Source organism: Rhamphochromis sp. 'chilingali' (assembly GCF_963969265.1).
Source record: "Rhamphochromis sp. 'chilingali' genome assembly, chromosome: 14".
NCBI classification, from domain to species: Eukaryota; Metazoa; Chordata; class Actinopteri; order Cichliformes; family Cichlidae; genus Rhamphochromis; species Rhamphochromis sp. 'chilingali'.
In genome coordinates this window covers 33,731,484-33,785,791 of record NC_137941.1, presented here as the reverse complement: position 1 = coordinate 33,785,791, position 54,308 = coordinate 33,731,484, and the positions used below count along the sequence as shown (strand labels likewise).

Genomic DNA, 54,308 nt, shown 5'->3' with positions numbered 1-54,308 from the left:
ATGTTATCATCCAGTGGATGTTATTAGAGGTAATAAAGTCCATTGAGTGGACTGATAACATCTGAAGAGGGTGGTTCCTTCCACATTCTAAACAAACAGAAGTAGGAAAATGGCATAATAAAAACACGATATCAGTTTTTTATGCAGCTAAACTTATTATGCACCAGCATTAGGATACACTGTATGTAATATTCATTGGTGATAAAAAAAAATTTTCAACAGATATCAAAGTAACACTGTGAAGAAAGTAACCAATGAAAATGCAGAAACACACTCAGCTGAGTCAATTGCCCCAGAGCATGCTGGGTTCTTTCCTTATGACAACCAGTATTAAACCAGTCATACGGATACTAAACATGGTTTATTAACTCCACATATTTCATACTGTTCGCCTTTATTTCAAAATAAGAGCCCAAACTTATTCAAGGTAATTTAATTTAGGTTAACAAACAAATCATCAACCAGCACTGAAAAGGCAAAATTAACAAATTTTTTACCTGCATAACCCAAAGGTCCCTGAATCCTTGTACAGTTATGATTCTGTCTGTCGCTCTATAAGCATTTATTTGAACCTCTTACCTATCTTTGTGTTTTACACACCATTAGTCAAAGTATTCATATAGCCAGAGTGTCAGTTATTCCCCCAAACAATATACATGAAACTACATGTCAATGGTTTTGGAAAGGGACAATATTAATTCAATGTGTCTGTAATAAAGCATCTTGTGTTGGCCCCATACATCAATTCAGCCCCTGTGAAACATGGGTTGGAGGAGAATTACTGTGCTTCTCTCTGTTGGACTGACACTTTGGGTGCTGGGTCAGCTTCAAGCACCCCATTAGCTGGAAACCATTCTCCACCTCTTCTTTGTCCTGTTGGTCCTCTCCCCATCTTGGTCAGATTTGTGTGTGTAGACGCATGTCATGAACTTTTCTTTGTAAGACTAAGTAAATGCACTACCTTCTGCTACTAAGTGTGGTATTGATCACACCTATTATGGATTTTTATCCCATTTCATGATAATGAAAATAATGGAAGTGCCCTGTGTGCAACAGAATTGGTTTAATGCAGAACACGTCACTGAAAGATGGAGAATGGCTGCTGGGGAAATCTCAAAAACCTACAAATAGCAACGAAATGAGGAAAAGAGTTTTTTTTTTTTAAAGAAATGTTATGAAACTTTTATGTTAGAAAATGCAAAGTAATTCTAGTGTTTTAATCCGGTCGTTAAGCGATGACGTGACGAATCCTACTTCCGGGCCTAAAGTAGTAATAATAATAATAATAATAATAATACATTTTATTTAAAAATAGCGCCTTTCAAAGCACCCAAGGACACTGTACAACAGGTAGTCTGCGTTTAATATGGCTTTTGTGTTGTTAACATGTTTAATGTTTTGTATTTTCTTCTATTTAATCTCAAAAAGCTCCTAAAACAGTCAGTGATCACTGTTAACCTCCCTCGGCTTTTATTACCGCTAATCATTTATTTAAGCTCAGTTTTTAAAACCTTAGCATGTAACTACAGCCCAGCCCATGCAGCAGTATATGAATGACTAACCTCATATTGTGGATGGATTATCTCAGTTCTCCTGGCTGAAGTTTGGTCCTTTTACAGCATCCTGCCATGCGATTACATTTGTTCCTGACCACCGACAACACTCATGTTAACTTTTATCGAGTGGAAAAAAAGTTAGCTTGTTTATATTATGCTAACATAGCTGTGTCACTAGCGGTCACGTAGCACATCATTATATACCAGCTAGCCAAACTTCAGTAACCCTACAAACGTCACTGCTGTTTAGTTTTCTGTCTTCATTTATGTTGGAAGTGATAACAGAGCTGTATGTTTTAATTTGTTTCCAAAACCCCGCAGTCAGGACATGCTATATTGTATTTAGATAGAAGCTAGCAAGCTAACTTCCTGCTAACTTCTAACGCCGTTAAATGTCATAAATTCCATTTTCATGGATGCCTGGATGTTAAACTCAACTGTTACACCTGGTAGAGCAGAACGCTGATCATTTTATTAAAGATCAAAGAGTTTAGACAGTTTTTCAACTCTCAGTAATGCCATAGTGATCGTTTGATATATGGACCTGCAGCGGAGTTTAGGCCCAGGCACGGCTAGTGACGTCAGACTTAACGACCGGATGATGACGATGATCGTGATTATTATGGTTTTAATCTTCAGCATTGTCTTCTTCTTCTGGACGCTCCTTTTAGGGGTCACCATACAGGATCATCTGCCTCCGTCTGACCTTCTTCCAATCATCCTCCTCTGTCACACCAGCACTTTGCATGTCCTTCTTCGCTACATCTTCTCTGAGGTCTTCCTCTTTTCCACCATCCCTCCTCTACACATGGCCAAACCATCTCAGCCTTTCCTCTCAAACTTTGTCTCCAAACTGCTTAATCAGAGCTGTCCCTCTGATGAACTCCTTTCTGATCTTGTGCATCTTGGTCACTCCCAATGAAAAGCTTAACATCTTCAGCTCTGTTACCTCCAGCTCCACTTCCTGTCTTCTTGTCACCATCATCATACATCACAGCAGGTCTCACTACCATCTTGTAAACCTTCAATTTGATGTTATCTTTCATATGCTATCTTTCACCCCTGCCACTCATCTCCACCCACTCCATCCTGCCTCCGTTCTCTTTTTTACCTCTCTTGTGCACTGTCCAAATTTTGGAAGGTTGACCTCAGATACTTAAACTCATCTGTGTTCACTGTCACTGCTCCTTGCAGTGTTACACCTGTGTCCCTCTCATTCAAACACGTTTTGTTTTGCTTCTACTGACTTTCATTCCTCTTCTCTCCAGAGCATACCTCCACCTCTCTGGGCGCTCTTCTTCTCCTTTCCTCTTCCTTTGCCCTCAGCCAACAGTAGCGTAGATTCCACTTGCAACCCGTTAGCCAATGGCACTAACGTAGGCCCACATTTTTTTTCCCCCTGTTTATTATCTGCATGTTCTGTTTAGCAAAGATTGTATACCTTTTGCTTTTCCTGACACAACCCTACTCATTTATCCGGGCTTGGGACGAACAGGAGTACACTGCCTTGTGGCTTCTTCTTCTTTCTTTTTTTTTAGCACATCTTTGTAATATATTTCTGTGCTTTTTCTTCTTTCTTTGTTCTGTCGATGGTGTTATCTGGTTAAATAAATGTCAAAATAATGGGAAAAAGGAAAAATATGTCTGTGAAGGTTCTCATTCATCCAGGTCATAGTCTAAGGAGCTTGGAAAGAAAAGTGTCTGGACTTCTTTAAGGTGCTTGAAGACTTTTCACCTCTCGTCCGAGAAGTTTCTTCAGTTCTAAGCTCCACTCTAAGGTGGAGTGTCCCCCCAAGAGGGACATGGACCCCCTATTGATCCTCTACCCAATCACGCAAGCCAAGGTGTGAAAAAGTAAAAAGGAAAGCATTTGGAAATATTGTTCATATTGTTCGGTTTGAAATTGCTGCTCAGAGCCTTTTGCAATTCATAGCACTTATCATTGTTGTTGTTGCTGAAGTTGTTTTTGGTGTATGTGTATATTTTTTCAGGGAAATGTTTTTAAAATATGTATTTGCTTTTTTATTCTACTTACTATGAAGAAGTTTCTGTTTATTGGTTTGCTTGTTTTTCAGGGGTTAAATAAATGTTGATCAAAAGAGACACTTACCTGGTTTTGCATATAACTTATAACTTAATAGTAAGAGGATGGATTTAAATTTGTTGCTGATTTCACTATGTAATAAATTCTTCAAATTCTTTCAATAATTTTTTTTTCATATTATATTTTCACTAATGTTTACATTGTGTATCTGTATGTGTGTATTTGTGGCGCATGCTGCGTACAATAGTCAAATATTACACGGAACCTTTATCCCGCTAACCCGAGTTGCACCCAGAGGAGTGTTTCGTTGACGGACTGTCAGATGACATAATGGTAAACACAGTAAGGTGAGTCAAGAATTATGTGATATAGCTTGTGCAGGGCACCAGTTCCTCCATCTGAAAACACCAGTAAAGCACTAGCGCCATGCGATGGTGCACATTTGAAAAAGTGAGCCGTTTTATCTCGTTTTTAAATGACATTGATCAAGGATGGAGAGAGGCTAGCGTTAGCTGGGAGCTAACTAGCCCCGGCTCACATCACTTTAGCTGGGGATGAGCACGGGCCTTTTTCAGTCAGCTTTAGGAGTGTTCCATCGACTTTCTGCATACATTTATTTCGAAAGAATTTAGACGATGAACTAGACGCGTTAGGGGAGCTGACATGGGCAGCAAATTCATGTAAGTGTCGGAATGTCTAACTGTGGCTTCACCTTTGTCAGTGTTTCCAGCTGAGTGATGCTGACTGTGTGTTTGTGAACTGAAGTGCACAGGGCTGAGGCTGATAGTTTTTCATCTGTACCTGCTATCCCAGTTAAATGTCAGCATAATTATTGTCGAAAGCTGCTTAAAACGAGGAGCTAATATCCTTATAGATGTGATGCATTCAAGCATCTATGAAATGCTTTGCGTTTTTTTTTAAATTAAAAAGTTAAATATGCTGGTGTGTTCAAGTCCGTTGGTCTAAAATATGGATATGGGAGTTCTATATAAAATAATTTAGAACTCGTATATGAAATCTTGAGAGGAAGGATTGACACTCAGCAATAAAGCAGTCATTCACACAGTACTCATGTTTTTGTGTAATTGGATCCCTAGGTTGGTTCTACAGTTGTGAATGTTTAAATCTGCAGCCTCAATCGAAATAAAAGCTCAGTATAACATTAAAGATGTGACAAAAGTGAGCCCAGGGGAACCTGATGTGCACCTCATCTCTGGCAGATATGAAAATGTAACCGCTTGCCAGTTTAAAAAAGTACGATTTTCATTTTTGTTTCTGTGCAAATGGCTTTGCACACTCATGGCTGTTTCTCCGTCAGGTTCATGATGTTTTCATCTGGAAACGATCCAGCTGTCTTAAAGGAGGTGCCACAGAGAGTGCTTTTTCCACACTCTGCAGTGTAACATATCCCAAACCGCCTCAGCTGGGTTGAGGTCAGGTGATTGTTGATGTGAGGCCTGCAGCACTCCATCAGTTTGTATCTCGGTGAGACAACTCTTACAGAGCCTGGAGGTGTGTTTTTTAGATTTTTATCCTCCCGTAAAGCAGATGGTGTTCCCCCAACTGAACTCGAACCTGAAGGGATGTTGGGTCACTGAAGAATTATGTTACTCTGCTGATTAGAATTCATCATACATCTCCAACAGTGTCACTACCAAAGTCCGTCCACCATTAAAGAAAGGTTGGTTTTTACTTTTTGCTTTCTTGGCATTGTACTAAGCTGATTGTAGGGCTATGTCAGCATGTGTGAGTCAACAGGAGTTCAGTGGGAAGCTCGATGAGTAATCAACCTTGATGACGATGCAGTATTAGCTCACAGCTATATCTGCAAGCAGATGATGTCATGGTAAATATGTTCATAAGAGATGATACATAGTGTTGCCAATTAAATGGATTACAAGGTGGTCAGTGCTCGCTAGATGTACACAGCAGTGAATTCTTGGTGCAATCCAACTTCGATCATTAAATTCTATCTATCCATTTTTTGTTGTTGTTGTTTTTTTTTTATAGCTTTTTTTCTTTCAAAAACACAACCTAAACAGATTGTCATAGCATTTGCTATGGGTAGTTCTTTATTTACTGTGCTTGGGTTTGCTTGAATCAACTGGGTGTTGTGTTTGTGGCGTTTCAAACGTTGCAGAGAGCCCTCTGATGGACAAAATAGGCAAAGCCAACACTTGTAGGATGGAGGAAGGATGTTTCTCCCATTTCTTTTTAAATTGTTACTTATTTGCAGTTATAAATGCCAACACTGATAAATCAGCAAATAGCTAATATTGCCCCACCAATAAATCAGTGAGACTCATATTTCGAGCTTCTCTGATTAGATTTTTGACCACCTTTTTCTTCCAGTGAAATTGTTCACTGAAAGTTGGTTAACTGTGTTCACTTTGCCACCCATAGTCTTAAAATTATGATGATTTCAAATGTGTTGGAGAATTGGTTTAGAGCGACTACATGTTTTATTACAAATATGAATGTTTGATCCCAGTGTGTTTATCACTGCATCGCAAGGAATATTAATGGTGATTTTGACATTACCTCACCTAAAGGCAAAATGTCATCAACTTATTAATGTAGTTTTTTAAAGCATTTTCTCTTTCTTGTGAGAAAACTTTTAAGTCAGATTAGATAGTTAATAATAATTTTTAAAAGTAATCAAGAAAATCCAGGGCTCAGCCATTTCTGTGCAATGTAGTGTTTACCAGCAGCAAATGTTCTAGGACTTTGTGATAGTCGACTGTATAGTCTCGCTTACATGTGCTACATATAATAAATCTTACGTAAAAATGCAAAGCTAAGAAAATCCCTGACATTTTCCCTCCCATGATAATGTTCTGGTTTTTTTTTATTTTCAACAAATTATCACCGGCAAATTGCTCCATGAAAATGAGTTTCAATGATGCAATGGCCATTAAATAATTCATAAGTGGACAAAAGTAAAAGAGGCTGAGCTGTGGAGGAGGGGAAAATCAATGAGAGTGAGAGAGCACAAACGAGAAAGAAAGAAGTGTGTATATATGGAGAGAGAGGGAGCGAGAGACAGAGGAGTGGAGACAATCAGAAGAGACAAGCAGTCAAGCAGATGGATGGGAACCCCACCCAGGTCTGTTTCCTCTCTGTCCAGAGATAATCTGCTGAGGAGGAAGTCAAGTATTATTCCAGTACGAGGAATGATGATTGTTTCTGTTTGCCGAGACGGAATCTGAAGTTGGGTTTTTTTTTTTGGCCTAAGTGTGATGAAGATCCTGTAGGTGGGTAGGTGGTTTGATGTTTAAACTGTAACTAGATGCTTTATTACCCTCTTTCATAATTTTAGTCTTGACAGAGACTCTATTTAAATTTCACAAAAGCACCTGGAATGAGCAGCAAGTTTTCTTACTGTCAGCTGTCTTTCCAGTCTTCGTGCTTATTTTGCATACTTCCTCTTTTACAAGTTCCTCTTTCTTTCTTCCCTTCTGTTACAGTCAAGCCACAAACACCATCCAGCTGATGCCCCAGCCGTCACCCGATTGGCCGGAAGAGTGTAAATCAGCTGATGTATGATTTTGACTCTAGTCCCTCAGCAATTGAGACAAAGGAGAAGGACTTTGCTGCTTTTTGCGCCCAAATGTGAGTGTATCTGGCTGCGTAAGGTAGTTTGCCACCCAGATTGGATTGGAAAGTCCCAGCTCCTGCCAGTCCTGGCATGAAACCGCAGTAGCTCCCCGGAGAATATACTGACTCACCTAGCAGAGCTAGTGGAGCATCATTAAAAAATAGAAGACTGTAGCCTGGATGAGGGTACTGTCTTCATGCAGAGGGCAGATCGCAGCTTAAGGCAGCAGTTTTTGAAGTTTGTGAACTGCGTGGGATTTGTTTTGTTACTAGCTTGTCAGCATACCTAAAACACCTGCGTTTGTCCAACTGACAGCTGATTTTTGTTTATTGGCCATGCAGATTCTGCTAACAGGGATTTTAAACCCTTTTTGGATAGCTGTCTAGTTGTAAGATTTCCAGCTCAGGGAAAGCCTGTCCTGGTACAGACATGGAGGGTCTTGAGCAGCTGGACATGGTGGGTGATATCAGCCCAGCTTTGGAGGCCACAGAGGATTTCATCCACTGCATGGATAGGATACAAGGCCAAGGTACAAGCCAGGCTCAAACAGGGAACCTTCAGCCTGCCAGACAGTCGAAGCAGCTGCAGGAGGTATCTAATGCAGCGCTGGGCAAGCTGAGCTCCAGTGGCGTGTGGAACCTGCTAGCTGGAGAGCAGCCGGAGGTGGGGCCTCTAGGCCTAGCTTGGGCCGATAACGTCAGTGTTTTGGGGCTAGGAGTGGGTTTGAGGCACGGCAAGAGAAGCCGAGCGCGTTCCACCAATGACTTGGCTGCCCATACCAACGAGTGTACCAACAACACCACCAACTCCTCATCTAACTCTGCGTTTAAGAAGGGACACAGCCGGTCCAGGTCAGATGTCCACTACCGTCCGTCTGCCTGCACCGACAATGGTCTGCCCACAGTGGACTGCAACACCCTGAAGAACATGATCCTCAACCACCAGCAGGAGGGTGAGTTCATGTTCACACTGTGGATAATATAATATATATGCTAATGTGAACAGCTTAGTCCAGCTCCATGGCAGAGCTGAAAAGGTGAGTCACTGCTCATAAGTTAATTGACAGAATGGATTTTGAACAGCAATTTAAAAAAATATTTGCTACATATTACATAAAATAATAATAATGGATTGGATTTTATATAGCGCTTTACAATGCCACTATTCATTCACTCTCACATTCACACACTGGTGGAGGCAGCTACAGTTGTAGCCACAGCTGCCCTGGGGCAGACTGACAGAAGCGAGGCTGCCATAACGCGCCATCGACCTCTCTGGCCATCACCAGTAGGGTAAAGTGTGTTGCCCAAGAACACAACGACCAGGACAGAGAGCCCGGGGAAAGAATCCAGGAAAAGGTCACCAACATGTAGCCACACATCTGAAAGCATATTGATTTGCTCTCCTGATATTTAGATTGTAGTATTGATATTTTAACCTTTGCCTTATGTAAAAATATGTAGCAAATATTTTTGTTAATATTTGCAAAAATATTTGCAAAGTTTACTTGTTAATATTATAACAAGTAAACTTTTTAAATGTGTCTTTCACGTGCAAATGAAGTTTATTCATAATCTGGTACATGTTGATATGCATGATCTGATATCATGATTGTTCAGGGGTTGGTGCTTTCTTTAACTATGTGGTGGATTAGTGGAAAAGTTCCAGGTGAACCCAAACTTTAAACTGTAGTTCTACAGTTCAGTGTGACGTACTTGTACATGAAGTGTTGGAGCCAACAGGTATATGCTTTCCTATTAAATCACCAGTAGTTTTTACATCACCAACCAATGTAAGATTTATGCCACAGCTGACCTAAAATAACTAAAATATAATATAAAATATAATTAGTGTTATCCATCCATGAATTTTTAAACGTACTGTTTAAAAAAAAAATTAGAAAAAAGTAGTAAAATACATTTTTATTTTTGGATTAAGATGCCAAATTACAGTTATTTACTAGCATTCCTAAACAGAAATTCCACTGTGATGGTTCAATAATTTTTAGTTTTAAACAACTTTTTTGACAGATTTCTAAATACATGTTTTCTTGTTTTTATGAAACCTAATAAATTTGATACGCAAAGTTATTTATTTCGCTTCATGTGTTACCAAGGTCACAGATTTTCAAAAGCATTTTTCCTATGGTGGATATAACTTAACCATGTCTTTAGAATCAAGAATACGTTTTGACACAGACTTGAGACTTGAGACTGTATTCATCAAGAGTAAACATGGACACAGGTTGGAAGAGCATTACGAGTTGTGCAGAATAACAAGGACATTCTTTCTGGAAAGACTATAGTTCAGATTTCTAAATGTACATTTTACTGATTTTCAGCAGCATAAATAAATAGATCCGCCTTTACTGTGTTGAGGAGATCATCTGAAAAGTCATACCATCACTTACATCCAGAAATTAACTTCATGCTATTGAGTCAAGCTGACGTAAGTGAGGAGATGTGTAGCTGCAAGTGAAAACGTTACAAACACTCTTGCCTAATACAGTGTTGACCCTTTGCATGCCTCGCCCTGCTGAGGAGTAGCTTCTAAACCACCTCGTGTCAGAGAGGTTAGCAGAAATGATAAAGTTGTGAGTTGAAACTGTCGCAGGTACCTGAAAACCCAGCTTTCGTTATTTATCTGTGCTCGTGCCACTCGCCATGAAACTCGAGCTGTCAGATTCTCTGACCCAGACGTCTGCCCATAATTGTTACGAGGTAATCAATATTATTCACTTCAGTCAGTGGTTACACCGTTTTTCTCATCTGTGTGTGTTTTCTAATTTGAGTTAACTGACCCTTTAATCAGATTGAATTTGCCTAATTGGGCGTTTGTGGCATGGAGAGTTGCTTTGACTCATTGAAGATGATGTCATGGCCTCTGGTGACAAACTCATTGAACCTGCCAGAAATATGCACACCTCCTCCTCCTCTGCTCCTATCGACCGTCCATTCACTGAAAAGCTTTCTCAGCCTTTGAGAGGCTTTGGGAGGACAGAAGTCCTGCACTATTTGTGCTGCGGATCGGGGCGTGTGCTGTACTTAGGCTGAAGCATCCTCAGAGAAAGCAATAATGACAGAAGATGATGATAACTTGAAATGACACAGCTGTGCTATGACAGTCCTTACTCAGGCAGAGAGCCCAACACACACACACACACACACACACACACACACACACACACACACACACACACACACACACACACACACACACACACACACACACACAGCATTTGTTTGTGTGTTTTGGCTATCTAAAGGACTAAGGAGATCCTAAGGGATCCTGAGGGATAATAGCCTGTAATCCTGTCAGCAAATGGACTCAAATGAGGCAAGAGAAGAGGCAACCCAATTACCCAGGCCCTGATACTGGCAGGATTATTTAGTATTAGCATATGTGTGAAAAGACATCAGGCTATTTAGTTTGGCTCGATGTGTATTGAAAAGAGAGGAGGAGGAAAAGGACGGTAATAAGCACAAGGCACAGTGATTTAGCTCGCCTTGCTATGTGTCTTCATTCACATTAAAAAAGAAAAGTAGCCTGTTGGCTTTTCCATTAGTGACAGCTGGGGATGTTTAGGTGCTAAATGGATATGATTATCGCCTTTTTATGTACACAATATACATGCATATGTAACCACATAGGCTTTGCTTCTATTTAAGTTATATTGTGTTTAACTAGAAAAGCTGCATTGATTAAAAAAAACAAAAACAAACAAACATTGGCAACAGGTGTATTTTTTATGCTGTATGCTTTTTAAAATAATAAACACATTCATACTAAGTCACCAATATTTAACAGGAAATGCAGCAGTAATAGTAAAAAAACAACCACGCAAAAGAGCTTTAGAAATGGGTAAGACCTTGAGTTACCCCGGCCTGTACACCTAACATGTCAGGGGTACTTAAGGTTGCTTACGGTGCAGCACGCCTAGGCCGCTGGGAGTGTTTCTTCTTCACTCACCTCTTTTCACTAACTCTGTGTTAATACGTTGCTCTGCATTTAATCATTAGTTATTATTCATCCCTGGCTCTCTTGCACAGCATGTCTTTGTCCTGACTTTCTCCCCTCTTCCTATTAAAAGGGAGTTTTTCTTTCCCACTGTTGCCAATTGCTTGCTCATATGGGGTCTTCTAATTGTTGGGGTTTTCTCTCTAACAGGGTCTTAAACTTAGAATATAAGATACATATGTGAGGTGACTGTTGTTGTGATTTGGTGCTAAATAAATAAAACTGAACTTTCCCTGTTTATGGCAGCTTACTATGAGTGCACTTCTATATACACACACAAACAGTGGAGCTGACAGGACTCAAGCACTGAAACAACAGAGACTGTATTGTCTTAGGAGCCCCTTTTGGTTGTGTTAGTTTCTTTGGAAACGGATTCCTCCATGCTATGTTGACTCTCCCCCCCCTAGCAGCCTGTGCAGTGCTTCTGACGTGTGGCATTGTAAAAACAGATCAACATAGAACTGAGTTAAATAGACTGGCTGATTGTTGCTGATACCTGATCCAGCTTTTAGAGTCAACCCTGGACTGTTGTCCGTTATCTATTATTATGGATTGGTGCATCTCTAGTGGTAACTCATTGGCACAAACAAATGATTCACACTCAAATGTCTGCACAAAGTCATGGCAGACTTGTGACATGCTAGGTTTACCCTGCAGAGTTTGCAGCAGACCTCATTTTTGTTTTTGTTTTTTTAATCCTTTCTACTTTAAGGACTATTAGAGTACTGAGAAATTATGACAATCCCTACAGATTACAAGATTGGCCATTTGAGCCACAGCCTTTGGATTCCTACTTGTGTTTACTTTTAGTTGGGCCTTCTGCTGACTGTGTACATTCATGCTTTCTGTGTTTCAGTTCCTGTTATAAATGTCAATTAGTTTTGACACACGAGTGAAATTCTGCCCTTTCTCAATCTAGGGAGTTTGAACTTGAACGTCCAAGAAAAGCGTTAAATCCAGGTTAAAGGAAGAGGCTAACGATAGCTGAAGTGCTCTCCAGGCTAGTACTGGCTCAATGAGGATAAGCTCTATGATCTAGAAAATAGGTCAAGGGTATACCTTTGTACATTTGTAGGATAGGTCTTCACTTATAGCCGGAAACTTGGAAACAGCACGTAGTTTTAAGCAGGAGTTTGTACCTCGATGAACATAAAGGCAGTAGTGTTACTTAACAACAGAGTGAAATGTTAATTATGGTTGAAGGCTTGAATGTGTACGCTAGACTATTATTGTGTGTGATGTCAAAACCCACCAGGTAGAGATGAAGGCTAATTGAACAGAGCAGCTTTCCTCACCACAATGCCTAATTCTCATCTCGAGCCTCCCAAGCGTGAAGACTGCCAATCAGCCAGACCTGATTTCATTTGCATATTCATTTGTTCCCTTAGCAAAACAGGTTTGTTAACATGCAAAGTCAGAGACCTAGAGTGACACTGTCAGCTGCTGTTTTGATAAGATTGATGAGGCACTGGACTTGCCACCCTTAAGTTAACAGGGGCTCTAAGAGAATTAGCTTTTTTTTCAACCAAAATGCAGTATGCACCAATTAGACTGCTTGTGGCGGGGGTTAGCAATTAAATCAATTTGTCAGATTTATTTAGAAAACTTGTCTTTCACACTTTACCGAGTTAAAGTGTGTCAGGTCAAAAAGCATGAGTACATCAATGTTTAAATTGAGTTTTCAGCATGTTCCACTTGGAAAATAGTCAGTTTTAACGTGTGTAAGTAACCATTGTTGCAGGAGTGTAATTAATTTTGATGTGAAGCAGGTCCCGACCACATCTTAATGGCTAAGGACAAGAAGTACTTTCTATGCAAATGTAACCAAGGTAAATGGACTGGTTTTCATATAGTACTTTTGTATTCCACTTGAGCACTCAAAATACTTTATACAACATGACTTATTCACACAAGCACTTTTTCTACATTTATACTGCAATGAACGCATTGGGAGCAACTTGGAGTTCAGTATCTTGCCCAATCACACTTTGACACGCAGACTGGAGCACCCAGGGATTAAACCACGAACCTTCTAATTAGTGGATAACCTGCTTCAGTTCCTGAGGCACAGCCAGTATGGATTTTGTAATAATATATCAAATAATCACAGGTGCAGTATAAAATCATTGTTTTTTCAGTCCTCAATCTTTTCTGCCTCATTGAAAGTTCACCTCTTTGTCACCAGTTTCGGTATAGCAAGTGGTTCTTTCTGTTCCTCTTTTAGTGGAGGACAAGTGGGTGTAGGTTTAAAAAAACTAAATATATATGCTTTTTTTTTCACCTTGATGTTGGCTTCTTTTAATGATGTGAAAGGATTGGAGTTTGTTTTTATAGTGTAGATGCCAGTTTGCAGCACTTTGCTTAAAGTCTAGTTTAGTTTTAACACTGGGTTATAAACAGTTAGAGAAATGAAATTGGATATAAGGGCAAAGTCTGGACAAGAACATTATTGTCACTACAGCGCTCCATATATCTGCTGTAAGTCCCTACAATTGTGGTCAAGTGCATTTTCCAAGCAGATGTTGTGGTCCCTGAAATCTGCCTTAATCTGAACCCTCCTTAATCAATGAGAAAGTTAACGATAGTCACAGGGCAAGACTGAAAGAGAAAAAAGAGAAAAGGAAAACGAGTGTGAAACCAACTTTCTGAGGAACAGACAGTGGATTATCTGAGAGAAAATGTGGGCTCCAGCCTTCAGATTAGGAAAGTGGGGCAGACTGCCCACTGGCCTCTTTAACAATACTGTTTCTTCCTGCCTTCGTTACAAGAAACGTTTCCAGAGGAGCACCCGTGGATAGCTATCTCTGACCAAAATACAAAAGCTCAGGTCTGAGCAGTCAGGCTATGATAAGCGACCTCCTTCAGGAAACTGACCGGCCCTGATTATATGTCCAGTGGTCAATTAGACTTGTAACAAATGTGGCAGGAAAAAGCTGCATAAGCAAGTCAAGGTAGGAGGTAGGTCATTGGCTTGGAATTAGGCTTGGAGTTTTCACGTCTCTTTAAGTGCTTTGAAGACTCCCGGGTCTTTTATCAGTATGAGTTCACACTATAGATGCTGTCCATAAAAGGAAAACACCACAAAGAATTGTCTTGATGCATTCTCAATCATCCAGGAAAGTAAATCTCCAAAAAGTTGATTCTGTTCATCTGGACGTAGCGTTTCACCATCCCCACTGACACAGCGGCAAGGGAGGCAGAAGAACGGCACATCAAGAAGGCCCTGAGTAAATGTGGTTATCCCAGCTGGACTTTTGACAAAGTTGGAAAGGCACCTAAAGAAAGCTCCAGCCGATCCAGGAGAGAAGGACAACCACTGCCCAAGCGAAAACCTGTAGTGATCCCATATGTGTCAGGAGTATCGGAGCAGCTGAGACACATTTTTTCTAAACACCGGGTCTCTGTGGCTTTTAAACCCCAAAACACGCTGCGCCAAAAACTGGTCCACCCCAAGGATCGGGTCCCCCGACACAAACAGAGTAATGTTGTGTGCGCTGTTAAGTGGCAGGAGGATTGCCAGGATTTATACATCGGGGAAACCAAACAACCTCTGGCAAAGCGGATGGCACAACACAGAAGAGCTACCTCGTCAGGCCAGGACTCTGCAGTCTATTTACACCTACAGGCCAGTGGACACTCTTTCAATGTGGAGGATGTAACATCCTGGACAGGGAGGAACGCTGGTTTGAGCGCGAAGTCAAGGAGGCCATTTACGTAAAAAGGGAAAGACCATCTCTGAATCGAGGAGGGGGCCTAAGGGGGTACATCTGTCACCATCTTACAATGCTGTGATTGCAGCCATTCCCCAACTCTCTGTGAATGGTACTCATGACCATTGATCAGTGGTCTTTGATCAGTGGGTTTTGATCAGTGGTTGTTGATCAATGGTCATGAGAATTTGCATAATTAAGATTAAGGAACTGACCTCCCAGTCCATTGTTCCTTTAGTGGGCTGGTTTCAGTCATTGCAAATGTACTGTTTATAAGATTGAAACCTGCAGTCAGCTGAGACTGAAGAAGTCACTTGGATGAGTGATGAAATGTTTCTCCCACAAAACGCTACGTCCAGATGAACAGAATCAACTTTTTGGAGAACCACAAAGAATCCACTTTCAGTATCTCTCCCAACCTTTAGTCTTTAAAGTGTGCATGTAGCTGACTTCATAGCAGTTACAGTGGACTCAATTGCCTCCTCTGGCGTCGATCCATATGTTCCCGCCACTCACTTTCTCAACAGCACGCCTCAACACACTATTTCTGTGATCACCTTGTCATGCTGTGTTAGAGATAGCATTGTTGAGCTCTGTTTTATTAATTAGTCCTAAACATGATCAAATGTCAGTGGATTATCAAAAGATTATCAAATGGTATTGAAACACACATTACAGAATTTTTTTTGCAAAACTTTATTGTAGTTTAAGTAGCTTATTGCATGAGATGTTTCCCATGTAAATAATTTTCACTTGACTGGTTTTAACCAGTGTCGAATTGGGTAGTTAAAAAGTAACTAAGGAACATAACGTGAACATAAAAGAAAATATTAGAAACTAAATTACTAATCTTGAAGTAGGGCATGAAAAATGTTAAGTTTTTATGTGCATGAAAAGCTAAACTTGAACCATGCAAACAATACTGCTGCCAACACCCACAAAAGGAACTCTTGACAGCCAGATGTTAAGTATCTATACTTAACATCTGGCTGTCAAGAGTTCCTTGACAGCCAGATGTTAAGTATAGATACTTAACATCTGGCTGTCAAGAGTTCCTTGACAGCCAGGAACCTCTAGGTTGATGTTTACTTCTTAAAGTCACATGCCTCAGATGGTGAGGGGATTGTTAAAAACATACATTTTTGATCCCCATTTAAAACTTGGATGGTTATGGTTGTAAATTGCCAACGGAAAGGCCCTTGTTAAAACAACTGCTTGTTCTGAACATATATATTATTCATTTGTTTCATTTCTACCTTTTTCCCCTGCTCTTCTTCTGTGCCTGTCCAGCTGATAAAAGCAGCAGTAGCAGTGTGGTGAAGCAGTGTGAGATGGAGCAGCGTGAGGGGCCGCGAGGCCGCTGGACACCCTGCCATGTTGAGCTGACGCCTTGCGAGCTCCGCCTGTATGCTCTGGACAGCAGTGCCAACCGCCAGCTGGGCACTGCCTACTCACTGTCACACTGCCAGAGCGTCATCTCTCCAGCACCCTGCAGCCAGCCCGGCCAGATCACCCAGCCCGCAGACCAACGCACGATCCAGGCTGTCTTCTTCAACAGCACACGTCTTCAGCTGAGGACGGCCAGCCAATGGGAAGCCATGGAGTGGAGACGGCTGATTTGGGAGAAGGTGCAGGCAGCCAGACCCATGAGGCAGGAGAATCGTCAGCATAAAAGTGGAGTAGAAAATCATCATGTCGTGAAGTTTCCTGCACCCATGTCACCTTCGTCTTCGCCTTCTCCTTCTGGGCTCGACACCAGGCCTGATGGCGAAAGCGACACCCCGACTTCAGCAGAGGCATCGCTCTGTCTTCCACCTAATTCTGTTGTCCTGAGCAGACCCACCACCCTGCCTTTGTTCACGCAGTCGTGCCAGGACGTTCTCAGAGTCGGTCTACTGTACCAGCTGACGGATCAGAACAACTGGCGGGCTTTCACTTTTGTCCTCACCAGATCTGTTCTCCAGGCCTTCCCTACAGAAGGCCGTGGGTCTGTGTCCCAACCTGTTCTCCAGTACTCGCTGGCGTCCTGCATTGCTGTTCATCATGATCATGAGTTAGAGAAAGGAGAGCCATGGACGGGGAAAGGGGAATTTTTTCAGGCTGTTTTCCCAACAGAGGTACTCAAACTTCGTGCTGATGGTCACCTCAAGGCCCAGGAGTGGGTGGAGACCTTGCGGGAGGCAGTTAGAACACAGAGGCCTGCACAAGAAGGGACAGAACCAGGAGTAGGACCTCCTGGTCTCCAAGGGGTGCTATTGAGATCAAATCCATCCAGGGACAGGAGGCAAAGGGACGCACAGAGAGCAAAGCGACAGTCGGTCACCACCAGTTTCCTCAGTATTCTCACCTGTCTGGCTGTGGAGAAGGGGCTCACTGCTCAGAGCTTCAGGTGTGCAGGTGAGTGGTTTTTACAAACACAGACAAGTTGAAGAAAATTACCATCCTGAAGGCTGAGTTTTCTGTGTCTTAAAAGTGGCTCTTTATTTTACCTGGTTAAATCACTGTGGCATCTTAGGCTAAACACATAACCTGGTCTGGAGCAGGTTATGTGCAGAGTTATAGTGTTAAGTCATCTGCAAGTGCCACATTTTGACCATTTTTGTATTTACGGCATGTGTTTTAAGTATAAATTATTTTCTGGGGAACATATGAGCTAGCTCTTAAGCTGGATCATTAAATTTTTATTTCCTGTATCGTAATTAGAGGTGAAATCACCAAATTAATATACACTTTCCTGTGATGATGCAAAGCACAGGAAAGTGTATATTAATTTGGTGATTAATATACACTGTTAGTTAATCACAACTGTTAGTTGGGATTTTGTGATTTTCTTTATTTTTCATTTCTTGTTTCATTAGGCTTTTTGCACATTTTCCTCTTCAGTCCCAACAACAATCTCTACAATTACAAGTAACTTTGCCTAATTGGCTCCCAAGACATTATTGTAGGTATACAGAAATATCTTCCCTTCACCCTTTCACCCCCATTGGCCTGCTTTCAGCCTTGTTCTTATTCACGGCCTGCTTGTTTAGTCTTCTCATCAACAAAGTGTGACTGATTATTGCAGTTCTCAGGAAACTCGACTGGACCCGGCTTTAATGTAAACAGAAGAGGCAAGAAAGGTACACGGTCAGCTGGGGCTCTTGAAGTTGAAAATGCATATGATGCCCACTGACCCAATATATGCTCATTAGAGAATAAAATGATATAATACAGGGACGTAAATAATTTTAAATGGCGCACTTATTACTGAATAAAATATGAACAGTGGGTCAGGTAGAAAAGGGCTTGTTGTTACGTTATTTGCAGGACAGTCATATAAAAAAGATCCATTAGGATGGCTCGAAAAACTTTTTGGTCTTGTTTTTGATTGTTTTGTATAAATAGTTTAACACTGTTGCAGATGTATGTTAGCACTATCTTCTAGGTATCTGTATGGATGCCTATAAATGCACCTTATTATGCCAGCTGGTATTAGCTGATGGTTTCAAAACTACAAAATGCGATTTTTTATTTTATTTTTATTATTATTTTTTTTTAAGTGGCTTAAAACTCCATGTTCATCATGTAGGCTGTGAGCTGCAGATGTCCGGCTCGGATTAACTGTTTGCTTGTAGCTATCTGCTGTGACCTTCATATAGCTACATGTTCATCATTCATTCTTATTTTTTCCCAAGCTGGTGTTCATAGTAGTTTATTTTCTTTAGCTGCACTGTAGATGATGTCTTCTGTGATGATTCTAACTCTTCTGTCAGGATCACCGGATGTTTTTCAGTATTTAGCAGGAATGATTTTCCAGGTCTATCGCAGCCTTCTTCTCCTTTATTGTTATTTTTTTTATCACTCTTCATACCAATTCATATAAATTGCATTTACTCACCCTAGGTGTAAAACATGGGCTTTCGCTCTCTCTCTTTCTTTCTGTCTCTTAGCAGGGCTTTGAATAATCACCGCTCACCTCCCTTTTTATTTGTAACAACTGGCTTATTAATGCAGAGCTGTTTGAAAAGCCAGCTGAAACAGGAACAAGGACAGAGGCCGTCTGGGGGCAACTGATGATAATTGGTAGGCTTAAAGCACCGGAGGAGAGGAAAAATGGATGAATGAATGAATGAATGAGAGGGAATAAAAGCAGCCTGGGGATGCTACAGTGGTCAGCCCTGATTGTAGTTGTTTGTTTGAAGGGTTTTTGGGTAGGACGGGACAGCTGGATACGTCCATTTTTCTATACAGAGCACACCTCTGCTCTCTCGATCCATTCACTTCCCTCCTGTCCTCCCTTTCTTTACTTTTCCGCTCACCAGTTCTTTCACACTCGTAGCCTTTCCCTCTTTTTGTCTCCCTTTTCTCCTGCTGTCACCGCCTCATTTATTTGACTGTATCCCTTCTTGGTCTCCTACAGTGTTAGAAGCCCTGAAGTCTTTTACAACCATTGAATTCAAGGCCTTGTTATAGAGGTCTTATGTCTTCTCACAGGTTTTTAGCTTTCATTTTCAAGATTTTCTTTTGTGGAAATTGGTCTTAAAATTTCCCTCCCTTCCCTTAAAGTGGGAATCCTGATTTCTATGGATGTAAATGTTTTCAGTCTTCACTTCTTCTTCGTCTTCTTCCCTATACAGTCAATTATCGAAGTAGGTTTTGGGATGTTATACAGGTTTCAGTTTGACATTTTCTCTGTTAATACCATACCACCTTTATTTATAAGGCACTTTAAAATAAACCAGGGTTCACGCTAGAGCAGGGCAATATGACCAAAAGTATTTATCACGATATACATTTGAAAATTTGCGATAACGATATAATTGACACGAGACAAAATACTTTACAACTCCACAACTTTATTAGTGCAAAAAAAAAAAAAATCAATGTATTTTTACTTAAACAAGCGGCTGTTTTTTGCATTAAAGTTATATAAAAATTTAACAGTGCAAATGCAAATTCCTTGCTGACAGTTTAACCAAAAGGCATTTCCAGTGGAAATTGCCCGACATATTCTCAGCATGACCATGTAGAATATCCACAAAACTCAAAAGAGGTTACACACACAATACGGTAATATTATGTTGAAGCACAGTACGTATCACTCCACGAGGCTCCGCCTACGATAGCTGTAATGCTCCGACAATCCATCAAGCGGTGCGGCTTCGTAGCTTAGCAAAGTCATACTGAAACATTTGACAGATTTTCGAGCGCCGTGTACATAAAATCGTTTCGAGGTCAGTAAACACAACCAGAATTCATACATAAGGCACACGGGATTATAAGGGGCACTGTTGATTTTCAGAAAAATCAAAGGATTGATTTTAAGTGTGCCGTATTTTCCAAACAACACGGTAATAACGACGGCCCGCTAGCATGCTCTACCAAAAATGTGCTTTGTTGTGTATCTGAGGGACGAAAGCTAAACCAGTTCCACACCACTGAAGTTGCAGCAAACCAGTTCTGGTTCATCCGTTTCATTCAACGATCCACTTTCGCCCTTCTTATTCTCCGTCGCCGCCATGCTTTTTCCGCCATGTGCGTATGTAAACAAAGGCACTGCGCGTGCGCGTTTTACCCATATTCTATCGCAATATTTCATTTTCTTATCGTTGCCCAACATTATACCGGTATTACTGTGAATGGTGTGATATGGCCCAGCCCTAGTTCACACAGTGCTGTACATATACAAATACCATAAACAGAAAATAAAATCAAACATGTTAAAAATAGAGAATTAGGAAAAAGTAGAGTCATTAAGAGATTTAAAAACAAATAAAATAACTTCAAAATTATCCTAAAATGTACAGGTAGCCGGTGGAGTGAAATAAAATGGGGATAATGTGCTCAGACTTTTTTGTGCCAGTTAAAAGACGCTCTGCAGCATTTTGCACAACCTGCAGATGCCTAATGGACACATCACTAACACCCCAATAAAGTGCGTTACAGTAATCCAGCCTAGATGTAACAAAGGCATGGATTACCGTGTCAAAAAGCAGCCTTGATAAAATAGGTTTTATTTTGGCTAACTGCCTCAAATGAAAAAGGCTACATCTTACAACAGCCCTGACCTGGCTTTCAAGTTTAAGATCTGCATCAATTTTAACTCCCAGATTAGTAATGTTCAGTTGAACGTACTGCGCCAAAGAACCAAGATCCATAGTAGTGTCTCAGAAGTGTCACCGAAAATCCTCACTTCTATTTTTTGCTCATCAAAGCCACCCAGACCTTTATTTCACCAAGACATCTGAACAGGGAGTCTGCTGTTAAACCATTTATCTTTTTAAGAGGAAAATAAATCTGGGACTCATTGGCATAACAATGGAAAGAAATCCCATGTTTCCTGAAGATAGATCCAAGGGGGGCGTAAAACTGAACCCTGTGGACGCCACATTGAAGAGAAGCAGCAGAGGATAGAAAGTTACAAATCAACAAACGTTGGCGTGAGCTGGATAGATTTCCAACACTCTCCATCACCATCAAACTCCAAATAGTGGTATAGCTTTGAGAAGAAAGCTGCTCACTGCTCCAGCAGACATCCAGCGAAGTTGTTCCCCTGGCACATGATCAGACGTCACCAAAGATCTTATACTCTGGGCCTCTTTTGTTTACATTTTAAGTTTGACTTGTTTTATTAGATATGACGCTGTCAAGGGAAAACAAGGAAAGCGATAAGACAATAACAAGGAACACAGTTCATCAGCTGGTGGTTTCAAGTGTGGGTCCTCATTATCAAGCTTCTTCCTGGCAGCGTCACTCTTTCACTCAAAACAGTATTTGTCCATTCATTCGTCCATCCATCTTCTGTCAAACACCCTGTTAGCAAGTTCTTCCTTTTCACTGTGGCTAAGCACTTGCTCATAGTATCTTCAGATGATACTTGTATATATGGATCAAAAGCAGACAACAATTGGATGCATGCATTTGCACTTTAGGTGCAAATAGAAAATTTATTTATTAATGAATCCAGCCATCCGCTGTGCAAATGTGCATCAAACCTCCATCTTTTCAAAAGACATTGACCTTTACATTTTTAGCTGAAAGTAGGTTTGGAGAATCGTTTAGCGTGCGACTACAAGACGGTAATAAGTACCTCATGTTCGGTATGCTACCTCAGCTTTCACCGTTTTCCCTTTGAACTTGTTTCAAGTCTTCTCTTTGCATATGCAGGCTGCTTCCTTATAAACATATCGAGTGAATCGTTGTTTAAAATGTAAAATATATTCAGCTAATTACATATGGGAACTGCTGCATTTTAGATTCCTTTTGAAGGAAATGGTTAGTGTTCGTTTGAAGGCTGTGACTCTCCATCACCCCATAACCCCTCGCCGCACACGCATGAGTGTGCAGACGCACACACACATTGTGCAGAGTGTGCTCTCAGGTTAGATGACCCCTGTTTTTGCGCTGGAGCACATTCTCAGGCCCCCACAGACCATGTGAATCTGTGGGACAGGGGGGCTTTGGGTGAAGTGGGAATCAGTAGATATGAGAGAAGTGAGGAAGTAGGAGGTGGGTTCACATCAAAAGACAAACAGTTTCTCTCTCTTGCGCTCTCTCTCTCTCTCATACACGCACACACACACGCCATCTTACTCATAGTACTCTCCATTTGTCCACATTTTCATTGGAGTGTTTGGTTGGTGTGAATGGGACACATCAAAGCTCAGGCTTCTCTCGTCTTTTGAGTTTTAATTCACACATGTACATAACACACACACACACACACACACACACACACACACACACACACACACACACACACACACACACACGGGTGTCCTGTCAGAGGTGTGGTTGTTTGAACCACTGGCGGGCAGATGAAAGCATGAGCCCCCTTTTTTCCCTGATGTCATCGCTCTCTCTCTCGCTCGCTCTCTCTGTAGCTCTGTGTCTCTTCCTCTCTCTCTCTCTCACTGCTAGCAGGTCAAAGTGACCCTCTCTCACTACAGAGAGCCGCAGTACAATCGGTAGACCTTTGAGCTATGTTTGAATTCCCATTCATCTTTCCCTCTGTCTCTCATTCTCTGCATCCCAAAAAGACGCATAAAAGATCAGAGACGCGAATAAAACGAGGTTGTTGCTCTGCTGATAATGAAGGAAGTAGTTAGCAGCTGAAACTATTAATAGTTACTCTGGACATTTTTTTAAAAGTAGCCTTTGAGAGGATTACAGTATTTCTGCTATTGTGGAAAAGAAATAGGCTAAACAGCTGAGAAATGTAACGTCTAGCATAATATGCTTAATAGTTTTTTGTATGATCTTATCAGTCTCTCACATTATTGTGGAGGGACTTTTGAATTGCTTTTAGATTTGGTAATGCGCATGGGATCATTGGCCTCTTTGATGACCCAGTTTGGGCCAGGCTGTAGCTGTCAGGCAGATTACCTCACATCTGTCCAATGAGGTTTTTGTGATGCTATGCTTTGTTTGGTTTTTACCAGATATTGTGCTGTGCATTATGGTCAAACTTTGGTCTCATCTTTCCAAAGGGCATTGTTCCAGAAGTGGTTTGTTCAGATGTAACTTTGCAAGCCTAAGCGGTGCTGCCATGCTCTTCCTTTCTTTTTTTTTTTTCTTTTTTTTTTTTTTTTTAGAGAGAAGAGGCTTCCTCCTGGCAACTCTTCCAAACAAGCCATACTTGTTTGGTCTTTTGGTCTTATTATGCTGTCATGAACTTTAACATACATCTTAGACTCTACAGGCCTCAGTTAGTATCTGTTGGGGGTTTTTTCCAGTTTCTCTGAGCATTGCACGGTCTGAACATGGGGTGAATTTGCTTCTACTCCTGGGAAAATTGTGGGTTAACACACACTTGTATGCCTGAATGCCAAATCAGCAAACTAATAAAACCTCTGCTTTTATTAGAGGTGTGCACAATTTCTACTTCCATAGGAATTAAGTTGGTAAGTAAATGTAAATCATCAGCAACAGCCTTTTTCACATGATTTCACTTTTTTTCACATGATTATGATTTTTTTCTTGTACCTTCAAATAATAAAATATAGAATATTTGCCAATGTCATTTTTTTTGTTTATTTTTAATAGACCTATAAGATAAATTCAGTATAAATGGGTGGTTGTGATGTTAAATGCATCTGAAACAACGGTATTTGTTGAACTTATAAAAGTTAGTGGATGCAACTCTGTTTCTGTGAGTATAGGTTGTGCGGGGTGGGTCGGAGGGGGCCACTAATTGGCTACACCCCTGCTATGAGCCCAGACTGTTGTTTCGCCTATTGCCTATTTTGTTCAACAGCACCTATAAATGGATTAAATTTGTAATAATACAAGAGAGGAAAGATGCAAATCCCCATGCTAGAGAGGCTAATTAAAACCTCAAATCAATATGAATTTTATTTTTTACTAAGTAATCAGTTATTCCACTAGAGATTTTGTTTTTTAATACTTCAGTTAAAATAAGCATAATTAGTGTCTTTTCATCTGCCACCTGCTAGCTACACCACCTGGTTCTCAAACTGTGAGCCGGACCCGGCTGGTGGGCATAGAGCCACTGCCAGAGGAAAAATATAGAGTGAAACTAAGCTGGATGAACGCTATTAATGTAGAGAAAGTAAACAAACAAGTTTGCAGATGGAGTCATGCGGACCTTTATTTCACTAAATGCTTTTTTCCATTAAGGATGGATAAAATGGTTTGGGTGTGGTGGGGTTGAACTTTTTCTTGTGTCCTGCAGGCAACAAAAGTTGCAGGTTTTTAACACATACACTCGCTGCAGGTATTTTAACAAATTTCTATTTCTAAGTGAAATAGAAACACACTTACCTACACCGGTTGGATGGTTGTAAAGTCTTTCAAACTGTTATCGCTCTGGTCTACATGAAACTCTTCCACATAACCATCCTAGGTGGACAGTTTGTTTGGGATCACCCTTCTTTCTTCTTCATAATAACCAAAAAGTACAAATGTACTTTGTAGTTTGGGTGGAAATTAGCTGAGATTTTGCAGCTTTGTAATGTACAAACACTTCAAACACACACAAACAGTAGCTATAAAAAGAAGCTGCAGTTGTGCCGCTGGGTGGTATTCATTCGGCCTGGATTTAGATGCTTCACAGTGATGAAAATATGCATCCTTGTTAAAGATATTGACCACAATCATGCTCCAATCCGCCCACTGAAACTGCTGACAAAAGTGCCTCATGGGAGAATGAGTTGACTGTCAAGGATGAAATAGTGCTGCTATTTCTATGTATTGAAATTGTAATTTATATAATTACTTTTATAAAGTCCTTACATATTTATGTATAGTCACTAGTGTGTTATTACAGTTTATTTACATGATATATACTTCTAAACCCACAGTGTCTATACTTTACATTCACTAAGTGTCCACTTTGTATTGGCTTGGATAAGAATCGCAGGTATATCTATATATAAATACTTGCTTAGACTTGATTTACTTTTTATGACAGTAAATATTCTTAAAAACACAACTTCCTAAAAGTCCAACCTTAGTTTGAGTGAGTAATGTGACGTAAAGCATACATATTTCTCATTGCTCCCAGAACACAGAAGTGCCACCTGTCCTTACTTTGATCTCTCTGCTCTTTGGTAAGAATTCCTGCAGTGTGTATGTTTTGCAGTTGTCTTGCTGCAGTTTTGAGGTTTGGAAGAGGCACAGATCAGCATCAGATTTATACGGATGGTGTTATTTGATATTTGTCATCTTCTGTAGTCCACATTGCCTTTGCTGTTGACTTTGCTTTTTGTTTTATTGAGCAAAGGACACTACAGAGTGCCCCCGCTGCTGTAGAGGTCCTTTCGCCACCGTGTGACCAGTCAGCGTGGGTGTGTTCTCTTCTTTTACTCATGATATAGAATTTGAGGTTAGGTTAAAGGTTGTTACTCGGTTTGCAAATGTTTTCAGGCTACATACATATCTGTCTTTGTTCCTCTGGTCCCAACAGCAGCACACCAAATTTGAGACCACAGTTGGCCAGAAAGCTGATCTGGTGGTCAGCCGTTTCCTCGAAGTGACATAGTGTTTCTCTGATTGTTAACCATCCCCTCAGCCTGCTGGCTCCCAACCAGCGGATTGTGGTTTTTTGGAAAGAGCATTGACCAAAACAGCAGCATGAGCTCATTGCTGTAATAAGCCTAACTAGAAGTGAGTTACACATATGTATTCAATTGTTGGCCCTTCAGTAAGATAAGACTTTATCGTTGTCTTTTGTCGAGGATTGTATCCTTGCACAGTGGTTTTGATTAAAGAAAAACAAATGCACATTGTTTAAACTTTATAAATTCTTAAAAATGGATGCTGATTTAGAATTAGAGATATGAATTAGAGACACAGCGGACAGGAAGTAAGACAGGCAAATCACGTCTGACGGTGCTTTGACTCATGTTGAGGTCATACATGTGACAGATGGAAAATCACTTTGTAAGGTTTACTCACATTTTTAATTAAAGGCAAAAGGATTGACATCCAGGGACTGCACTGGCCACTCGCTTATAGGCTCACTTATAGGAAGCTTTTCTTCCGTAGTTCAGATCTTTGTGAGCTTTGGTACATCGTCCCACAGGATACAGCGTTGTACAGAGTTGTTCACGATTCTCTTTTATCCGTTACTAATCTCTTTGATTCACAGTGACAAAGTTTAGCATTTCATCACATTCAAAGCATAAAAAAATTAAGAATTTGAAAATGTTAGAACTTTCCACCTACCGTCAGGCCGCATTATTCTTCTTATCTGTCATATATACACTTACATATTACATATGGCAAGAATTTTTAAATATTGAGGTCGGCATATGTGTAATTAATCCCACTGAGCAATAACCCAGGTCTCAGACTTGCTCTAAACACTGGGTTTCAGACGGTTTTGTTTTTTTATGTTTGGCTCTGTGTGATGTCAGAGAGAGTGGATATCCTCTTCTCTGACTTGCTCTTTAAATAATAGCCAATCAGAAGAAAGCTGGCTTAAAGGTAGGGAGAAGAAAACTTAAGCAATAAATGAACTGAATAGTAAAATATATTTAAAAAAAAAGATTATTTTGATCTCAGAATCAAAGCTTCTAGTGGAGTACTAGCTGGGCCTGGTTTTCCATTCTTTTTGTGAGTGAAGCTCCCAAATTAATATGTTTTTTATTTTGGTTAGGTAAAGAAGGAGCTCAGCTCTGAATGCTGATTGAACCATTGTCTGCCTTTTTTCAGATTATTGTCTGTGATAGTTGTCTTTATTGTCTGCCATCATCTGCGCTTGTTTGATCTTACTCTTCTCTTTCACGCAGTCCCTTCTTTCCTCTCATCTCTCAATAGCTTTTTACTTATTATGTCTTTGTTTTCCTGTTTTCCTCTCATTCAGCCTGCGCTTCTTGTGTTAAAGCAGAGCTGACAAACACGCTGACACATGTCCCTCTTCCACTGTTTTTCCTTTTCTTTTTTCCGTAGCTTCCTAAGCCTGTGTTTTCCTAGATAACAATCTTCAGGATCTTTTCTTCTGTGCCTCTCCTCATTTGCTGTTTTCCTCCAGGCTCTGTGTCCGCTAAGATGGTGCGATAAGAGACACCTGTTGAACTGCTTCAGCGCTCAACTGTTTGGGTGCGCGTGATCAGAGAGCAGGGCCGGGTGTTTGGGTGAAGAATGAACTTTAAAGAGCCTGGAAGACAAAGCAGAGTGTGGAAGCTATCAGGCTGAATAGAGCAGAGAATCTGTTGGTCTTTTAGGTCTGCAGAGCTCCTTGTAAATGGAGTCTGCTGTGTTGTGGCTACTGGGAGAACCAGGATTCTGTTATCTAGGGATTACCTCAAATCAGTGAGGTGAAGATTTTGGATAGAAGATGCACTAAATGGGAACTATCAGGATCATCTTTCTGAAGAATGCATGTGTGGTTTCAGGAGTTTCTGTGTTGCAGTGGAGATCAGCACAGGCTCCCTCAGCCAAAAACAAGAGGGATATTGTTGCTGTAGTGCATACTACATTAGGCTCTGTGGATACGCTTAAAGATATTTCACTACAACATAAATATAGTTTAAAATACCAAATGTATTAAACGTTTCAAGATGAAATTCTTCTATTAAAAGCAGTAAAAGGCACAGGAACCAAACTAGTGTGTATGAAGTTTTTACAAAGCTGAGCAAACATACAGAGAAGAAGTTTTCATCATCATTCCACACACATTTGTGAACACCATCAGTGGCTTTATACTTGTTTTGAAAAGTCACTGGAAAGCATGATAAAAAGCACCCATTATACCCACTGTGGCATAAATATGGAGGCAGTCTCTCTGGAAGCTGCTCGCAGTGTTTATTCAAAATGTGACAAACGGTTGTGTAATGAGTGAAAGAGTGAAAGTCTGGCTCAAGAGCTTGTTTATTTGCGTACCTCCAAACACAGGCACTGCATGAACTTTGCATGAACAACTATTTCAGTTTTGCTAGCCCCACCCTACAATGTCTGTCCACACACACAGCTACACACACACACCCACTTTGTTATGCCCTAGTCACACTAAAGAAAACGGTGGTTGTGGACCACAGCACGACCCAAGTTATAATGACGGTGTGCAATCAGCTTCTGATCTGGATGCCTTTTGAACGATTGGTTTGAAGCCGAGGGCCAGGTCTGCGATCACTCGCAGGCAGCTGTTGTCTTCAGAGTGGCTTTGGTTTGTCAAGATAACACAACCTCAAAACATCACAACATCAAAATGTCAGAATAAAAAACATAAAAAAGGAACGACAAGTTCATGAACTGTGTCTAAGGTCCACTTCACTGTGACATCATATTATTTATTATTTTGCAAGAAAAACATTTGACCATTATGTAACCATAATTCAGGGATGGATAAGAGATTGTGACCATATTTCACATTTGGTTAAACCGAGTGACACTGATCTTTGGTCCTCACCCATTAATTGCTTTCAAGGTATTCACTACATATACTATGAGTGAACAGGCATGGATATAAGCCTGCCTGGTTGTCAGAGGTATAAAACCTGCAAGGTGATAATTTAAGTTTGATTATCTGTGTTTCCTGATCCAATGGATTACCTTATCGGGGTCAGAGCATCTTGTCAAATAGAGGCTATCTTGTTTATTATCTACAGGTTTACTTGGCTGGATTAGCATGGCATTTAGTGTGGGGCAATAAACCGATACATATTAACACCAACCAATTTGCATTACAGCCTTTGTGCTCTCTCTCAGGGCTCGTCTTTGTCTGCTTCAGTGCACTTTTAACACCAAGTGTGTGCAATACTAATTAGCCCATGATAACAAATACAGCTACAGATATGGATCTCTTTAGTGAAGCTGCAATTTGATGATATGTGAGTCAGAGACAATAAAAAAACACTTTTGGATTAAAATGTTTTGGGACTGAAAAGCAAATTGTGTGACTTTGAGTTGTCCTGATAGCATTCAGACACACTAAAGTACCAAATTTGAAGGCACACATATACTCATCAATGACTTCCTCCTCAGGTTGTCAGCGTCCCATTGGTCTGTCCAGAGGAAAGGCGAAGGTTTGTTACTATAGTGGCTGGTACTACTGCCAAAGCTGCCATCAGGACAATTCTTTCCTCATCCCAGCACGCCTGCTGCACAACTGGGACACCAGCAAGCACAAGGTATGAAAGCATACACACAGAAATATGAAAGAAAAAACAAATTTTTAATGCAGAATCATTAGAGGAGGGGCTTTGGGGCTTAAAAAGCCTTGTCATGTTTTAGCTTATAGTATACTGTAAGACTACTGTTAAAGATCTGCAGGTTTCCAGTAAGTACTGGAGAAAAATTGATCCTATCACATCTGTACGCTAAATATTAAGCTACTGCCAGAAAGCGTGGTCTTAGATTTGTGTTCAATATGGGATTATTTTTCAACTAGCCAACCATACTTCTTTTACTGACTCCAGCCCCCCACATTATTAGCAATTAATAGAAAAAGCAGAAAATGGCTACTGTAGCTCTGGGCGGGGGGTAAATAAAATTAGCCACCCAGGTTTTATCTTGTTCTATCTTGTCAAGCATTAAAGTCTGAGCTCAGGATTATCCCTCATATGTCAGTGGTCTTTGATGCAGTCATTTTAATGTAAACTTTTCCAGGTGTCCAAACAGGCCAAGGAGTTCCTGGAGTTTGTGTATGAAGAGCCACTGCTGGACATCCAGCAGCTTAACCCCTGTCTGTATGAACACTGTGAGCCTCTGAGCACAGTCCTGCGTCTCCGTCAGCAGCTCCAGTCACTGCGGGCCTACCTGTTCAGCTGCCGAGCAACCGTTGCTGAGGACCTCAGACGAAGGTATGAACACTGTGGGACTGAGATGCATTTCTGTAGCCCAGCAGTTATTTACTTTATGTGAGCAGTAATGAGGAGGTACGCAAATATTTTACAAATTGAAATGTCTCGTGCTGATTGACCTGAAGAATTTTGCAAGAAAATTAAATTCATGTAATGTCTCTTAAATGCAAGTACAAGCCGATACCCCGACCCAGCCTTAACTCTTCACCCCTTGAAAGCCGACTAAGAGAAAGCCTTGAAGCCTTTTTCTGAACTGAGTGGTTTCTGTCATTTTTAAGGCCAGCTTATAGAAAAAAATGACTGGCTGTGAATCAGAAGTTAGTGAGGGTGGTCTCTCCCCGGAAAAGCCTGGAAACTACTCTAATGTAATATATCCTGAGTTGTCAAAACTCATCATTATGAGAACTGGGGAGGTGGTCAAATGTCATGTTTATGGAGGAAAGAGCTAAGTTGTTTGAACTAACCGAGAAGCTTATCAAGTTATATGGCTAAATGTAAAGGAAGGAGGAAAACATGAGACAAAACACGATCCTTTAAGGAAGCTCTGCTCAGATGAATATGCAGAGATTATTTAAAAATAAATGTTCCACATCAGAAACCTTAATAATGCTTTATGACTGACTGTTATTTTCTCCTTGCGTGACATGCACATGCTCATATGTGTGTGTCTGAGTCCATATGTATATATTATCATAACTTTTATCTGCATGCATTCCTTTGTGTGTGTATAGACTGTTTATACATTAAAGACATGTGTCTGTGTGTGTATATGTCGATGTGTGTGATGGTCAGGGGGGACGACTGTTTATGTGAGTGGGATCACACACTGAAAGCCTTGTCTGTGCAGTGATGGATGCTCCTTGCCCCGGTCTGGTTCACTAACAGAGCATTCCTAATGGAGAAGCAGCACATAGATTTGTCATACTTTAATGTTGGCAACAAATAAGATGAAAGTCTATAAAAATATTTACATGTGGAGATGAAATGCATGATTCATCAGTTGGTTAGTGGGCAGAAAAACACTGAAATATGCATTCGGATCATTGATTAAGTGAGCTATAAATAGTTTTGCATTTAAAATCAAGAGGAAATTGTAATATGACTTATATTTTAATAGGGCAATTTAAATAGTGATCAACCCAAGTCTGCGTTTTCTTATAGTTTCCTAGCTGAGAGCAGAAACTAGATTTGATGGATGCTACAGTCACCATAATGCAATGTAAGCCTAACATTCATATAAATCTGTTTCTAACATTTTAAAATAGGAAATCGGGATCACAAACTCAACTTCCAGAAAAAAAAAAAAAAAAAAAGCATTTCAGTCATGCCGTAGTAGTCAAGCCGAGCAGCATCGTGGCGCTCTGTGTTTACTTCTGTCCCATTAGCTTGTGCCGGCCAGTGCCCCGTCACTTCCAAACACTGCAGGATTGATGAGGGCCATGGCGCTAAAACCTTTCCGTAGTCATTAGTTTATTTCAGGGGATCTGAAGAGATATGCTATGGAAACACAATCACACAAGGAACCACACGGGGCCCTCAAAGCTGTGTTTGTGGCCCTGTGCAGTGGTTCTCGGACACTATGAGAGGTTTGCACAGGAATCTTTGGCCCATGTCTGTTAAGGTTCTCAGTCATCCAGGTCATTGTAGTCAAAGGAGCTTGGAAAGAAAAGCCATCTATGTCCACTGTGAGCGACCATCTTTGAACAGAGGCGATGGTTTACGACCCCAACTCTCTGCCATCTATAATCCAGTTTTGAGTTCCCTCCCCAGACGCCTTAACGCCCACTCACATCCTGGGCCATCTGACCTCAGGAATTCGCATGATAAGGTGGGGCCAGGTTTCACAATGAACACACCCGAAACTCTGGCTGATTGGGACCCACACCCAGTTTCACACCTTGGCTCAGGCGATTAGAGGATCATCAGGGGGTCCTTTTGTCCCTCTGTGGGGGGATACTCCCACTAGGTTTAAATCTGGGACTCTCCACCATTTGACCTTAGAACTGAAGAAGCTTCTCGGATGAGAGGTGAAACGTCTTCAAGCAACTTAAAGAAGTCCAGAATCTTTGGCCCACTTAATTTCCTCTTTATAGCGTTGCCTTGAGTATATTGAGTTGCCGGTGCATTTGTTTATGCACAATCCTCTTAAGAGCCCAACACAGCATTTAAGTCAGGTAAAGATCTAACTAAGGACTTTGACTGGACCACTGGGACTCTTCAATTTGTATTTTTTTTAAATTTTTTTATTTCTGAGATTCTGTTGAAGATTTGCGTCTGTGCTTTGGATTATTGTCTTGTTGTAGGACCCAGTTTGGCCAAGCTTTAACTGTCAGACAGATGGCCTCACATTTGACTCTAGACCAGCGGTCCCCAACCTTTTTTGTGCCACCGACCGGTTTATGCCCGACAATAATTTTACGGACCGGCCTTTAATTAAGGTGTCGCGGATAAATACAACAAAATACAACTAGTACCGGTACCGAAAAAAGAAGATTTATTAATAACACACGTGAAAAGACCCAGGAAAACAGAGTTAACGATAAAAACGATAACAAAATAACGCTGAAAACCGATAAAAACCCTGAAAACCATACATTTCACACCTGAGCCTCAACTACTTACCAAACGACTCACGGACCGGTACCGGTCTGAGGCCCGGGGGTTGGGGACCGCTGCTCTAGACTACGTTGGTATACAGAGGTATTCATGGTGGAATCCATGACTGCAAGGTGCCCAGGTCCTGTGGCTTCAAAACAAGCCCAAATCATCACCCCTTCACCACAGTACTTGACAGTTGGTATGAGTTGTTTGTGCTCATATGCTGTGTTTGATTTTCACTAAATGTGGTGCTGTGCATTATGAGAAAACATCTCCACTTTGCTTTCATCTCTTCAGATGCAAGTTTGCGATCCAAAGCAAAGCTTTCCGAGAGCAGCTCTCTTCTGGCAACCCTTCCAAACAGTCTTTTTTTTAAAATTGTTGGTCATGTCTGCCCCTCCCTTCTTGCTCTGCCAGAAGTTTCTTCCTATTAAAAGGGTTTTTTTTCCTTACCACTGTCACCATGTACTTGCTCATGGGGGGGATCTGATTGTTGGGTTTTGCTGTATTGTTATAGGGTCTGTGGTTTACTAACATAAAGTGACTTCCGACTGCTGTTATGATTTGGCACAGTATATTAATAAAACTGAATAGAATTAATTTTATTAATTCTGAGATGTAGCTTGCTTTTGTATTTTCTCTGAGCGTTGCCTGATCTTACCCTGGGGTGAATTTGTTAGGACGTCCACTCCTGAGAAGATTGTGGGATTGAACACACTTGAATGCTCCAGACCGGCAAACTGCCAAAACTACTTTTATAGAGATCATCACACTTTCTGATGATCAGTTAATGAAATGCATTTGATTAGCACCACTTGGCTGCTACGTATTCTTTTGATAATAATACATTTTATTTATAGGCGCCTTTCAGACCCTCAAGGTCACCTTACAGTAACATGTAAACAATACCATAAAAAACATAAGAAAAATGTATATATAGCAAACATGGTAGATAAAATTTAGACATAAACAGTCATAAAAGTATAAAGTATGCAAGCAGTAAGGGTGTGCTTACTTTTTCCACAGGACTGCATGTGGACAGGACAGTGTGTTCTTTTTCCAATGTCTGTACACGATTAGGAAAACTAATGGTATTGTTTGCTCTTAAAATATGTTAATCATTGAAATAAACTCAAAATGGCAGAACACGTATAGATTTGATGTTCCAGTCACTATTTCATGATTCCTTGTGCTGCCACTTATCAGTGAAGAGTGATGTAAAGTTAAACAAGTTGTGGTGAAGAAGAAGAAACTCACAGGGGTAAAATGCAGACCACAGGTGAAAGCTTATGCTTATCTTTGGTTACACAGATAATTTTCCTTCATTGTATCAAGTAACATAGAATCTCTGTATCCTAATGCCTGGCATTATCGTATCAACATATCGATAGTACGCTTGTCTGAGAAGTGCTTTAATTCCCGTCTGTACATACAACATTGTGATGTCCTTCCTGACTTCAGTGGGGATGTCATGGAGTTACGTGCAGGTTGCTGTTCTTGCGTTAGTAACTCAGGAGGCTGTGTGATGGACAAAAATGTAAAGCTTCACGTAAGTTGTATCAGCACTTCCCTGACACTTTGTCAACATAAAAAGACATCCAGAGGTTTAAAAGATAAGCTTGTTTTTGCCTCGAGATGCTGCTTTGTTTGCTCCATGTTGTAATTTGTTGGTTTGTCCACTACTTACACATAGGAACATACTCGTTTGCACAACTTCTTCCTACATCTGTACACAGACCTACTCAGGTCAGACCCACCTTCAGTACACAATAATAATCACTGAGGGATAACAGAATTTAATAAAAGGTGTGTCAGTCGGAGTGGAAATAGCCCAGAGGATATCGAAATAAAATATAGAATTAGATCCTATCCGGTCTTGCACAAATACTGTCAGTTGTTGGCATGTGTGTACATATGTGTACATGAATTGGTGTGTGCTCTTGCTAATCTAAAACATATTAGTTCTCAAGTCTTTTTATCAAGATCAGCACACACTTTGAGGGTGTGTTCATCCGCACATGGACGACACAATCAGAGTGTGTGTGTGTGTGTGTGTGTGTGTGAGAGAGAGAGAGTTTCTATGAATGCTGATGTGGTAACCATTGGTAATGTTCCAAACAGAGCAGTTTATCAGTGGTGCCTATCACCATGAGGCGTCTACTTCACCCATGCACTCAACCTTATGTTTTAATGACACTCAGCACAGCTTTAGACATGATTTAAGGTGGTGCCATCCTTCTTAGAGGTCTGAGAGGAGGCCTCATAGCACACTCGTGTGTTTTTCCTGATTCGTGAGGACATTTGTTGGCATAATCCCTCTGTAGCCCCCCACAGTAACCTTGAACATTGCAGCTAAATGTCTTATGTTCTCACTAAACACAACCTAATTCTAATCTTAAAGATTTCACATTTCCTCATCCAGCAACTTTAAACTAAAACAAACCAAAATAAATTGTTGGACCAAACACACACACACACACCACACCTCTGCCGTCTGTTTCGTCAAACACTACTGAAGGAAATGAGAAAGCTTTTGCCTCTAGATTAATATTATTACTTTGTTTAGCAATCACTGCACTGAATGGCTGGTGGTTAAACATTAAATGTGCTCATAATGGGCCCACAGAGCTTGATCATTCTGTTCTTATTTATACACTTAGATGACTGAGTGTATTGCAGTAAAACTCCCTCGCATGGTTTTATTAGAAGCCAGTTTAAGATTTAACTTGAATTCAGTTTGTGTGCAGTAATGCTAGTAATTGTTGCCATGACATAAACAATAGTTGGTTAATGTCATGGCAGTGGCTTTTTTATGATGCTGCAGGATTCTAAGTGTCTCCAGTGCAAAGCATACTGTGTGTTTTATTCATGCATCTTATAATTCATCAAAATGCTACATGACTAATATTAAATACTTTGAAGGGTCAGCAGTATAATCGCCGGTACCCCGTCTCAGTTTTGTATATTGTAGCATAAATCTCTCATGCACGGTGTAAACAACATCAGGCTCTACCTTGCTGTGGGATGATCTTTGTGAGATTCATCACAAAGCAAACATTTTTTAAATCCAGATTTTCTCTTTTTTCCGTGGTCAAAAGAGAAGAGTTGGAGTATCAGCATCACTGACTGTTTAAACCTGATAAACTGTTTGTATAGAAAGTGACGGACAAATGGTTTTTTGTTGTTGTTCTTTCAACAGGATTTTCCCCCGGGAATACCTCCTACAGCACATCCACCTGTACTCCCTGGCTGACCTGCAGCAGGTACATGCACACATCCAGAGCTACATGCACACAGAATAGGATGCATAAACTGTGACTCTGTGTGACAGCATTGCTCTTTGACTTGGATCAGTCCTGTTTCTGTGTCAAGTATCTCTAATAATAATCAAAAAAAGCTACCACTCATGTGCCATCTGTGGAAATGCACGCAGCTCTCCTGCTCGCCGATAGATTCTGCTGCTGCAGATATATGATAAACTCAGAATGTGTTCTTGAAGCTGGAAGCTACAAAATCATTTCAGCACCCATTAATATTTTGTTAAAACTCTGGATTGTGTTCAATAGTGGTATATTTGACTAAACCACAATGTTTGTAATAGACTTAAAATTGAGTAGAAGAAAGCATACAGTCCATCAACAGGCCACCTAAAATGTCAGCGCTGAACTGAGCTGCTTGCCACGTTTTTAAATTATGTATTTTCGTGTTTGAATACAAATTGAAGGTTTAACGTAGAATAAGGCATAAAGCATAGATTATAGGCTTGAATAAACTTAAATAAACAAGTAAAGCAGCATTTGGTTTGTCAGTGTCTGTTAGAGAAACAGATTATGATGCTAAAAATGACATTTTCAGTCTGTGTCAATCGTAATATGGTGACCAGTGTTTGAAAAAACTATTTTTTTATGCTTCATTCATTGTTTCATTAGTCATTGGAAGGTATGTTCCTTTATTATCAAGAGCACACAAACATTTGCAAATTTTAATGTCATAGCAGATAGAAGCTGTGAAAAGGAGCTCATTTAGCGATCAAGTCTGCACATGTTCACCGCTCATACGACTCGGCTCAGAGATGGGTTTCATTCATTACCAAAGTCATACACTGAATTCCCAACGCAGGAGCTATTTACTAGAGCAGCAAATATGTATTAATCCACTACTAAAAATAGACCTCAGCAAGAGTCGATGAACTGCAGCTGAGAGCAGCAAACAGGGACGTGACTAACACATTGGTGTTTTCCTCTTTTCGTCTGATTTGCCAAAAGGTTGTGTTGCGTTTAAGTAAACACAACCTTTCCTTTGTTTCTTTGGCGAGTGTCCGTGTCATAACAGTGATAAGAAAGGGTGATATCCTCCAGCAGCCTCATTTGGAGACTTTAAGTATCCAGATTGAGAAAACAATGGTCTGGCATCTTATCCTCATGACTCTGCATTATTACTCTGCAGTAACAAAGAGACTTTGGCATTTTAGTGAATCACCAGATTTTCTCATTAAATTACAAACGCTTATATCTGTGAATGAGTTTAAAAGTCGTCATGTCTTTTTGAAATTATCAATGAGGAGATTTTAAAGAGATTTGCATAGATTCTTATTTTTTTCTTTATTGCGGCCTTTTTTAGCACAGAGTTGCCGGACTGAGTTGGGGGGGGGGGGTCAGACGAAAGCGACCACAAATGACTGAAAAGTTCTTTTGTTTGTCATTATGTTCATTATGTTGTACCCTGCCCCATTTTTTTTCTTTCATCCTGCTCTACTCAGAGCTTGGCCACAGACTCTCACGGTGAAAGAGATTGGAGCCCCCCCTCCGCCTCCACCTCCATCTCCACCACCTCCTCCTCCACTCCCACACTCTGTGTCTCTCTGCTTCACTAATTGGTCACATTCAGAATCAACAGGCAGAAAAACAAAGCGTGACATCCTTCCATTCTTCTAAACATCGCCTTGGCCTCACACACGCTCAGCACACATGTGTTGAGTGTGTGTGTGTGTCTGTGTGTCTTTTTCCTGCTTAAACTCTGATTTTCTGTCATAAACTCTAAACTGGGGATTTTGAATTAATTTCAACAATGTGTGTCTTTGGGAGAGAGTGCACTGCTCCCTCTCCCCCTCTCTCACCCTTCCTCCCACAGATTCTTGAGCACTCTGCCTCTTAATTGGTTTTCCATATTAACAAGCTTGTTTCTTTTGATTCGCCTCCTGAATAAAATGACACTCTTAATCAACGTGGCTTTTTTTGTTCCACCCCAGAGGTCAGTGAAGGCTCAACTCCCCTGGCTAAAGCCCGGGACACACCAGTCTTTTTTTTTTTTTAAACCTCCCAACAAATAGCCTCCACCCATATCCCCTATTAGAGGCCCATTGGTTTTGTAGAAGCCATATGTGTTTGTCTAAGGATGCTCTGCACCATCCCTCTGCTTGCTTTAAGGATGGTTTCTAGGAAAGAAAAATGCTTGTGTGTACGCAGACAGCAGGCTTCCCACAGTGACACCCTGGCATTCCCTGTATGCCAGGCATGCCTCTCCACTCACACTTGTCCAGGCACACAGAGGCCTCTTGAGGAAGTGCTATATGTTCTCCGGAAGATTTCTCCTCATGCCTTTAATTGTAAGGGGAGCTTTAACCTCAAATATTCAAGCAATCCACATAATAAGAGCTATTTTTGTTAAGAGATTGCACAATGCTAATACTGGTCGCTATACAGTTTCTTAGACTATATGTGACGATTTATGATGTCTGTGGAGGTTTTTGAGTGGCAATGCCATGGGGCAGGTTGATAAAATGTATGTAATTAAAACACGGCTGCTATCTAGCTGTTCCTTGTGAGATTAAAATGTCAATCAAAGCCTATTTCATAGAGACCTGCAGTTGTATTAATCCCTTGTCATGGTAAATCTGGCTTTTGTTGTCCCAAACACTCCTAATAAAAAAGGTTAGCGGTAATTTAGAAACTGTGATCCATTACAATTTCTACAAATGTAGATTTTTAAAGGCTTCTGTTGTCTCTGTTGCGATTTCCCTTTAACAATCATCACTTATGGTGTGCATACGTTTGAAGATGCAGTATGTAAAACTGTTGGTTTTTAAGCCATGATTGATTGCCATGATGTTTGTTACTTCATTAGACGTCTGTGTGTTGTGTAGCAGAAATATAACCTGTAGCTAATGCTGGCCTGCACATCAACATTGGGGAAGTCTTTGTATTTATTTTTTTCGTATAGTCCATGGTTACTGTCAGTCATGTCAAGTAAGGGGGTGTCTGTCTCGGTGCGAGTGGCACTCTAGAGCCACACTAGAGTAAAATTAGGACAGCAACCTCCTTGCAACTAGAATTGGTAGCTGCCACATGATCACAACTATCAATGCAATCACGGGGGGGACAGACCGACAGCAAGTAGCTGAGGGTGCTGCCTGCTCAACCAACTGGTTGCCCAGATTGCAAGGCAGTTCACAGTTAGGAGGCAACCTGTCACAAACAATAATGGTCTTGCTTGGCTGACTGCAGTCACGCTTAGTTTTAGATTTGTGAGTAATTGTCATCTAGCTTATAAACGCAGACAGATTGAGTGCAACATGTTGGCAATCTGTGTGAGTCTGCACTCATGAGGTCTCTTTGGAGCAATGAGGTCCAATCTCACTTGGTTGTCCACTGTTTGTATTGTGGTCATATTCCTATTTAAAAGCAAAGTTGTGAAGCACCTGTGCCATTTTGCAGTTAAATGGCTGTCCCGCACCAACTACCTGACTATTGCTGGAGGAATTTCTGAATTTCTGTTTCAGTTCTATGAATTTGTAGCTGGATTCTTAATCTAAGTAATTCATATGAATCACAAACAGATTGAGACATTCAGTCACAAACTGGTTGCAGACTCATTCTGTCTTATTGTCGCCTTGATGCACCAAAGTTGCTTTCAAGACAGCAGATGATTGTGAGGGATCACAGATCTTGTTTTTGTCTTCGAAGCTGTCAAAGGCAGCAAGATCAGTCTAGTGCCTCTCATGACGTCAAGGGCTCGAGGCTTTGTCCCCGCAGCAAGCCAAGGTGTGTTTCCTACGAGCAAATCAAGTAGCTTGGTTAATTTTTAATCCTTTAAGAGGCTAAATCATCTTTTTTCTACTATCGCTGTGTGCCTTAGTAGAAAATAAATAGAATGATGTCACTAAAGAGTAAAGTATTCTATTGTGCCATTAAGGTTGGATTTTTAAACTAAAAAGAAATAAAAGCATCAGAGAAACACGTTTCTTACATCTGCTCAGCCAGAAGATTACTTGGAAGTCTGGGGATTTTAGGGGAATCTCCTGAGAAGACAGACTCTACCATCCATACACTGACATCCAACATACGTCAGGTTTTCTGTGTGTGTGACACAGAGAGAGGAGAGAGGGTGCTATCCAAACAGATCTCACTCTGGTCTTTCCAGCCATGTAATCCCAGCTGGCTTTCTAGTGTCTCAATGGAGCTGCGGTTGTGTGTGTGTGTGTGTGTGTGTGTGTGTGTGTGTGTGTGTGTGTGTGTGTGTGTGTGTGTGTGTGTGTGTGTGTGTGTGTGTGTGTGTGTGTGTGTGTGTGTGTGTGTGTGTGTGTGTGTGAGGGCGAGTGAGAGAGGAGGGCAGGCGAACGGCTGTTTAACAGCAGTTTTAGGGGATTAGGAGGTTTTGGAGCACAAAGACTCTGCATGGAGCAGAGAAAGAGGTTCAACTGGAGGGGGAGGAGTTTAAGAAGAGGGATGGAGGGAGAGGAGGTGAAAAGTGTGTGTGTTTTCTGGGAGGGTTTTTTGGAGGGAATGAGGGTTAAATAGGTGAATACTTCTACAGCATTGCTCTGTATGCTGAAATGAATTCTGATAGTGCTTCATGTTGTTTTTTTTGTTAACTATAATCATGAGGACCTTTGCACATTCACTGGTGTAGACGTTCATGGTGACTGGCTTGCTGGGGGATGGACTAGCAGCTTGTGAGCTGCCATTCAGTCTCATTGTTCTAGTTGGCAGTTCAAGCTATTAATGTCACTTACCTTAAGTATGAATTATGCTCAAATTCCAATTTTTAGACAGCACTTTTAACTGAATGGTTCCAGGTTTATTTATTGAAACTAAACTCAGGAACTAGTTTCTTTTGTAAGGAGGTGAAAAGGGAAACTAGAGAATTTTGATTTGAAGATAACTGAATGTACTGTACTTTATGTTCTTTTTAATAATCCCAATAATTTCCCAGTTTGTTTTGCTCTGCAGTATATTTTTTGTATATTGAGACAGAAGTTGGTCGGTCCCTAAGCGACCATTAAAGACAGCTCTACTGGTTCACCCACACACTCTGGACGGTCGTCAATATTTGGCTTCATTGTTGTTCTGCCCAAGTTGGAAGTTCTAGTCTAAATAATTACCCCACAGTGACCTTGCTGGTCTCAGGGCTTCCGGTATAACTAATAGAAGTGTCGCTGTATATTTCTGGAAGGCTTTGACAGCAGGGACCTAAATGTGATTAAAGTCACTGAGAAACCAGTTTGCTGTAATTCATTTGAAACAGTAATCGTTTTAAATGAAGAAACTATGGGCAAGAAATAGAAATGGATTTCCTCGTTTTCTTTACGTTGCCTTTATATTCTTCTTCTTGCATATGTATTTCTCACTCTACATCCATCCATCTTTCTGTGCCTTCCTCTTTTCCCATCATCCCCCAAGAGAACCAGCCAGTCACCAGAGCTGTGCTGCCAGTCGTTTGATTCTGCCCAGTGCAATTATAGTGGGCCTTAATTACTGAGCTTGTCAGCCTCCATCAGGAGAGCCATTTGTCATGTGGACTGGGCTGGACCGGACTGAGCAGGCCTACTTAGGTTTGGTGTGGGGGGAGAGGGACACACAAATCTGTGTGCCACTCTCGGTACCTGTCCGCTCGTCTGTCCGTCTGGAAACATTTTTATTTTCTGACTGTTGTTACGTTCTCCCTAAAATTAACTTAGGCTGCATTTTGGTTCCACCGTTTTGGTACTCTTAACATTTTTTAAAAATCATGTCGATATCGTCATAATGTAAAGTGTATTTAAATTAGTTATTAATTTTCCTAATGTTTACATTTTTTTTTTTACTTGGATGTAATATTCTTTGACTCCTCTCGTGCTGCTTAGCTTAAATTCTTTCTTTCCCTTTTCCACATCTAAAGTTCTCCCCGTTGAGTCTACTGGTCACAAAAAATTATATCACCAGTCTCGTACTTGTTTTTCTAAGATGGCTTCAAAAAGCCGAGCACCTGCATATAACCCACATTTTGTTCTCTTTCCCATGGACTGTATTTAAACGATGGACAAAGCCACAGTGAACTCACCCACAGGTTTTGTAAGCTACAATTTTCAAGCCTCACAATTAGCATTTCTGTGTTTTTTAAAACCAGATGTGAACATATTTGGATGGTAGAGCTGGGTGGTTATCAGCTGGTGGAAACAAAATGGAGACTTCTTGCACTACTTCAGCTACTTCTGGTGTGGCAGAGATGAACAAGGGTCTAAATAGGCTGAAGCTCCACAAATAATAGTGTATTATTTGATCAACATGATTTTTGGTGGGTTTTTTGTTTTGTCTTGTTTTTTTTTTAAGTACCATGTTGATCAAGTAAAACTGTTTTTCATACCAGAAGTGTTGCTGGAGCTTCAAACCCTTTAGAGCTTTGTAATCATATATTGTTCTTTAATACAGTCAAACATTCAACAAGAGAAAAAGGCATGCATAAAGATGTTTATTTCTGCTCTAAAGTTTTGAAGTTTTCTTCAACTGGTCATAACTTGAAGTGGCCAGTAAAGTTTTTGGTGGCATTTTTCAGGCCTGGAGGTTACCTCTCGACCTTTTTTTAAGATGGTAAAATTACTAGAATGAATCCTGTTGTTAGTTAAATATTGGTCCAAGGCATCAGGCTCGATTTCATCCAAAGACTAATCATTTTGTATTTTCTTTATGTTTGTAAAGGTACCCTATAGGTTTTTAAATCCATTCAACTTAATGAAAGTGTAGCAGTCTTTGCTTTGGTCCTGTGACTCAGTGCAGAGGGAATCACTGTACCTCAGTGTGCTGGGTTTCCTCTGTGTAAGTGTGGTTTCTTCCTCCTCTCTACGTCTCTCATCCTCTCGTCCTCATCGTCTAACAAACAGCATGAAGGAGGTTATAATTGGCAGGTCCAGAGCTCTGCCAGGTGGAACCACTTGTATCTGAATACAGGCTCTCGCCCTCTCTCAAGATCTCTCTTGTATATTGAATCTGCTACTCTTTCTCTTACTTTCTACTCTGTTTTTTTCGATTAAATTTCTCCCTCTGTCTTACATATCCTGGGTTATTAAGCTTATAGCACTGTCTGCACTGTTAACAAGGTACAGCAAAGCTTGAAGCCATGTTGAGTTGTTATATCTGTTAAGAGTCTGTACACCCTTTCTGTGCAGTCTCTCATCGTCTATTCACGACTCCACAACTCGAGCCCCCCACTGCTAAGCCCCCCATCCCTCAGTTCTTTAAGGAACTTGCCAAGCGTTGCCATCAAAAGTTGTTCACCTCATACACTGTTTGCCTTACTTCCTTTAGTTTCCTGTCTTGTTTTGCTACCTTTTCACCAAGCATTCAACTTTGTTTTGGTCCTTTTTGAATGTGGCGTCGCATTAGTTTCCTCATTTGTCATTTCCCTCCATTCCCCCATATTACTTTCAGACATGTCTTTGCCCCAGATCAACTGCACTTTCTAAAACTCAGCTGAATTTGCTAAACAATCTTGGGGGAAGCCAACACATCCTTGCCCCAAGATGATCTTGAAACATTTGAAGGGACCATTTTAAGAAAGTACTGCTAGGTACATACGCACATGGCGGCGACGCAGAATGAGAAGAGCAAAAGCGGATCGTTGAATGAAACAGATGAACCAGAACTGGTTTGTAAAAATGCTGCAACTTCAGTGGTGTGGAACTGGTTTAGCTTTTGTCCCTCAGATACACAACAAAGCACTATTTTTGGTAGCGCATGCTAGCGGGCCGTCGTTATTACCGTGTTGTTTGGAAAATACGGCACACTTAAAATCAATCCTTTGATTTTTCTGAAAGTCGACAGAGCCCCTTATAATCCCGTGTGCCTTATGTATGAATTCTGGTTGTGTTTACTGACCTTGAAACGATTTTATGTGCACGGCGCTCGAAAATCTGTCAAATGTTTCAGTACGACTTTGCTAAGCTACGAACCCGCACCGCTTGATGGAGCATTAGGGCTATTGTAGGCAGGAGCCTCGCGGAGTGATACGTACTGTGCTTCAACATAATATTACCGTATTGTGTGTGTATAACCTCTTTTTAAGTTTTGTGGATATTATACATGGTTATGCTGAGGATATGTCGGCCAGTTTCCACTGGAAATGCCTTTTAGTTAAACTGTCAGCAAGTAATTTGCATTTGCACTGTTAAATTTTTATATAACTTTAATGCACATAAAAAACAGCTGCTTGTTTAAGTGAAAATACATTGATGTTTTGGTTTTTTGCACTAATAAAGTTGAGGAGTTGTAAAGTGTTTTGTCTTACGATTATATCGTCAGTTATATCGTTATCGCAAATTTTCAAATGTATATCGTGATAAATATTTTTGGTCATATCGCCCTGCTCTACTATTGTCTCTACTGCATGTGATTAGGAGACTGAAACAGTGTCTGGTCAACATAGCTGATCCTTTGCCTCTGGTTTAATAACTAAAGAGTTCACTAGTATAAAACTGGTGTATTATACTGAAATCTGTGATTATTCATCTGCACGCATGATATTATGATGGGGGCCTGAGCCCCCTAAAGGTTAGATCATAGAAATGCCCCTGCCTTTCAGCAACCAAATCTGCATGAGCTACAGTGCTAGCTCCTGGCACATTAGCAGAGAAGTACAGCTGTTTGTCATCTGCATAGCAAGGATATGAAATGTCTTTGTCAGTCAGACATGTAAAGACACATATATTGGCAACCTTCAAACATTCCAGTAAAGAGGATGATGCTTCTCTGTTGGTAGACTGACCTAATAAAACTGCTATAATAATAATAATAATAATAATAATAATAATAATAATAATAATAATAATAATAATAATAATAATAATAATAATAATAAAGCCTTCAATGTCATGTTTTATTTCATAGGTGTCAAACTCTGGCCCGCGGGCCAAATTTGGCCCGCAGCCTAATTACATTTGGCTCGCGAAGCCATACCAAATTATTATTAGAGCTGGCCTACTGGTATTATACAGCTAATATATATATTGTTTAGTATTAAGCTTTGCTTGTTCCATATTCAGTTTTTCAGCAAAACGTGTTTGAGTCCATAAGAAAAGATTCATTCTTATATCTGGAGGAATAAATATTTTTCAATAAATATTAATGTTAGTCCGCGACTTTGTTCCAGTTTTGAATTTTGGCCCACTGTGTATTTGAGTTTGACACCCCTGTTTTATTTGATTACATTGTCCCTCTGTTCAGCACTTTGGCTGACACTTGATGTCTCTTAAATGTGCTATACAAATAAAGCTGACTTGACTTGATTGTCAAAATATTATAGTTTAAGCTGCTTATTATAAAATTGCTTTCTGAATTAGTTATATTAAGTTAAATGTTATCAAACACACTCATTAGGAATTTTGTTTAAACATTAAATGTATATGTTGAGCTATGATGCATGCTTTAGTACTTTTAATTTAGTTTTTACCTCGGTGCGTGTGACTAATACTTTATTGGCCACCCTAAAGATTTTCAACTTGTAAGAAAAAACTTAAAAAGGAAAAGATAAAAACAGACAAAGGAGGAGTTAGTGGGCTTAAAAAAGATAATGAAAGAAATCAGAAGAAGAAACATAGCAACTGTCACACTTATTGTTTCATTTCATGTATTTCTTATGTCTCCTGCTGCTCATCTTTTTTATCCCTCACACCCGTCCATGCTTTCTTATCATTCTCTAGGTGATTGATGGAAAACTCGCTCCTTTCCTGTCCAAGGTGATCAAGTTTGCCAGCTCACATGTTTTCAGCTGCAGCTTGTGTCGAGAGAAAGGCTTCATCTGTGAACTCTGCCAAAACGGGCAGGTCATCTATCCCTTCCAGGAGAACGCCACCCGGAGGTACACATCCTTCGATAACCTTTCTACAAGTTAAACATGACTGGTTTTACATTTGGAAGATCAGATGGAAGATCAGCGCACATAACTGATAGTTTCCAGATAAATGTATTTAAAGTTGACTCAGTGGAGTCAGGAGACTTTATTGACTCAGTAATTGTTTTGAATCCAGAAATTGATTAAAAACAGTTTGCATGGGAGAAAGCCGGGTGAGCTGACACTTTGCTATCTGGAAATGAGGTGCTAACGTGTACGTGAGTTTTTGAGCACCAAGACTGAGTCTGCTGTTTGTTACTAACACTGGTTGGCATGAGAGCTGTGTGTGTGTGTGTGTGTGTGTGTGTGTGTCTTGGGTGCAGGGATTGTCACGACAGTGTCCAGAACCTCGTCCCCATCACCGAAATTCAGAGTGACAGATATCACAGAGATAAGAGCTGATCAGGACCAATAGTTGAAAGACTGTGAGCTCTGGACGTACACACACCCTACTTGTTGAGCTGTGTTTTATGACTTGAGAAGTGTTAACTGATAACAGTCATATCTGCTGTCCTTACTGGAACAGAGCTGTAAAGATTTACTGAGCTGTTGACTTAGTTACACATACTCAGAAGATGCAGGAAATGAGCAATAACTGGGCGTTAATTGCCTATCCTACTTCATGGATAGTTATCGATTTATTTGGAGCTTAAAGTCATTGGGAAATCATCTAAAATGCCAAAGGAAACAGGAAAGAGCTTGTTGGCCTGGACACTTTGGTTAACCAGACACTCGTATTTCTTGACTCACCAGATCAGTGTAATCAGCAGGTAACTTAAGACCCATTATCAAATCTATATGCGCTTCTCAGTATCACTTATTAATCACTAGTAGTAAAAGTGTTAGACTTCTTTGGAAGTTTGGTTGTTTCCTTTCTAACCAAAATTTAGGTGGGAGCCCTGATGCCACTTTCACTGGTATAACAAACACTTGCGGCTGATTTGCTTAATTTTAAAAAGATTATTTTTAATTACAAAAATTCTGTTATAGTTTTGGACACTTAGTAAACTTGGTTAAAGTTTCAAATTCAGACTACCTTAAACACTCAATTTAAAAAAAATTTCAACTCCTAGCTCTGCATGATGTCATTGAGCACAAAAGCCACACCCACCTGCAGTTCAAACCTTCTGTTTTCAAGGGTTAGCAAATCAGAAGAAAGCTGGTTTCAAGGTAGGAGCAGCAGCTCAGGTGGCTTATTTAAGAAAGGGAATGAAATTGGATTGCACCAGTAATCTGAGTACAATAAATATATTTAGAAGTCAGATTCATGCAATGCTTTAGTAGATATAAATGATACATTCTCAAATATGTTTACTTAGCCTTACCCTGAACTGCCAAAGCATAAGGTCATGCCACATATATGCACCATAAAGACCTAATCTCATAATCTCACCACACAGTCACCATCCACTCCTTCCTCACATAATTCGCCACTCAGTCCTGCAGGGCCAAATGACGCCTGATGCATGGCAGTTGGTATGGAGTCTGAATCTGACTCTCTGATAGTGTCCTTGTACAGCTGGTGAAACTTGACCGATGTGTGTGTTTGTAGGTGTGACAGCTGCGGCGCCGTTTTCCACGCCGAGTGTCGACAGAAAGCACAGCCGTGTCCTCGCTGCGTTCGCCGGGAACTCCACCACAAGAGGCCATCGTCCTTCTGGTCACCTGATGACGACAGCCCAGGCTGTTTCCACGTGCCCTACCAAGACACCTGAGACAAATACCCGCAGGAGCCATAACAAACAGGGCACCGCCGCCCAGCCATCACCCTGGACAACAAGGGCCTGTTTCTCTGATTTGTGTGTGTCTGCAGGATGGACCTTGTGGGAGCAGTGACCAGGGAGTGGACTTGGAGCACTTTGTTGCAGCGTCAGGTTTGTGTTTTTGTGTGTGGACTTGCCAACGCACACGCCTGAGCCGAGCACCCTTTGGTTTGCTGTAAAGAGCAAGAAGAAAACCAACTGAAGAACTGCTGAGTCAGGCTCTACAGATCAAACTACTTGCATTTTGTAGTCCAGCACAAACCGATTATCCTCTGATTATCCTCTATCCCATCTCCTCCTCACTCCTCATTCCTACCTTTTACATTTTTCCAACTGCAGGAGTTAGACCTGCATAATCGAAGCTGATCAACTGGAGGAATTCAAGCTTAAAAACAATGTTGTGGATTGTAGCCACCTGCTCTCAAAGTCCAGCTTAAGTTTAACAATAAAATGAGTAGTCAGTAGGCAGAAAACTAGTATACAATCTCGGCAATGGATGTGTAAAAAAACATTAAATTTGCTGCTCTCTTTTGGGTGAAATAAGCAAATTTTGAAATCCCCCTCCTCCGAGACCATGCAATGTTTTTGTCTTTGTTTACAGACTAAAATAGAGAATAACTGAAAACAGATCTGTGTGTAATGGAAATGCATCAACTCATGTTAAAGTGATAGAGCTCTCAAAACTTCAAACCCTTTTTTCACCATTTTTCCTTTCAGAGAGAAAGAGACATGTATTTATGTCAGCAGTCAAATATTAAAGGGTAAGGTATCAGTTTATTAATTTTATAATGGTAGTCAAAAGTGAAACACATTTTATAAGCTGTATTTTTTTTCCATGTTCTTATTGACCACTGATAAGAAAAAAAAAACATTTTAACAGAAGCTATTTGGTCTAAAACTCCACAGTCCTCAGTCTGCAATCAAGACTGAACCTGAGATCACTTTCAGAACATGCTAGAGTGAATGAAGTATACAAACGGTGTCCTTTGTAATAGGATTTAGAAAAGTGTGTTTTAATGACGAGTGCAGGACAGGAAGGCGTGATTCAAATAAGCTGTTTTTACATGAAAATAGTGCCAGGAGGAAAACTTCTCAAAACAGTCCTGCAGCACAATCAGCTGCTTTACCCACATAAGAGCAGATTTCCTATAATATTACTAAAATCACATCTTCTCTGAAAGCACAGGTGCGCTGATGCAGAGTGGCTCATAAAAATCATAAGACCAGATTTCACAATAGTGCCACAAATTGTTGTCGAGATGCTCAAAGTCCCTGAACAGAGTTACTGTAAGTGACAGATTATTTTTTCAGCGGGACTCAAATGTTCTCAGCTTGTCTCGTAATGACAGTATTAATTTACTAAATCAGCTAATATTTGTATTATTTATAATATTTTTACTGTAGTGTGTGATAACTCTGACAGCATTTGGAGCACGTGGATAAACCCAGCAGAGTGGATTCTGCTGCAGGGCTGTTTTAATGAGCAGTGATTTAGTTTGTTTTTTTTAAACTGTGGCAACGTGTCTGCAGTGACATTTACAGTCTGACTAAATCCAAACTGACCACAGCTGCTGCTGTTCTGAAGAAACAAAAAAAATAATGTGTATGAAAGTATAAAAATCCTTCCCCTCTCTTCTACTTATAAGTTATTTAACGTGTGGATTTTCACTCACTCACTTGATCGCTGTTTCTTTAGTGCAGACTCTGTCAGTGTGTTTGGGCACGTTTTCTTCCCTCCATCTCTCTGACTGTAAAATAACAAAAGGGGCAATAATATAAACTGTAACTTAATTGTTTATTGTTGCCTTTTCCCCCTCCTGTGTCATTCTACTTCCTGTTGTGCTTTATTCATGCAGAATCTATCAAGCATGATAGCAGCTTTAGCGTTTTAGTATCTCTATGCAACCTAGATGGCCTTTATAATCCACAGCTCTGATGTGTAAAGGTCTGGGAACATGTTCTTTACAGCGCTGAACGAGCTGTGTTTACATCAAGTTTTAAGAATATAATAATGAAAGGAAATTAATCTAATTAATTTTCTGTCTTCTTTGCTGGTTTAAGAGTAAATAATTAAATCCTGCTATTTTTTTCTGGTTTGGTGTAGAGTGAAATGTTAGATACAGTAAGCTTTTATTTTTTCTACATAAAATATGAAACTGCTCCAATCAGTAAAAGATAGTAAAGTCTGCCTGTAGTGATCGATGAAAGCTGCACTCTCTTTGTTTTTAGGCACTGCTATAAAATCAGATTTCAAATATATTGCAAACCAGAAAATATTGGATTTCTCAATGTCTTAAGACTCAAGGACTGCAGCTTTAAAGTTCAATATGCCAAAATGTGTAATATGTTTTGTTTTTTGTCTTTTGTTTTTCTTCCTAACAAGCTGAAATCTCAGTGCAGACTTTTTCCCATCTGTCCTTTCTTAACCTCCTCTTCATCAGCTTGTTTGAGCCATAAAATTACATCAATGTTGAAATGTGACAAACTTCAGCTCTGGTTTGATTCAGGAATATGTGTTTTTGTGAGATCAGTGACAGTTCTACGTGTTTGTGAAGCACTCAGGATGCTGCGCGTTGAAACTAAATAGGTGTTTGAGCTGAAATTAAATCATTTTTATTTATTTTACTTATTTATTTTTGTTTGTTTTAATGGTCATAACTGAAGTCATGTCGGGTGATATTAAAAACAGTGTTTAAGTTGTCAATTGATCGTGCCTGCTGCATAAAAACCTTTTGTTTTTGTTTTGTTTAATGAAGTTTTTTATTATTATTATTACACTTTTTGACTGTGAACTCATGCTGTTTTTGTACTTTGGAGCCCAGCAGAGGTCAAAGATTATTTAACTGTTTATCACACAGATCAGAGTTTTGCAGGGAGAATAAATCACATGTAATCAAGTCCAAATCCAGCCCACCACACAAAGTTAGCTCATCTGTTTCCAGTTGCATAACGAGCATAATCAAACCTCATCCTCATCCTGGCCCCAACAAAGAGCTTCAACTCAGAGGATCAAAATATGTCGATTTAGGGATTATATTCCTGTTACAGATTGCCAGATTGTAGTTTGTTTGTTTGTTTGTTTGTTTGTTTGTTTGTTTTCAGACTATGGCTATTTTTACAAGTCTACACATCACCCACAAAATCTGATTTCATGCCACTAAAACATTTCACACTGCAAAAGATTGAAAGCCTTTTTTTCTTTTAAATTCCATAAACTATCAACTGAATAAGCACACAAAGCACCAGTGATGCATAAATTATAGAAGTGAAAGGCGTTACAGGTTTTCTGTGTGTGGAAACAGGCAGCTTAGACAAAGTTATACACACAAAGTACAGACTCGATATTATGATTTTTGCACAATATGCAAAAAAAAATGTGGGGCGTTATCCCCAAAATATTAATTTCACAAGCAAAAGTGCAACAGTAGAAAAAGGACTCAAAGAAGAAAATGACTGAAGAAATGAGGCTACATCTAACTAACCAGTGTTTGTGTGTCTGTGTCAGCCACAATTTCATACAAGTATAATCGACTGAGCTGTGTGTGGGTAAAGTGGGTTGAAAAATTAGAACCTGTGTGAAGCAAGAGACATGCATTTACTTTTGGCCGACTTACTAAGTGAATTGGCTACAATTGTTTCAAAGACAATAAATATATTAGTAAAAGTTGAATTCAAACAATTACCTGTAAAAACTGGATACTAATTACCGTAGTACTTTATATTACCGTTGGTAACAATGTAGTAATAGTGGGGCAGTAAGAAACAAAAGCTAATAATGGCACAATTACAAGTTATTACCACTTAATTACAAAGTAATTATCTTGTATCAACGCTGATATTTATGATGTTACTGGTACTGTAATGCTATCATTAGCCTATATCTGTGAATCTGAGTGAAATATGGGTGGAATATGCATTTGTGTAGTTACTTGTTTAGACCTAATTATCAAACATTTCTATACTATGCACGCTATGAACTAAGATTGCAAACATAGTAAACATTATGCATGCTAAACATCAGTTATTGTCATCTTAAATAGCTCAGAGCACAAGTATAGCCTCGGGGTGATGCACGCTTCTCTATTTGTACAAGTGAAGTCATCTGAATAAATATATAAAACACAGCAAGAGGTGTGCAAACATCCTGAAGACATAAGCCAATATGCAAATTGACGCAAATGCAGATGAGGTCTTAAAAGACATGTTTGCATAAACAGTAACATTAGAATCTGTCCAGAAGTCATGCCTGTCCTCATCTGCCCCAAACAAAATGATAAAAGTGACATTAAAATCAATTAAGACCCAGATGTTTTTCTGTTTGTTGTTTCTGACATAATGCAGAATTAATTCTAGTATTGTAATATGATAATAGTATTCTAAAATATAAAACATCAACCAACATTACCTTATTTTGAGGTTACTACCAGTTTCTGCAAGTCAGTGTATAAAAATTTGAATACAGATATTCCTGTTTTGTTGCTAGCAGGTTATTATTTTTTTATCAACATATTACTATGATTAGCTTTTGGTTTTGCTCCATAGGCATATGGCCTGTTATTACCCATCTGCATAAATGTCAGTGTAATATTACTCAGCTCTTTATAGTTGTTGATACAAGATAATTATGTGTTATAATTATAATATAATTAATAAATAATTTTTATCTCCTCATTTCCAACTTGTTACCTCACTTTTACCATATTTTTACTGATCTATAATAGAAAGTACAACCATAACTATTTTTTAAAAGGTAAAAGGGACATTTAGTTCTGTTGCTCCAGTCTAATGATGCATTTTTAAAGAGCAGAAACCTAATTTATGGAAAGAAAACCCATATAGGACAAATACCTGCTGGGCCCAACAATTTGCCGCTATGTAGCTAAAGTTACTTGATTGTGTACTTTGAGAAATGTATTAAATTACTTGCTAATTTTATGCTGTTGTTTCACTGCAACCTGGAAGTGCAGGTCTATGTTTATTTGATTTTTAAATAATACTGCAATATTGCAACATCGGCAAATCTCTTATGTCTTTTGTCCCAGCTGCTTTTTTATTTCTTTACATGACTGCAGTGTTATCCTAGTAACCTCCAGCTCAAGCCTAAGTTGAAATTTTAAGGAAGTTTTGTTTTGTTTTTTTGGTACTTGACTTGAAATGTTGCTTATGTTTCAGGCACATGGGGATCATTGCAGTATGGTCTTAGAGAATAATATATTGTACAGTATTTAAGCACAGTAGCTGGACTGAAAATCTTTTGCACTTTTAAGTTGTTTTATTGTCCTTGTTTATCCTTGTTTTCACATCGAAATTCTGATGCAAATACAGGGAGTTGAACTTTTTTTTCTGTCTTATTTAATCAGCCCTTCCTGCTGTTGGATTTTGTTCAGATTTGTCTGCTAGCCACTGATGCCAATAAAGACAAACTTCTCAACAGTGAAAGTGTTTTGAGTGCATGTTGAGAAATTGTTTGGGTTTCACTGCATTAAGGATTGCTAATATTTTGTGTACAGTACAGTGTAAAAATGTAAGAATGTACTACATCTCAGGCCCTCCAAGGTTTGGAGGCCTATCTCCCCCTACCACCACTTCCCCTGCCAGTGGCGGACCCCCTCAGACATCGGTGCGTTGGTGGTTCTTTGTGTCCGGGGATGGGCGTCCAGGTACACACCGGCTCACTCATTGGCGGCCGCTTATCGGGGCCTGGAGCCTGGGGCTCGCTCGGGCCACTTCGGAGGTGGGGTGCCCCCGGCCTCTCGGCCTGGGGCTCGGTCACTCAGGCGCAGCTGGCTGCCGGCGGAGCTCACGGGCGCGTCACTGCAACTCCCCCTGGCTTCTGCTCCGCGGCTGCTGAGTGAGCCCTCATCTGGGACTCTCCTCAGCTCTTTCCGGGACAGTGGCGCAGCTGCCCCTCTGTTGGTCTTCCTTGGTCTCTTGTGTTCTGGGGGCCTCTGGATGTCTGGAGTTTTGATCTCCTCCACACCTGCTTCACGCCCTGGAGGACGGGGCTGTGGCCCCCCCACACCCTCTAGCAGATTATTACATGAAGGAACCTTTTAAAAAACAAAAAACAAGCGCGTCCATGCTCACAGGTGTACACACGGGTGATCACACCCACAAACTACACCCTTTTTGGCTCCTACCTCAAAGCACACTGTGTTCTGTTGATCTTATGTGCTGCACAATAATGTTTAACATTTAGTATTTACTGTCATATTCCCATATATCATTGTGATGTTGTTTATTCTATTACTCTTGTTCTCTTCTGCTTGCTTTCTTTTTTCTTTCTCAGCAGGTGACCCAGGTGATTGATATATGCATTTTTTTTTCTCTGCCCGTTCTGTTGGTTTTTGTCTTTTGCCCTTCTCCCCCGTCCCTCTTCTCAGCTGTTTCTCTTTCCCTCTTTCTTTCTCCCCTTCTTTCCCCCAGAAAAAAAAAAAAATGTACTAAGATGCATCCAAGAATAAGAGGTGTATTTTCTAATTGTAAACCTGGATAATTATGAGTCTGAGCTGAGGGTGGAAGAAGTACTCTAAGCTTAAATTGAACTTATTGGTATTACCATGTAGTAGAAATACTCTTGCTACAGATGTGTAGTTTAATTTTGCATTAAAATATAGTCATGATACAAAAAGTA

General features: G+C 40.2%; 1 protein-coding gene across 4 annotated transcripts; it reads left to right on the top strand.

Moving 5' to 3' along the window:
* Positions 1-3,898: 3,898 nt before the first annotated feature.
* On the top strand, positions 3,899-50,758 carry plekhm3 (pleckstrin homology domain containing, family M, member 3). Of its 4 annotated transcripts, none has more exons than XM_080902048.1 (10): positions 3,902-3,947; positions 4,919-5,281; positions 6,728-6,854; positions 7,068-8,150; positions 16,216-17,322; positions 29,356-29,501; positions 29,980-30,173; positions 35,971-36,034; positions 45,721-45,878; positions 47,464-50,758. In XM_080902048.1, the coding sequence occupies exons 4-10, from the start codon at positions 7,628-7,630 to the stop codon at positions 47,624-47,626; spliced, it is 2,355 nt and encodes a 784-aa protein (XP_080758174.1). In that variant the 5' UTR covers positions 3,902-3,947; positions 4,919-5,281; positions 6,728-6,854; positions 7,068-7,627; the 3' UTR covers positions 47,627-50,758. The 4 variants fall into 4 exon arrangements, with proteins under 4 accessions (XP_080758172.1, XP_080758174.1, XP_080758173.1 ...); XM_080902047.1 differs by having other exon boundaries at positions 6,728-6,858; XM_080902045.1 differs by lacking the exon at positions 6,728-6,854.
* Positions 50,759-54,308: the final 3,550 nt, after the last annotated feature.

Excerpts from the sequence above, each read along its gene's own strand:
- plekhm3 (XM_080902046.1), top strand. The coding sequence starts at position 7,628 with ATGGAGGGTCTTGAGCAGCTGGACATGGTGGGTGATATCAGCCCAGCT. Across the intron at positions 30,174-35,970 it reads GCTGAGGACCTCAGACGAAG|GATTTTCCCCCGGGAATACC; the intron begins GTATGAACACTG and ends TTCTTTCAACAG. Across the intron at positions 45,879-47,463 it reads CAGGAGAACGCCACCCGGAG|GTGTGACAGCTGCGGCGCCG; the intron begins GTACACATCCTT and ends GTGTGTTTGTAG.